Source organism: Emys orbicularis, chromosome 9 (assembly GCF_028017835.1).
Source record: "Emys orbicularis isolate rEmyOrb1 chromosome 9, rEmyOrb1.hap1, whole genome shotgun sequence".
NCBI lineage: Eukaryota > Metazoa > Chordata > Testudines > Emydidae > Emys > Emys orbicularis.
In genome coordinates this window covers 99779099-99847454 of record NC_088691.1, presented here as the reverse complement: position 1 = coordinate 99847454, position 68356 = coordinate 99779099, and the positions used below count along the sequence as shown (strand labels likewise).

Sequence of the window (68356 nt, the reverse complement as noted above, 5' to 3'; positions counted from 1 at the left end):
GTTTTTCTAAATAGTCCCGAACCACTTCTTTCTCCACAGAGGGCTGGTCACCTCCTCCCCATACTGTGCTGCCCAGTCCAGCAGTCTGGGAGCTGACCTTGTTTGTGAAGACAGAGGCAAAAAAAGCATTGAGTACATTAGCTTTTTCCACATCCTCGGTCACTAGGTTGCCTCCCTCATTCAGTAAGGGGCCCACACTTTCCTTGACTTCCTTCTTGTTGCTAACATACCTGAAGAAACCCTTCTTGTTACTCTTAACATCTCTTGCTAGCTGCAACTCCAAGTGCGATTTGGCCTTCCTGATTTCACTCTTGCATGCCTGAGCAATATTTTTATACTCCTCCCTGGTCATTTGTCCAATCTTCCACTTCTTGTAAGCTTCTTTTTTGCGTTTAAGGGCAGCAAGGATTTCACTGTTAAGCCAAGCTGGTCGCCTGCCATATTTACTATTCTTTCTACACGTCAGGATGGTTTGTTCCTGCAACCGCAATAAGGATTCTTTAAAATACAGCCAGCTCTCCTGGACCCCTTTGCCCTTCATGTTATTCTCCCAGGGGATCCTGCCCATCCATTCCCTGAGGGAGTCAAAGTCTGCTTTTCTGAAGTCCAGGGTCCGTATTCTGCTGCTCTCCTTTCTTCCTTGTGTCAGGATCCTGAACTCGACCATCTCATCATGGTCACGGCCTCCCAGGTTCCCATCCACTTTTGCTTCCCCTACTAATTCTTCCCTGTTTGTGAGCAGCAGGTCAAGAAAAGCTCTGCCCCTAGTTGGTTCCTCCAGCACTTGCACCAGGAAATTGTCCCCTACACTTTCCAAAAACTTCCTGGATTTTCTGTGCACCGCTGTATTGCTCTCCCAGCAGATATCAGGGTGATTAAAGTCTCCCACGAGAACCAGGGCCTGCGATCTAGCAACTTCTGTTAGTTGCTGGAAGAAAGCCTCGTCCACCTCATCCCCCTGGTCTGGTGGTCTATAGCAGACTCCGACCACGACATCACCCTTGTTGCTCACACTTCTCAACTTTATCCAGAGACTCTCAGGTTTTTCTGCAGTTTCATACCGGAGCTCTGAGCAGTCATACTCCTCTCTTACATACAATGCAACTCCCCCACCTTTTCTGCCCTGCCTGTCCTTCCTGAACAGTTTATATCCATCCATGACAGTACTCCAGTCATGTGAGTTATCCCACCAAGTCTCTGTTATTCCAGTCGCATCATAGTTCCCTGACTGTGCCAGGACTTCCAGTTCTCCCTGCTTGTTTCCCAGGCTTCTTGCATTTGTGTATAGGCACTTAAGATAACTCATCGATCGTCCCTCGTTCTCAGTATGAGACAGGAGTCCTCCCCTCTTGCACTCTCCTGCTCTTGCTTCCTCCCAGGATCCCATTTCCCCACTTACCTCAGGGCTTTGGTCTCCTTCCCCCGGTGAACCTAGTTTAAAGCCCTCCTCACTAGGTTAGCCAGCCTGCTTGCGAAGATGCTCTTCCCTCTCTTCAAAAATAACAGGAGTACTTGTGGCACCTTAGAGACTAACAAATTTATTAGAGCATAAGCTTTCGTGGGCTACAACCCACTTCTTCGGATGCATACATCCGAAGAAGTGGGTTGTAGCCCACGAAAGTTTATGCTCTAATAAATTTGTTAGTCTCTAAGGTGCCACAAGTACTCCTGTTATTTTTGCGGATACAGACTAACACGGCTGCTACTCTGATTCCCTCTCTTCGTTAGGTGGAGCCCGTCTCTGCTAGCACTCCTCCTACTTGGAACACCATCCCATGGTCGAAGAATCCAAAGCCTTCTCTCCGACACCACCTTTCCCCCCCATCCCCCTCTTTCTCCTGGCATGATGACTCTGTTATTCAGAGTAAACTCCCTCCTTCCTTAGGTTTCCAAGACTGGGGGTTTCTTGTCAGTTTCAATGTCTTTCCATTAACTTGAATGGTCCCCCATTGTCTGTTCCTGGCTGGACAATGGGTCATTGCTTGGAGCCAGTTTCGTGGCAACATCTGGCTTGGGAGAAGCCCCCCCTTCTGGGAGGTGTGTGTGAAATTGTAGAACAAGTCATGAGTTTAGTACTTTATATACATAGATTGATCACACAATCTGTATCCATATCTTAGAATACCCATCAGGCTCAGAACACCACAGGCTTTCATAAAAGACTTCACCGACTGCACTTTTCTAGTACAATAACGTTGTGTGCAATACATTGGTTCAGTGACTTACTCTTTGGAGTTCAGACCCCCTGGTTTCCCCTTGGGGTGTCTGGCCCCTGATTGTCACAGCAGCCTCTCTGTGGTTAGAGTGCTGGGGGATTATGGCTCCCCCAGGTGTAGAAATGGGTGCCCAAAATCAGGGGTATCTGGGCCAAGCTAGGAGGCTGAGTGGGTCTGCACACACTCCCCCTCCCCCCCCCCCCCCGACGCTCACACCCTCAATGTACTTACATTGCCTGAACCACCCGTGGACAGCCTCAGCCGTGTCCCCCGTGTTACTGAGACCTGAAAAAGTAAGAGTGGGGAAGGGTCCTTGCCCCTGATCCCCTTGTAAATCCACTTACCCCCCCTTGCTGCTCCAGCACACACTCTTCCTCCCTGTCACCCTGAGCAGCAATATATCCCCCCAGGCCCCAACTGCGCTAGGTCAGGGAAGGAAGGGAATGTCTCCTCTCCAGACCCAGCCCAAACCAGCCACATGTGCAGATGGATGCTATATAAAAATAGGACACGCAGTGTAGCTGCTCTGCTCTGCTGCAGCTTGTATGGGCTGTGACTGGACCAGTGCTAGGAAAATCTGGGTGTCCTTGTTCTGCTCTGGTTTCTGCACCTTCCTCCATGCAGTTCCCTCCCCTGGATCCAGTCAGCCCCACATGCCCCCCGCTCTGCTGAAAACTCTCCTGATTTGACAATAAATCTGGTCCCTTGCCTTGGAGTAATTCATAGATTCCCAGGCCAGAAGGGACCATTGTGGTCATCTAGTGTGGCCTCCTGTATCACACAGGCCAGAGGACTTACCGCAATAATTCCTAGAGCAGATCTGCTAGAAAAATACATCCAGTGGTGGTTTAACAATTGTCAGGGATGAAGAATCCACCATGACCCTTGGTCAGTTTTTCTAACGGTTAATTAGCCTCATTGTTAAAAATTTATGCCTTATTTCCAGGCTGAATTTGTCTAGCTTTAACTTCCAGCCATTGGATTGTGTTGTATCTTGTTCTGCTAGATTGAAGAGCCCATTATTAAATGTTTGTTCCCCATTGAATTAAGTCACCCCTTAACCATCTCTTTGTTAAGATAAATAGATTGAGCTCCTCGAGTCTCTCACTATAAATCATGTCTTCTAATCCTTGAATCATTCTTGTGGCTCTTCTCTGAACCCTCTCCAATTTATCAACATCCTTCTTGACTTGTGGGCACCAGAACTGGACACAGGATTCCAGCAGCGGTCGCACCAGCGCCAAATTGTGAGGTAAAATAACCTCTCTACTCCTCAAGATTATCCTGGTCATGCATCCTAGGATCACATTCTTTTGGCCACAGAGTCACACTGGGAGCTCACGTTCAGCTGATTAGCTACCACAACCCCCAGAGCTTTTTCCAAGTCTCTGCTTCCCAGGCGAGAGACCCATCCTCGCCTCGGTTCTTTGTTCCCAGATCTATATACAGTTTCTACATGTCACTGTATTAAAAGGCATATGGTTTGCTTGCATCCAGTTTACCAAGCGATCCAGATCGCTCCGAATCAGTATCCAGTCCCCTCGTCATTTACCACTCCCCTGGATTTTTGTGTCATCTGCAAACTTTATCAGTGATGGTTTTGTTTTCTTTCAGATCATCGATAAAAATGTTAAATAGCGTAGGGCCAAGAACCAATCCCTGCAGGACCTCACTGAAAACACACCCACTTGGGGATGATTTGACACTTTGGACCTATCGGTTAGCCATTTCAAAATCCATTGAATGTGTAACACGTTAATTTTATATTGTTTTAATTTTTTTAATCAAAATGTACTTTAGAGAAGTCTTAAGTATATTGTCACAAACACAACAAGGAGTCAAGACTAACAGATTTATTTGGGCATAAGCTTTCGTGGGTAAAAAACCTCACTTCTTCAGATTGTGTCAACACTGATATTACCTTTATCAATCAGACTTGTAATCTCATAAAAAACATTGTTAGTTTAACAGGATCTATTTTTCATAAACCCATGTTGATTTGCATTAATTACATGAACACCCCCCCACTTTAATTCTTTATTAATCGAGTCCCATATCAGCTGCTCCATTATCTTGCCTGGGATTGATGTCAGGCTGACAGGCCTATAATTACCTGGGCCATCCCATTCACCCTTTTTAAAAATTGGCACAACATTAGCTTTCTTCCAGTCTTCTGGAACTTCCCAGTGCTCCAAGTCTTATTGAAAGTCAACTTTAATGCTCCAGTGAGTTGCTCAGCCAGCTCTTTTAAAACTCTCGGATCTAAGTTATCTGGACCTGCTGATTTTCAAATGTCTGACTTTAGTAGCTTCTTTTTAACATCCTCCACAGATACAGGAATGGAAAGAGTGTTATCACCATATGATGAGACTGTATTTGTTTTTTTTCCCAAATACAGAAGAGAAATATTTATTGAACACTTCTGCCTTTTCTGCATTATTATTGATAATTTTACTGTTTTACCAATACCATTGTCAGGATTCTTTTTGTTCCTAATATTTTTAAAAACAAAACCACAAAACCTTCCTGTTGTCTATAACTCTACTGGCTATACCTTTCTCCTTGTGTCCTTTTGCTTCCCTTATCAATTTTCTACAATTCCTAACTTCTGATTTATATTCATTACTATCAGATTCCCCTTTCTTCCATTTGCGATATATAATTTTATTTTTATAGCTGCCTTCACTTCCCTATGAACCAGGTCTTTTTTTTTTTCAAACCACCAGAGCCTTCTTCCTCAGGTGTGAGATTGTGGTTTTTTGGGCATCTAGTAAGGTCTTCTTAAATGATTCCCAATTATCATTCAAATTTTTCTGCTTAAATTCTTCCTCCCAGCTGATTTGGCTCATAATTATTTTCAGCTTTGTGTAATTGGCTCTGTTAAAGCACCAAGTATGTGTGTATAATATGTATATATGTATGTGTATATATGTGTATATATTTTCACTGATCTGGACTTTATTCCACTTGTAAATTGTAAATGTGATCAAGTCATGATCACTTGTACCTGGCTACCCTTAATTTTTAGTTCTGTGACAAGTTCCTCTTTATCTGTTAGGACGAAAGTCGACTATAGAATCCCCCCCGTGTTGGCTGCATCACTTTCTGAGTTAGGAAATTGTCAGCTATAATGTTTAGAACTTCCAAGGATGTTTTAGTACTGGCAGCACGAGAACTCCAGCATATGTCACTCACATTGAAGTCCACGGTGATCACGCTGCCTTTTCTCCGACACACGTATAGATAGGTGCATAAGGAGCCGGTCGTCCTGTTTCCTAGTGTGATCTAGTGGGATTAGGTGGGGTGTAGCAGACACCAACTACTGCCTTGAGCTTTATCTGTTAGGACATTGATCCCTTAGCATTCCAGATCATTTTCTTCTGATATGGAGTACAAAGGGGAGAGGAGGAGGAGGAGGGAGAGAGATACATAAACGTGGAGCTACTAGGGGGATACTGGACTTCATGGCTCAGCCTCTTTGCTTCCCGTTTCCCCTCATCAGTCTGGATTGTAGGTGGCTTTGTCCTCCGAGTCCCAGACCAGGCTCAGGGCTATAGAGATGGTAGATAAAGTGAATGCCCAAGCGGTGGGTGGGCCCCAGGGGCATTCTCTGCTGCCCAGGAGCACCCTGCTCCGGCCACATAGGCGCTAACTCCGTGGGTGCTCCGGGGCTGGAGCACTGACAGCCGGCAGCCCCGCATCCACTCCTCCTGCCCCCCCCCCCAGCATCTCCTGCCTGCCGGCAGCCCCGCAGATCAGTGCCTCCCCCTCCCTTCCTGTGCCGCCCACCTGCTGTGATCATGTGATCAGCTGTTTTGCGGTGTGCAGGAGGCTGGGGAAGGGGGAGGAGTGAGGACAAGGCACGCTCGGGGAGGGGATGGGAAGGGCCAGGGTGGGGCCTAGGGGAAGGGATGGAATGGGGGCAGAGCCTGGGGCAGAGCTGGGGGTCGAGCCCCCCCGGCACTTTGGAAAGTCTGCACCTGTGTCCTGCCAGACTTCCTTTCTGAGCAGGGGAAAGACCCTGCTGAGCTCTGAACGTGGGTCTAGCATCGAGCTCTGCACCCAGCAACCCCCTGGTTCAGCCGTGGGGAAAGCAACCCTTCTGCTCTCCTGTGAGGAGCAGGGCTAACCACGGCGCCCCCAGCAGGGGCTGGGGCAGGCCGAGAGATCTTGGGAGCATGGAAGCGGCTGAAGTCTGTCTCTTTCCCCCAGGTGCAGACCCCATGATCTTCAGTGGGATTGTGGGTGCTCCACAGCGCTCATCATCTCCCCCTTTGGTGCAGGGGTCTAAATGTGGCTTTAGGAGCCAGCTCTGAGTGTCCAGGTTTGCCAGTGCATGAAGCCCCTTCAGAGCAAGGCAGAGCCTTTTAATGGATGCGTCTGGTATGGCTCTCTGGGGTACCCAGGACAGTGAGTCCGCCTGTTCTCCCTCACACTGGAGGCAGGGGGGTACTTGCTTGTGCCTAGCTGGGTGTCAGCTGCCTGATGCCTCCAGCCTGGTAGCCCCCGAAGCACCCTCCTTGGGGCAACGCCAGCCCTTCCTTTGTCTTGCAGGCTAACGAGAGGTGCACCCCGCTCCCCGAGCCCCTCTGAAGGGTTCCCTGTAGCGTGCAGCCCCTTATCCACTGAACGCCCCCAGAAACAGCAGGTCTGCTGTGTCCAAGGGGCCAGTGCACACCCCAGTTGGTAGGATTTAGCTCAGGATCGACTCCTTGCTTAACATCGCAGCACTGAGATAGTCAGAGTGGGCCACGGAGACGTTTAATATCAAAGATTCAAGAGCGCGTGAGGAAGGATATTGGAAACAAACGCGTAACGCGCTTTCTGGGGGGCCAGGCTGACCTCCCGTCTAAAGCCGTTTACCTCCCCCCCAAAGTCCTCTGCAGCGTTTCAACCAAGGCTGGTTGTGATCCCATTTTCATGGCTGTCCGCACGCAGCCCGGTTATTTCCGAAGTGCAGACTGATGGGCTGTCTCCCCAAAGTAACCAGGGAGCTAAGCAGAAGGCAGCATCCATTGTGTTTGCTCAGAGTGCTGAATTTACAGCTCAGCAGAGACAGGTGAGTAAACATCCCTCGGCTGACAGAAAACTGTTTGTCAACTCGGCTTTGAGACAGACGCGAAACCTTGTTTGCTGTACACGTAATAACTCCTCGCGTAATGTCTGTACATACCATTCGCACCACTAGTAATGAGCAGTGTGAGCCCGGCTTTCCGGTAAGACCTCCCATGACGGTCCTTGGTGAACCAGAATGGACACACCAGAATCAGGACGTGCCTGTAACCCCTCTTACCCGTTGGCATCGAGGGGTTCTTGGATTTCAACCTCCCACGTGGTTTATGTGCAGGTGACTCCCTGGGGCTCTGGGCATTGGCATTCCACAACCGACTGAGAACACAACCCCCCCGCTCACTCCAGCACCCCACATACCCTGTCCCTCCCCTCCTTTCCCCAGTGCACAGCCCACTCTGGCCCCCATACACACACTGCCCCATCCCTGCCCCTCTGGGGTGATGGGCTTGGAGGCTGCAGAGCGTGGGGGAATAGGGGGATCCCAGTCCCAAGGGGCTGAGCCTTCCAGCGCCCTGCTGATCAGGGCAGGAGTCGCCCCAGCATTCAAAGCCCAGAGGAGACTAAGGTCTCGGCACCTGTACACGCCTCAGCATTCCTCCCCAGCAGTAGCCAAGCACCTTGGTCAGCCTCACCCACTCAGTTGGGTAACCAGAGCCCTTGCCCCTGGGCAGGTGGGGTGTCTGTGCTGAGCAGACATGGGCCTTAGCACTGGGGAAAGGGGAGGAACCATGGTGAGCCCCGGGGGTTTGGACCATGTCCCTGGGGGCTTGGTTGCCCTGGGGCTCTCAGGCATTCCTGGCATCACCCTTACCCCCCAGAAACCCAGTGCGTCTCTTGTGGCCATTCCCCAGGGCACGGCTGGTGCTGACACACCCTCTGCTTTACTGACCATGCCGCTTAGCACAGACCTGGCTCCCGGAGCACCCCTGGAGTTGGGGCGGATCCAGCGCTGGGCTCACTGGGGGGGACGGGACGGTCTGTGTCTAAACAAAGAGAGAATTCAAGGAACCCCACACACGTGTCGGGGGATTGGCGTTGGGCTGGGCTGGGCTGGGCTCATAATCAACAGAGCGAGCCCTCAGCGGGCTGCAAAGAGCATCTGGGCCCAAAGAGCCCAAGGGCGGCGTCGAGCATGAAACTGTCCTTTGGATCATCCTTGTTTACTCTCTTATGGCTGCCTCTGAAACAACCCTCCATCTTCTGCCTAACCCCCATCAGTCCCCTCACCCACCCTCGCCACCCCTCCTCACTCAGGCTCCAGCCATTACACCCCTTCCCTCTTCTGTGCCCCCTGGAATGCGGGACACGACTGGGAACTCTTTAGGGCAGGGCCTGTCTCTTGCACACCTGTGCGTGGCGTGCCCAGTGCAAGGGGCTGCAGGGATACAAGTGCACAGAACACCAGTGACTAGTCCTGTGGCATGTCCCGGGCAGGGGCAGTGAGCAGCCGAGCTCGCAGGTTAGTTGCTCTGTTCGGTGCCCTGAGCCCGGTACTGTATTATTGGGTGCTCGTAGCTCAGTGCCCCCAGCCTGCTGGCCCCTGGATGAGGCCCAAGTGCTGGGCGGTGAAGTGGGGTCTGGATATTGGAGAACCAAGGAGCAATTTAGCCTTAGCTCAATGAACCGCCTGTTCTGTAACAGCCCCTGCCCATTGCTCAGCAAGCAAGGGCTGGGTGCTCAGCATGTGCCCTGCACCAAGGGACGCAGCATGGATTGCACCGGAGAAACCCAGGGGAGCCTATGCAGTGTCCCTCCACTGACCGTCTCACCTCCTAGTCCCTGAGTCCCTGCTGGCCTGGCCGGGGTATCGATACTCCCCGGTCCCTGACTCCCGGCTGGCCTGGCCGGGGTATCGATACTCCCCGGTCCCTGACTCCCGGCTGGCCTGGCCGGGGTATCGATACTCCCTGGTCCCTGACTCCCTGCTGGCCTGGCCGGGGTATCGATACTCCCCGGTCCCTGACTCCCGGCTGGCCTGGCCGGGGTATTGATACTCCCTGCTGGCTTGGCCGGGGCACATCTCTTCCCTCGTTGCTGATGTTCAAATTCCCGTCCTCTGAGGCTGGCGCTGTGATGGTGAATCTGTCTCGCACAGATGCCGTGAAGGCCTCTCCTTGCTGCCTCTGCCGCCAGGAGCCCTCCGTGGCCGTGGTCAGTGTGAAGTGAGCCCTGAGCGTTCCCCTCCCGCTGATCCTGCAGCCCTGACACCCAGCCTGGCCCGAGCACATGGAGGTTTCCCCATGAGCTCTGCTGAGCCTGTCCTGTGCAGACAGCAGCCTGGGAGCTAGGCTGGGTCCTGCCCCCTCCACACACCCCGCTCTGCCCCCTTCCCCATGTCCTGCTGCAGCCCCAGCTCCGTGGTATCTTTTCCTGCCGCGCTGCACTGACGTCAGTGCCAAGTCAGGCCTGTATCCTGGGAGAAATCAGTCCATGGTGACTGGTTGCCATGGAAATACACCTTGTTGCAAGCTACAACTCCAGAATCATTTCCTAGGAAGCCACTGGCTATGAGCCGCTGGGGCTGGGTCTAGGGCTGCTGCCAGGGAGGCAGGGGGCAGCTGGCAGTGCCAGGTAAGACTGTGCAGAGCCTGCGCTTCTGGGTGGTGCTGGCACTGTGCCCAGGGACCATACGCAGCAGGACTCGGGCGGCAGGAGCTGCATTGGCTCCTACTGTCCCCAGCTGCTGCAGCTCCTCTTCCTTGCCCCTGCTGGGATCTGACCGGCAGCTGGGACGGCGCCTGCGGAGCGTGTGGCTGAAGTCCCTCTCCCACGCCTGGCACCTGTTGCAGGAGTGTTTGCAGAGGCCCCGAACTGCATGTAGCTCACAGGGTCTGTCTATGCTGCACGCTAAGCCCGGGCTCTGACTCATGTTTGAGCCCAACCCCCTCTTCTGTCCATGCACAAGCCAGTCTGACTTAGGTCAGCAAGCACTCAGGGCCCGAGAGCCCGAGACCTGCTGAGACCCCGGGCCAAGCTGTGGCTGCAGCTCAGTGCAGTGTGGCCTTGTTAGCACAGCCTTGAGACCCGGGTCCACCGATGGCAAACCCCACCCATAGATCCCTGCATGGTGGGTGCAGGTCTCAGGGGAGGGGGGTTAACTCTCTGGGCTGGTCTCCCCAGTGTCTCTGCTCGGGGTGGGCGCCTCCGTTTCCCACCACTCTAGAACTGCTCATCATCGGCTCAGGACTCCCGGTCCTCCCCTCTGGATGAGCAGGCCCCGTGGGGGTTAGCAAGTCCAGCAGCTGCTGCCAGGTTCCAGGCCACGTGCGGCCCCCTGTATTTAGGGTGAAGAGCAGGAGGCCCAGCCCCGTCCTGCGTCAGGGCTTCTCCTCTCCTCTCCTCTCCTGCGGAATGGCAGGCGCTTTCGGCAGGGGTGGGCGGCGCACGCTTCCCCGGTCCCAGCGTGCGGCTAATTGCCAGGGCGGCTGCGAGGCGTTAATGACTGAAACATTCGGAACCATTATCCATTATCTTGCTTTTATTTTCCCTCCTGTCACTCACGATTGCTCTCCCGCACGCAGCAGATTTACTTGTTTTCTTAATGGTGTTGATAAAATGATGACAACGTGCTGTGCATTATACCCAGCTGCTCCCTCCCGAGATCTCCCAGCTGGCACAAACGCTGCTCGCGTCTCCCTCTCTGTTACATACTTCACCCAGTACCTGCAGCTCCTGAAAGCACTGCTGGGAGGTTTCCAGGCTGTCGCTCCGGGCCCAGGCCAGCCCCTGCAATCCTGCCACGGGGAAATCCACTCCAGGGCTTAGCAGGAACCAAGAAAATATTTATCCCGAATGATGAAATATAGGGCTGGTCCACACTACCCGCCTAATTTGGCGGGTAGAGATCGATCTTCTGGGATCGATTTATCGCGTCTCATCTGGACGCGATAGATCGATCCCAGAAGCGCTCCCCCGTCGACTGCGGAACTCCTGCTCGCCGAGAGGAGGAAGCGCTGTCGATGGGGGAGCCTGCCTGCGCCGCGTGGACCCGAAGTAAGTACTTTTAGTTCGATATAGGAAACGTCGACTTCAGCTACGCTATTCTCGTAGCTGAAGTTGCGTTTCCTATATCGATCCCCCGCCCCAGTGTGGACCAGCATAGTCTGCAAAGTTGTACTCAGTTAAACAGCGTAATGCAATCAATGCTCTCCTTCAGCAACTTGCACGGCTTCCTGCTGGGGAGGAGGAGGCCGGTGTGTGTGTGTGTGTGTGTGAGAGAATGTACATGTGTAGTGGGAGAATGTGTGTAGGTGTATATACAGTATGAGTGTGTGTGTCTATATATATCTATAGTGGGAGAATGTGTGTATATGTAGTGTGAGTGCATACATAGATATATATGCATGTAATGTAGGAGAATGTGTATACTGACAGTACGTGTGTGTAATATATAGATACCCACAGTGTGTACAGTGTGCGAATGTATGTGTATATTTAGTGTGTGTAGTGGGATAATATGTGTGTATAAAATATACATGTATCTACACACCTTTGGGCCTAAAAACAGACTAGCGCCATTGTGGAATTATAGACATCAGAGGTGGTCAAGGCCTAGTGAAAACAACGAGGAGTCCGGTGGCACCTTAAAGACTAATAGATTTATTTGGGCATAAGCTTTCGTGGGTAAAAAACCCACTTCTTCAGATGCATGGAGTGAAAATTACAGATGCAGGTATAAATATACTGATTGAATTGGCCCTGTCAACACTGGTTCTCCACTTGTGAGATAACTCCCTTCTCTTCATGTGTCAGTATAAATATGCCTGCATCTGTAATTTTCACTCCATGCATCTGAAGAAGTGGGTTTTTTACCCATGAAAGCTTATGCCCAAATAAATCTGTTAGTCTTTAAGGTGCCACCAGACTTCTCGTTGCTTTTGTGGATACAGACTAACACGGCTACCTCTCTGAGACTTAAGGCCTAGTGGTTATTCCCCAGTGGCCAAGGCAGGTTCATCCTGCTCCAGTACTTTGTCTAGTCTGGTTTGAGCTGACTCAAGCGAAAGGGTTTCCATCATCACAGTAAAGGGATGGTGTTCAGGAAGGACACCGGGAAGAACTGCCTGAGTGTGACATCACCCTACACGCTGACTCTGTACTGAGGGTCGCTTTCCCCTCAAACACCAATTGTATTTCCCCAAAAGGACTCAAGGACTCACTGATGCTGTTGTTTCCTGCACCCCCCCCCCCCCCACATACTATTTCACAGTCATCTGGTGTTTGCAACAGCTCCCCGGTGAGTGTCATTGACAAGCGGAATCTACACTCTCTTTACCCATTCTTGCAAATCATTCACACTCGCTCTATGTACTGCAGTCACTGATGGTAAAAGAATATTAAGGTTGCAAAAAGCCTGTGCAAACTTAATTCGGCCCCCTTGTGTCTGTGTGTTATGAAACAGTCTTTAATTACATGATCACATACGTTTTTTCCCTGCCTCGTTCAATATTTCTTGTTATCCCCTCATTCACTGTTTGACCCCAGATCTTATTTACCACACCCCGTCCAAACCCTGCACTGAATATAAAACTATTCATTTCCTCAGTGGTGTTTCTAAGGTGCTCTCATTATAGTATCCGAACGCTTCACAAACGTTAATGAATTTCTCTTAACCACCCCCCTCTGTTGGGGAGACTATGATCCCCAGCTTACAGACGGGGAGCAGAGAGACAGAGTTTAAGGCCAACTGTCCACTAACTTTGGATGCCCACTGGAGACAGCGAGGGCCGCCTGACTGAGTACTTAGCAGTTTTATAACACTTGATACGTTCAAAGCACAGCGCCGCTCAGTTTCAGTTGCAGTTGTGAGCACGCTGCATTTCTGCACATAAGAGCCCAGTCTCAAGTCAGAAAAAGAGGCTCACGCAATTAGTGATTTGTGAAAAGGCTGGATTACGTGATTTGCCCAGAATTACACAGGCAAAAGCAGGGATAGAATCCACTTCTCCAAGGTGACATTCAGCTGCCTTACTCAAGAGCCATCCTTTCTCATCCTTCAGTTCCCCCTCTCTCACTAGCCACCTTCCAATTTCTGTGACAAACGAACCAGCCGTCCTGCGGACAACAGCCTCATTCACTATACAACCATGATTCATCCCTGAGCAGATCTATCCCATCCACTGAGGGAGGGAGGGGTCCAGTGGAGAAAATAGTGTGTGATCATGTAATGAAAGACTGTGTCAAAATAATGGAGTGGCTAATACAGGACTCAATAAAGAACTAAAGGACGATAATATAATGAATGCCAATCAACATGGGTTTATGGAAAATGGAGCCTATCAAACTAACTTGATGTCTTTTTTTTTGGACGGGATTATGAGTTTGGTTGATAAAGGTAATAGTGTTGATGTAATACACTTAGCCTTCTGGAAGGCAGAGGACTTGATACCACACAACATTTTGATTAAAAAACTAGAACGATACAAAATGAAAACGGCCCACATTAAATGGATTAAAAACTGGCTAAGAGAGAGGTCTACAAATGTGACTGTAGTTGGCACTGGTGTGACCGCTGCTGGAATCCTGTTTCCAGTTCTGTTGCCCACAATTCAAGTTGTTGATAAATTGGAGAGGGATCAGAGAGGAACCATGAGAAAGATTAAAGGATTAGAAAACCTGCCTTATAGCCCCCAAGAGCTCAGTCTAAACAAAGAGACGGTGAAGGGGTGACTTGATTATGGTCTGTAAGTATCTACACGGGGAACAAAGACTTAATTATTGGCTCGTCAAGTTAGCAGAAAAAGGTACAACATGAGCCGATGGCTGGAAGTTTAAGCTAGACAAATTCAGACTGGAAATAAACCGTAATTTTTTAACGGTGAGAGTAATTAACCCAGGGCCACCCAGAGGATTCAGGGGGCCTGGGGCAAAGCAGTTTCGGGGGCCTCTTCCATAAAAAAAAAAGTTGCAATACTATAGTAACATGTATTTGGAAATATAAAAAATAACCAGTGAAATACATTCAAAAATTAATTTTTAATAATTTGAAAATACACAACGTACATTATTTAAAAACATTAAATGCTTTAATGGTATGTTTACATTTGCAATTACATAATGGGCTGTCGCTGGGTGATGGTGATGGTGATGGTTGGTGCCAATGGGCTGTCGCTGCCTGGGGGTGGCACGACTGTTGCCCAGGGCTGGGTGGGAGCTGGGCTCTGGGTCGGGGGGTGCCCGGCTCAGAGGGGCTGGGCTTGGAGCTGGGGGTCAGGGCTGGGGGGGGGAGATGGGGTCGGGGGGTGCCCGGCTCAGAGGGGCTGGGCTTGGAGCTGGGGGTCAGGGCTGGGGGGGGAGATGGGGTCGGGGGTGCCCGGCTCAGAGGGGCTGGGTTCGGAGCTGGGGGTCAGGGATGGGGGGATGCCTGGCTCAGAAGGGCTTACCTTACCCAGAGCATCAGCGAGCCGCGTCCAGGAGCTCCTGCCGCTCGGCCCGCCAGAGCTCGCAGCCCCGCCCCCTTACGACGCGGCTCCGGGCGGGAGGAGCTCAGGTCCTGCCCGAGCCACGCTGCTGCAGCGCTGTCCAGGGCCGCTCCTGGACGTGGTACGCTGAGGCGCCAGGGGATGGGGGAAGGTGAAGGCGGAGGCGGGGGGGAGCCTCCGACATTCTCGTGGGGGCCCCTGTGGAGCCCGGGGCCTGGGGCAAATTGCCCCACTTGCCCCCCCCCCTCTGGGCAGCCCTGAATTAACCATTGGAACAACTGACCAAGGGCCGTGGCAGATTCTCCATCCCTGACAATTGTTGAATCGCTATTGGATGTTTTTCTAAAAGATATTCTCTAGGAATTATTTTGGGGCAGTTCTCTGGCCTGTATGATACAGGGGGTCGGACTGGAGGATCACAAAGGTCTCTTCTGGCCTTGCAATCTATTCATCTATAACAAGATCCAATGGCTGGAAGTTGAAGGTAGGCAAATTCTGACTGGAATTAAGGCACAAATGTGTAACAGTGAGTGTAATTGACCATTGGTACAATTTACCCTGGGACAGGGCCGGCTTTAGGCCGATTCCCCTGAATCGGGCCCCACGCCTAAGAGGGCCCCGCGCCCTAAAGAAGAGTGCCTAACTTAGGCGCCTTTTTAATTTTTACTCACCTGGCGGCACTCTGGGTCTTCGGCGGCACTTCGGCGGCGGGTCCTTCAGTGCCGCGGAAGACTCAGAGCGAAGACCTGGAGCGCCGCCGGGTAAGTCATCTCTATTTGAATTGGGCCCCGCACTTCCTAAAGCCGGCCCTGCCCTGGGACATGGGGGACTCCATCACTGGGAATTTTAAAACTGGATGTTTATCTCAAAGATACACACTAATTCAAACAGGAATTAATTCAGGGAAGTCCTACGGTCTGCGTTACACAGGGTGCCAGACTGGATGATTATAATGGTCTCTTCTGGCCTTCTGCTCTGTGAATCAGGGAATAATGCATACGCACAAGAGGGGGGCGAATTAAGGTTGCACAGGTAACCTACATTCTGGCATTTCCTAGCTTCTGAGTGCTTGCCTTTGCAACCTTATTCTTTGAACATTTTAAACATAATTTCCTAACATAAAAAGCAAACAAACAAACAAACAAATCTGAAGAAGAAGAAAAAGAAAAGAAATTCCATCATGTGGAAACATACGGACCCCAACTGGACACATCAGCAGGGTTCAGACCTTTAGATCCACAGCACAGACTGTGATGACTTATGCTCACAGAGTAACTGGTAGCAGTAGTAGGCTGTTATCCTCTGTCTACTAGAGGCGGGATGAGACACGCTTTGCCGGTGGGTTTTATAGCTATTTTCAGACAGCAAAGGAGACTCAGGACTCCTGGTTCCATTCCAGAGTCTGTAGGGGAGTTTTCACTAGACCCTTCTGACCCAGGGCCCCAGCCTCTCCCTTTCCCCTCTGCTCCTATCCAACCCTCCAGCTCCTGCAAACCCCTCCCTCATTCCCATCTGTTTTTCATCCCGCTGTATTCCATTGCGGCTGCTTCCTCCTTCTCCATCTCCTCTCTGCCAGCTGGGGGAGCACTGAGAGCATAGGACAGACAACCTCCCTGCTCTCAGTTCGGGGGCCTGGCACTGCGGTGGTGTCCCCAGCAGAGAGAAGCAATGGCAGGGAAAGTTCTGCTCGGGCCCTGCAGTGCAGCCCCTGGCTGGAGCATGCTCAGTTGCTCTGTGGGGATGGTGCGTGCATCATGGTCTGGTCATACAGCAGAACCTCGGAGTTACGAACACCTTGGGAATGGAGGTTGTTCGTAACTCTGAAATGTTTGTAACTGAACAAAACGTTTTGGTGGTTGGTTCATACGTTTACAGCTGAACATTGACTTAATGTAGCTTTGAAACTTTACTATGCAGAAAAAAAGTCCTGTTTTTGCTTTGGGTTTTTTTAGTAGTTTATGTTTAATACAGGACAGTAATTCCCCACTTAACGTCCTCTCGCTTAACGTTGTTTCTATCTTACATCCCTGCTCAATTACAGAACATGCTCCATTTAAAGTTGTGCAATGCTTTGCTATAACATCGTTTTGCTGTCTGCTTTGTCCACAGCTGGCAGCCCCCCTATCAGCTCCCCTACGCCCCCTCGCACTGCGCATCCCGCCTGCGGGCAGATCCCGCGGATCAGCACCTTCCCCCTCCTCCCCCCACGGCAATCAGCTGGCTCGCGGCATTCAGGAGGAAGGGGGGAGGAGCGAGGACTCGGCGCGCAGGCTCCCTCTCCCTCCCCTGCCTCCCAAATGCTGCAAACCAGCTGATTGCCGTGGGCAGGAGGCAGGGGAGGGAGGGGGGAGAAGCGAGGACGCGGCGTGCGGAGTAAAGGGGGGGGGAGAAGAGGCAGGTTAAGGGTGGGGCTTGGGGGAAGGGGCGGAGTGGGCGGGCCAAGAGTTGAGCCCCCCGCCCCTGGTGCTTGTAGAGTAGGGGAAGCTGCCGCTGCTGCTGCGCAACGTGCTTCTCCTAGCCTACAGCACCTTCAGCCTCCTTACCTGCCTCATTATCTCCAGTGCCAGTGGGCTGTGCCTGTGTGGGGTAAGGCGGGGGCACCTCCCAACTATAGTACTGTACTGTATGGCAAAAAAAAAAAAATTCCGTGGAACCTAACCCCCCCATTTACATTCATTCTTATGGGGAAATTGGATTTGTTTAACATTGTTTCGCTTAAAGTCGCATTTTTCAGGAACAGAACTACAACGTTAAGTGAGGAGTTACTGTACTGAATTGCTTTTTTTTGGTCTCTGCTGCTGCCTGATTGTGTACCTCCCGTTCCAAATGTGGTGTGTGGTTGTCTGGTGTTTGTATCTCTGACGTTCTACTGTACTTAGGAGCTGAGGGGATAGAGCATGCTCAGTGCAGATAGTATCTTCAGAGAATTTAGTTGCCAAACTCTAACAAGTCTCTACTGAGCATGTACACACAGATTTGTTCAGAGATGTATAACTTGGTCAAATTTGGGCAGTTTTGCCTGGAAACAGAAAAGGCACATCTCTGACGCCAGGGTGATGCCCCTGCCAAATGTTGTGACCCCCCTGCTCCAAAGGATGGGGGTGCTGGAGCTTCCAAAGAAAACAAGTTGTAAGAAAATTTTTTAGCAAATGCAAAACAACATATTTTTTCTTAACTTTGCTCTTGGAAATAGCTGAATCATTTTAGCTGAAAATTTAAAATATATAAATATATTCAGCATATATATTTGCTGGAAATATATATTTGCTGTGCCATATGCAGACCCTGGCGGGGCGTGGGCACGCTCTCCATGTTGGCACCTGCCATGGAAAATTTCAACCCAAACAGTTAAAGTTTGGCAAGTTATAATCAGCTGAAAACAGGGACCTATAATGATAACTGTCAGGTAAACTTAACTATACACATCACTTCAGCTCCACCTATAATATATAGTATAGATTTTTAAAGGCAAAATAACATTTAGGCACATCGTTCCTACAGAACGTCAATGAGTCTTGAGCCATCAGTCTATCTGGTCTCCATTGCCACTGCAAATATTTGAGCACCTATCAGGACGCTCTGAATAATCTCTTGCCTACATGGGCCGGGCCATGTTCAAGCCAATCTGTATTAATGTTTCAAGTGAGATTTCAGGCTGTACCAAACATTTTGGGAGAATGGGGTGTGTCTTTCAAGCCCCCGTCTGCGTTTCCCTCGAGTGCCTTTAAACTGTAACTGATAAAGTGCATTGGGGCCGGAGACAGAGAGAGGGTCACCGTCCCGGACTCAGGGTGGAGACTCCGAGGCAGCTGGACTCGGGTTCCTCTGTGGGGAAAGGGGTTAATTGAGTCAGGGAGTGTTGACTGATGGCTCTATCCCTCTCTCTCCATATGGGGTCTCTGTCTCAAGGGATAGCAAACGGCAGGTGCCCAGAGTGCTGGGGCGGGGACTTACCTACTTCTCTTCTGTGTTGAAGGTAAATGTTGAAGACACTGTCGAAATGTTACCCAAGTCCCGGCGAGCGCTCACAATCCAGGAGATCGCTGCCCTCGCCCGGTCCTCCCTGCACGGTAATACCAGGGGGCCTCGTGTGCGTGTCTTGGAGGGGTCTGCCATTGGGGGGTATCCTACTAGGAGAGGGGAGTTTCATGGGATTTGGAGTGGGGGTGGGGATGTCTCATTGGGGTTTGTGTCACCTGTGGGACGAGCTTATGGGGACAGAGAGTGTCTCATGGGGGGGTTCCCCAGGGATATCTCATTGGGGGGTGGGGGTGTCCCATTGGGGGTGACATGGGTGGGTGCTGGGTTTCCATAGCCCCCCCCCGGAGCCCTGCCTGCTGCAGTCCCTGATGCTGCCCGGTGTGTTCAGGTATCTCGCAGGTGGTGAAGGACCATGTCACCAAGCCCACGGCCATGGCGCAGGGCAGGGTGGCACATCTCATCGAGTGGAAAGGCTGGTGCAAGCCCACGGACTCCCCGGTGGCTCTGGAGAGCGCCTTCAACTCCTACTCGGACCTGAGCGAAGGGGAGCAGGAGGCCAGATTCGCAGCAGGTGGGAGCGGTGCGAGGGGCCCAGGCGCATGGACCCCAAGAGGCTCCCTTGAGAGGGCGATGGAGGGGAGGCTCCCCCCCAGTTAGAGGAATGGCAGGAGGGTTATTGCTAGGCCCACCACAAAGAAATGGGGCCCTGCCCCACAGAGCTCCCCAGGGGGACCCAGCAGAGAAATGGGGGGAAGGAGAAACGAGGACTAAGCCCCCACTCTCGGTTTGGGCAGAGGGGGGGTTAACACACACACCCCCGTTGGGGGAGAGGGCGGAGTTACCCTTCATTGGGGCGTTGTGAAGCACCCCGGTGTGGTCCCCTCCCCCTGCAGAACCTGGAGGTGGTGGGGCTGAGCTCTGAACAGCGCCCCCTAGCCTCCGGCTGAGCACGGCTCGCTCCCCTGCTGTGGTAGAGAGGGACACGCCCTTCCCACCGGCTCCGCCCCCACGGCCGTTCGGTGCCACTCCCTTGCTGGTAGCGATCCCCATTGGCCCATCCCTGCAGCTCAGACCTGGGTTCTGGTCGGCCGGGGAACAGGGGACAGCAGGGCGGCGCTGTCGTGTAGGGCACCCCCTCTGCCCGCTGTGGGGGTTCGCCCTGACGCCTCAGTGAGGCCTCCACACACGCTGTTGGGATGGACACAGCAGCCAGGCCACAGCAAGGCAACATGGAGAGCGTGCCCACGCCCCGCCAGGGTCTGCATATGGCACAGACAGTAGCCAAGGCTCTGCGCTCACCCCAAGCGCCCGTGTGGGCTTTGCTCGCCAGCTCTTTGCCCAGCACTGTTGGCAAGTGGGTCTGTTTTGCCACAGCCCGGAGGGGATCCGGCCTGCCAGGGAGGGAGGCGAGGAAGGGCCTGTGTCCTGGTTATCGCTCTCTGCTCCCCTGGGCGGGCTCTTCTGAGCTGGCAGGGCCCGGCAGGCTCTGTCCTTGGAGATCCCTGCAGCACCAGGCTGGGAGCTGAGTCACTGAGCGAGTGGGAAGGAGGGAGCGGAGCCAGAGAGGGAATCATTAACCCGCCCCAGTCAGGCAGGGGCCGAGCTCTGAGTGCCACCCATCTCAGCTGACCGCCCAGCGTCCCAGCCCCGCAGTACCACCCTGACCGCTGCCCCGGGACAGGCAAGTGCCTGCTTAGCGGAGCCCTGTCACGTGAGTGTCACCGAGGCAGCCAGCCAGCCCCGCGGGCTGCAGAATTCACTGGCAGAAAGAGGGGGCGGGGGCACAAGGACATGCATGTTGCCAGATCTGATCAGCTCATTGTCTAGCACAGCATCTAACCGCCTGCCCCTGGCAGCGGGAGAAGCCAGTACCCTATCGCTTCGCAGGGAGGGGAACCCCCTCAGCAGGCTGGCAGCACATGGGTGTGCAGTGTGGTGCATCGGGGTGTGCAATTGTGTGCATGGGGGGGTGCAACCTTTGCATTTATTAAGGGCCCCATCCAGGAGCTCTGCTAATCCCTGGACTCTCAACCTGGGGGTCACAAGCCAGTGTAAGGGAGACACAGTTACCCTGCCCTTCCCACATTGCTGCTACATGGGAGACTGGCTGCCAATGCACGAGTTATACAGACCTCAGATAGCCTGCGCTCCTAGCCAAATCCAGCCTCAGTCCACTCGGTAACAAGCCAGGACCTCCATTCCACTGCAGACGCTGATGGTGGGGGGAGGGAAGCATTCCTTTCCAACCCCCACCATCGCCTTCCCTGCCCTGGCAGCCTGGCATTTGCTCGCATGTCCAATGATCTTCTCTAGAGAAATGTTCCTGGTGGCTATCAAATGATCTGGTCTCTTTAAAAGTCCAGGCACAGAGTCCGTCTGCACGGCCAGAGCATGCTGCTGCCTGGTGCCGAGACACAGACTAGACGGGGCCGGAGCCGCGTTCCAGCCCTTGCCTTTGCTGCTGTAAATCACCCCCTGCTTCGTCCCCACCCACAGCCCCAGCCTCGTGCCATCACCACCCTTCCCCCTCCTAATGTGGTCTTTCCCTCGTCTCTCCCTAGCACCTCTCCCTGTGGGGGTCTCTCTGGTCTTCAGTGCAGTCGCTGGGGCTGTGGGGAAGGCAGACAGGCAGGTGGGGCTGAGGAAGCTGCTGGCTGTGGGAAGGAGGCCGCAGGAGCGGCACCCCCTCGGGATGGAGGCCAGGGTGTATACCCCACATGGGACAGGTGAAGGGTAGATTTTAACGAGCCCCTCGCTGCCGTGCAGGCTGCATTGCAAAGAACAGCAGGCAGGGAGGCAGGTGGGGCTGGACTTGGGGGGGAGGGGGACCCTAAGTTGTGGAGAAAGACAAGATCTGAAGGAAGTGCCATAAGTAGCCAATGTGGGCCCCAAATCTTCCCCAGAGCCCTGGTGGCAGGGCCAGGGCGGGAGGCTGAGCCAGCCCCCTCGCTGAGTCGAAGGCACATTCCTACAGTGGGCCCCGCTGGCTCCGGGGGTCACCCATGGCCGGCGAGGGGCACAGGGCTGCTGGAGGGAGCAGGGAGTCACCTTGGGGGCTGTGTGGGGGCTGCGTAGGTATGTTCATAGCTGCTGGGCAGTATCAGGGACTGGCTGCTGTTTGCGGATTCACCCTGCGTCTATGGTAGGGTTACCGTATGTCCAATTTTTCCCGGACAGGTCCGGCTTTTTGGTAATCAAACCCCATCCGGGGGGAATTTCCAAAAAGCCGAACATGTCCGGGAAAAATACTCCCTGGCTTACCTTAGAACGGGCGCCGGGGGCTGCCGTGCTCCTCCCCTGACTCCTGGGCTCTGTAAGCGCCGAGCTGCCCGAGTGCCACCGGCTTCGGGCAGCCCCCATGCCTCTGGACCCTGCGCCCCCGGCCGGGCACTTCCCCTCCCGGGCTCCGGGGGCGCAGGGTCCAGAGGCAAGGGGGCTGCCCGAAGCCGGTAGCGCTCGGGCAGCTCGGCGCTTACAGAGCCCAGGAGTTCAGGGAGCACAGCAGCCGCCGGAGCGCGGGAGGGGAAGTGCCCGGCCGGGGGCGCAGGGTCCGGAGGCATGGGGGCTGCCCGAAGCCCGAGCGCTACCGGCTTCACGGTTTGCCGGGCAGCCTCCAGACCCTGCGCCCCCGGCTGGGCGCTTCCCCTCCCGGGCTCCAGCTGCGCTGGGCAAGCGCCAGCTGGGGGCGCAGGGTTTGGGGGCTGCCCGGCAAACCGTGAAGCCGGTAGCGCTCGGGCAGCCCTTTTCGCGTGGCTGGGAGGGAGGAGGGGGAATGCGGGGCACTCAGGGGAGGGGGCGGAGTTAGGGCGGGGACTTTGGGGAAGGGGCGGAGTTGGGGTGGGGAAAGGGCGGGCCGGGGTGGGAAAGGGGCGGGGCCAGGGGTCCGTGGAGTGTCCTCTTTTTTTATTTTTTAAATATGGTAACCCTAGTCTATGGGTCTGACCTGGCACTCCAGCCCCTGAGCCTGGGTCTGACTCAGCACCCAAGACCCTGCTCCCCCAGCCGTCCCCACCCCCGCCGCGGAGCCTAGGTATTTCTCCTGGCAGTGGACAGGGCTTTGCATGAGGCCGACCAGGCCTTCAGCTGCATTCCCTGGGTGGTGGCAGAGCCTTGAGCCTGGCAGAAGCAGCAGAGTTAAGGCTGGTTCCCGGGAGAGCTGGAGCATCCAGCAGGGAGCTGCCCCCTCCCTGGCATCTGGGGGAAGGTGACGCACGGCGGCAGCTGCAGCCCGGAATTAACCAAACAAGCTGCTCTTAACAACAGGGTTTGTTGTTCGCTGACAAGCAAAATTAAAAAAGAGCGGGCCTGATCCTGCGTGGTGCTGAGCCCCCATTGACGCCGATGGGCCCGATCCTGCGCTGAGCCCCGCCGCAGCCCCCATTGACTCCAATGGGCCCGATCCTGCACAGTGGTGAGCCCCCCTCAGCCCCACTGACTGAGATGGGCCTGATCCCCCACTGACTCCAATAGGCCCAGTCCTGCCTGGTGCAGAGTCCCCACCACTGAAGGCCACAATCCTGCCTGGTGCTGAGCCCTCTCTGCCCCTCTGATTCCACCAGGCCAGTCACCCTGTGAAGTGCTGGGCCTGTTCAGCTCCCACTGGTTCCCCTGGGTCCAGCTGCCCCCACGTGGGCTGCAGTGTCAGGCCCCCAGTGAGAACAGAGGGGTGCTCTGTCTTGCTCCCGGACCACCTGTGGTCTTCGTTCAGCTCTCCCATCGGGGGACACACGGTGGGCTCCCTAGCCTGCCTTGGTAGGAGGCTTCTCCCAGCAGCGGGGAGCACCGGTGCTCTGCCGGGCCCGGGCATGCCGGAAGCCATCTCTTAGCACAGGGCTGGGCCCAGGGGACCGAGTGACACACGAGGATCCGGAGTTGCGGCCGGTGGGACCAGCGCCTGCACAGGTTTCAGTGGACAGCGCAGGGCGTGCCAGTGATGTAGGGTCCCCCCGCTCTGGGCCGTGCTGGTGACGGGGCTCCCTACACACCCGCTCTGGGATTGATGAGCCAGTGATCAGGAGTCCAGCCCGGGCTGTGGCTAAGTGGCCATGGCATGTGGTGCTCAGCCTTGGTTCTCCCGGTGCAGCAGTACCCACCCCGAGGGGTCCCTGCCCCGCATGCTGGGACGGGACACCCAGTGTTACCTTGCACCTGCGAGGGGCCAGCGGCTCCCCCTCCTGAGAGCTCACTGGTCTCCCTCCCTGCCTCCCCAGGTGTGGCCGAGCAGTTTGCCATTGCCGAAGCCAAGCTGAAGGCCTGGTCCTCCGTGGACGGGGAAGACTCCAACGACGAATCCTACGACGAGGACTTTGGGACAAACACCAACAGCACCCAGCCAGCTGGTGAGCGAGCAGGAGGCATTGCCCACATCCGTGGGGACCCAGGGGCCCTCACCCACAGACTCTGGGGAGCAGGACGCTCCATGCATGTCAGGCAGTGGGGCAGGGGCTCCCCACCTGTGTCATGTGCCAGAGCAGGGGAGAGAAGCTGGGGGGCTGTGGGGTCCCTGGGTACCGAGCTGGACTGAGTAGATCTGTGTGGGTTAGTGCCAGACACCATGGGGCCGACCCCTGGCCAGCAGGTAACTAAATAGAGATATCCCCTCTACAGAGATGGGGAAACTGAGGCAGGGAGCCCAAGGCCTAGAGTCAGGGATAGATCTCCACAACTCAGCCCCCAGCCCCCTGCTGTTTCCTAGGCCAGGGGCTCCCCAGGGTCTGCTGGGTGTGCGGTGCCCAGAGCTGACCGCATCATTCCCAGGGAGGGCGCACCGTACCGCTGGCGGCTCCAGCCCTTCTGTTCGGCGCACGCGGCACTGTGCAGGCAAGCAGGGGTGATGGCGCCGAGCTGCGGCGGAGCGAGCGTGGCGTGGGTCATTCCCACTCGACTCGGCCTTGCGGAGGGCGGGTGTTTGTGAGCGGGAGCTGAAGGAAGCAGGGAGAGCTGGGCTGACTGGGCTGGGTGGGCACTGGCCCATGGGGAGCAGGGAGAAAAGCATGCAGGCAGTGGGCATGGAGCCCAGCCCCAGGGCTGGGGGCCGAAGGAGCCCCATCTAGCCGCACCCCGGGCTTGCCTCATGGACGGCTGCCCTGCATTGGGCAGGGGCTCACTGAACTGCCAGGCGACGCCCGGGTCCCTCCCCTGAGAGCGCCAGGCGGTGCTGAGTGGTTCCCCTTCCAAAGCGCCAGCGTTACGTGTCCCCTACCAGGGCGCTGCCCGCTCTCCTGGCTCCGCCAGGGCCGGAAGACGTTCGCAGCCTTCTGCAGCTTTGGTTACAGCTTTAGATACGTGTGTCCCCGGCCCCTTGAGCTGCCTCACTGCTCCCCCCTTTTCCAGGTCATTCATTCGAGCCTGGGGCAGATCCATGGGCCCCTGCCCCCCCCCGCAAACCTTGGGCCAGGCTGCAAGTCGGCCATTGACTCCTCTCTGCCTTCTGCCCCACCGCCCGCGTCTACCAGGCACAGCACCTCACCTCTCCCCTTCTTGTGAGCCTAGGGGACCTGCCCAAGTCTCAGTGGGCAGCGCAGGGCATGCCAGTGCTCCCCCCTTTCCGAGGCTCTGTGGGGGGCCAGCCTGAGAGGGACCCCAGGGCGTGTCCCCTACATCAGCCCCTGCCGTGGCAAACAAAAAGGAAGGAGAGGCCGATGCACGTGTCCTTTCCAGGCGTGTAATCCGTGTCCTTCCCTGCAAACAAAGGTGCTTTCTCACAGTCATTAGATGCCCACTAATCTCGGGCAATTTGCATATCAAAGGCAGTCAGCAATAATCTGCCCACACTCCATCCCGAGAAGTGTCTAATTGCTCTTCTGTAATTAGAGGGAAAGTGGAAGAGCTGGCGGATGGGAGCCTTGTGGGCGTGGCATGGGGCACCACGGGCATTGGTCCCGTGGGCCCATCCCCCCGTCACGCTCTGAAACGTGCCCCCAACCCCTGGGAGTACTGACGTGCTGCATTCACTGGGAGGGACCTGGCAGGGACTGAGCCCTCCCGGGGGGCTGGGGCTCTGAGCCTCAACAGAAGGCGGCTTGTGGGGCAGGGGGCGACCCACTGATTCCTGCTGCAGCCCCAAGGTCCAAACTCGGTGCAAAATTCATGTGTTAGAATCAAACCTTTAGAAGGATTTTTTTTACCAAGTCCCTGGTTGGATTTTCAGGAGCAGGGAGGGTGAGAGGGTTGCATGGCTGGGGAGCGGGCCCTGCGAACGCTGGCTGGAAAGGGGCCTCCCCACACACAGCTCTGCCAGTGCCCCTCAGTCCTGACCCCCAGAGCCCCTGAGCTCCCCCCCAGCTCTGCCAGTGCCCCTCAGTCCTGACCCCCAGAGCCCCTGAGCTCCCCCCCCCAGCTCTGCCAGTGCCCCTCAGTCCTGACCCCCAGAGCCCCTGAGCTCCCCACACACAGCTCCCCCAGTGCCCCTCAGTCCCAACCCCCAGAGCCCCTGAGCTCCCCACACACAGCTCCCCCAGTGCCCCTCAGTCCAGAGCCCCTGAGCTCCCCCCCCAGCTCTGCCAGAGCCCCTCAGTCCTGACCCCCAGAACCCCTGAGCTCCCCACACACAGCTCTGCCAGAGCCCCTCAGTCCTGACCCCCAGAGCCCCTGAGCTCCCCACACACAGCTCTGCCAGTGCCCCTCAGTCCCGACCCCCAGAGCCCCTGAGCTCCCCACACACAGCTCCCCCAGTGCCCCTCAGTCCCGACCCCCAGAACCCCTGAGCTCCCCACACACAGCTCCCCCAGTGCCCCTCAGTCCCGACCCCCAGAGCCCCTGAGCTCCCCCCCCCCACAGCTCTGCCAGTGTCTCTCAGTCCCGACCCCCAGAGCCCCTGAGCTCCCCACACACAGCTCCGCCAGTGTCCCTCAGTCCCGACCCCCAGAGCCCCTGAGCTCCCCACACACAGCTCCCCCAGTGCCCCTCAGTCCCGACCCCCAGAGCCCCTGAGCTCCCCACACACAGCTCTGCCAGCACCCCTGAGCTCTGAGAGTGCTGCTGTGGGGTGACCTGGCCCACAGCCCCCCAGAACGTGCGTGTCAGAGCCAGTGCTGCAACCTGCCCCTTTGCTCCTGGACATGGCCTCCCACGAAGGGGCCTTCCAAGCTGCCTCTCCATGGGGCCAGCCAGGCATCACTGAGCTGCCGAAACTGGGGTGCAGGGCCAATGCGGAGGGGTGGGGAGAGCGGTGGAGGGAGCCAGGCAGAGGCAACAGGGGCAAGAGAAGGGGAGTCTCTGTGCTGGGGAAGCTGCAGGGCCTCTTGCCAAGTGAGCCGGGATACTCCTCCGTGCGGAGGCTCGGATTTGCAGCTCCCCTGGGGCACCCAGCAAAGGGCCAGGGTTCCTGCTGTGCCCCACAGCTCGCACGGGGATGCTCAGGGGCAAATTTCCCAAGGCACTGTGCACCCAGCGTGTTGGGCACTGCCCAGAACCAGGACCTTAGTCCTTGCAGGAGAGCAGGGCTTTGGCTCAGGTCAGAGGATGCCCAGGAGCGCAGTATTCGCTGGGGCTGAAAGGCATGGGCCCCGTGGGGCTGGGGCCCAGCCCTGCCTCTAGCCCATGCTCAGGTCGTTGGGATGCGTTTGTTTCTGTTGCATTTCCTTGAGTCACCCTTTTCTACAAGTTGCTTCCCAGGGGCTGGGCCTGTGGCGTTATTCTAGCCATTGTGGGATCTCCAAAGGCCAGGCCTTGCTCGGGGTGGGGGGAGTCCAGCCCAGCCCAGTCCAGGCGTGGGTCAGCCGTAATGCTGTCACTTCCTGGCTCTCCACCCTTCATGTTCCCAGTGACACAGCTACTTGGCTGGATGCCCACAGCTGCCAGCAGTCCCGTCCGTCCGGGGCGACTGCTGGCCTGGTCAATGTCCTGGGTGCATGATGCGCTGCTCCTGTCTTGGCAGCAGCTCCCTCCCTCACCCACCGCTTGGCTGCAGCTGGTACCGCCTCTCAGCTGTTTGCAAGAGGGGCTGCAGGCGGCTGTGGTTGAGAGACAGAGGCAGCCAGGCTGGAGCAGGGGAGGGCGTCTCTAAAGCTAATGGGAGAGGAGGCTACAGTGCGTGGGACAGAAAGATCCCTCCCTGGGGGCCATGTGGGGAGGGGGAGCGAAAGGGCCGGGGGAAGCAGCCAAGGTGTGTGGGGGGGAAGACCCGCTTTAATCCACTTCTCCCCTCGGGCGCATGCAGGAGGCCTGGCACTGCCTAGCCAGCTGCCAGGATACTCCCCCCAGTGCCCGTGGCGCTGTGGGGAGAGAGGGAGGCCAGGCCGGGAGGGGGAAGCCGTGCTGCTGAAGCCAGTTCCCCCGTTGTGTGTTGCAGATGCTGCAGGCCAGCTGCCGCCCGGCTCCTTCCTGAAGGATCTCCTCCACAGCCGCCTGTGCCAGCTCAGCGTCCGGCAGGGCTCCTGCGAGCCCGAGAGCGACTCCTCCCAGACCATCTCCCCGGAGACCCTGTGCTCCAGTCTGTGCAGCCTGGAGGACGGGCTGCTGCTCAAGGAGCTGGGCTCGCCGGGCGAACTGGCCGCCAAGCTGCTGGGCTCCCTGGCCGGAGGGGAGGAGCTGCTCCCTCAGACTGGAGAAAGTGCCTTCCGGAGCCTGGGACAGCTGGAGTGCCAGGACTCCATGTACTCCATGTCCTGCACGGAGTCCTGCCTCTCGCCCACGGAGGACGACAGCCTGCCCTGCAAGGACTACCACACGGCGTGCAAGCTGCACGGGGACAGCTGCGGGGTCAGGAGGAAAGTCTCCGACGTGGCCTCGTCGGGGGTGGTGTCACTGGATGAGGAAGAGGAGGAGGAGGCTGAAGAGCAGTGAACTGGGCTTGGTCTGTGGCATGCTTCACCTGCCATCTCTGTCCCACGCCGTGACACCCCCCTCCCCTCTCCGGGCCCCGTTCCCAGAACCATCTGTTCTCCTTGTGGGCGAGTCCTGTCTGGGGATGGCGTGAGCCTTAGCCGGGCAGGGGAGGATGGTGGAAGGAAAATCCAGCACCCCCACTGGCGGAGACTGTTGAAGCCTGAGGCCTCGCGGCCGGCCGCCGGATGGATTTGCTTGCTGCGTCTCTCTCTCTCTCTCTCCCCTCATCTGTTTTTTTGCATGAGAGTGTTTTGGGGAAAACAAAAACCCCTGAATCGGAGCCGACTGGACCTGACGCCATCTGGGACGGCTCTGAGCATGTCCTGCACCCTGCCTCCGAACCCCTGGGGAGGCGCCTTTCGCTGTCCGGGTGGCATGGCTAGTGCTGTTAAAGCAACACGTGTCTGTTCCTAACGCAGATTAACCCCCTGCCCTGGCCCCCCAAGCCCCGGCTCAGAGCCGGTGCCGAGGTGCAGTGTGCTAGGCTGCTCTGTACTTGACTTGAGAGGTCGTTTTTCAACCCTTTGGCACAAAACCAGCTCTTTGCTTTTATCGTACTGGGTTTTATATCGTGGACCGAGTCAAGGAGACGGCCGAGGGCAGAGCAGGTTTGTCGGGGCGGAGCCGGACAGGAATCGCCGTCTCTGCTGGGACTCCCCGCAGTGGGGGAGGGTGGGACGAGGGGGCACGGGCTGAGTTGGGGGGAGCGCGAGAGCAGATCTTTTTCTATATTTTTGTATGTTGTCTCTGTGTGGCCCTGGCCGGGAATGTTGGGGGACGCTCCAGGGAGACGGGGTGCAGGGACTGGTACCAGCCCAGCCTCGGCAATGAAGTACTAACTTACCCATTGGACAGCTTGGCCTCCGCAGAGCTGCCGCGTGGGGCTGGGCAGTGGGGAGAGCTCATGTTCCCCGTGCTGGAGTAAATCTGACCGATCCCAGGGATACTTTCTGCATGCACAGACACGGGCCTGCACCTGCGCTCCCACACGTGTGCACACAAACGCATGGGCACACACAGACACCCCCCCACCACCACTGTTCACGGCGTGCCATTGAGGGTGCCCAGCATTTTACAACCCCCATTCCCGCCCCGGAGAACTGACCCTCTGCTCCTGCTGCCAGGTCTGAGTTGGGGGCTGGATCGAAATGGGCTGTTTTCTGGGTCGGCCGCGGCTGAAATCTCCTGGGATTTCGTGCAAAGCCTCATGCCCCAAACCGACCCCCCCGATCCAGCCCCGGCAGCCCTTTGGTCTAGCTCTGCGCAGCGCCGGGGTGCACATGCAGATCTGAGCGCACACGCGCCAGGCGCCTGCCACGGGCCAGGGGGACACAAAACCCAAGTCCCAGCTGTGGTGAGTGCACCAGGTCGCTGAGGTGGGAGCCCCCGCCCCTCCGGCAGAGGGGCTCAGCCTGGCTCCCGGCGTCTGCAGCTTTTCGCCTTACGGTTCGGGAATGCTGAGCCTGGAACCCAGTGGAAATGCAGGGGCCGGGCGGGGCTGGGCCTGGGGGGATCTCAGCCTCGCCCTGCAGGTTCTCCCATGCTCTCGTGGCTGTGACAGCCCCACAGCATTTGCTGCCCCACCTCAGACTGTAGCTCCAACAAGCCAGCAGGCACCAGCCCCTGATGTTTCAGAGGGGTGGCGGGCTGGGCTGGGCTAGGCGATGACTCACCTCTGTGCTCCTTCACTCAGGCGCTAAATGGTGCCACATGTGACCCTGGGAGACCTTGGGCATCAGAGACCCCGCACTGTGCATGTGCCCACAGCCTGGGGAGAAAGGGCAAAGCCAGGTGGGGTGGGGGGGACAACGTGGCAGCCACCTCCAAACTGAGCTTGTTTGTGGTTAAGGGATCCTGCAGCTTTAAGGGCCCTGCTTGGCTGCTAGCTGGTGCTCACAGGGAGGGCCATGATGGGGAGCTGGCTAGGAAGGGAGGGCAGCGTCCCTGGGCCTGTGTGGGTGCCCTGGGGGGGGGGGTCTGGACCATGACCTGCAGGGGCAGCACCCAGGCACTGCCAGCTGGAGAAAGACTGGCTGGGTCCTGATGGCGCTGCTCGCCCTGCATTGCTCCCAGCAGCGATCCCCAGGGACAGGGAAGGGCCCCAAGCAAGGGGGCTCCCTTGGGCAGCTGTGAGCCACAGCTCCTGCCCCTCCTGCTCCAGCCAAACCTCGGGCCCTAGGGAGCCCCAGCACCCATGGGCAGTCCTAGGCCCTGGTGTGTTTGGCCTGGCCACTCTTCCCACCCCCCACGCTATGGCCTCCCCATGCACCCAATGGCTTGTGTTCCCCTCCCCCCCACAAGCTATAACTTGTCCCATCCCCCACCCCCCCACTGGCCTGTTCCGCCCTCCCACACATACACAATGGCCTGTCATTCCCTCCCCCCATGGCCTCCCCCATGCACCCAATGGCTTGTGTCCCCCGACCCCCAACAAGCTATGGCTTGTCGTTACCTTCCCCCCCCCCACAATGGCCTGCCCTGTGTCCCCATGCCACAGTGGGTTGTTTCCCCCTCCCACACACAAAATTGCCTGGCCATCCCCCCCACACCCACACACTGTAGCCTGTTCCCTCTCCTCCCCCACCCACACACTGACCTGCCCAATCCCCCCTCACACACACTCTATGGCCGGTCCCCCCCCCCAATAGCTTGTCTCCCCCCTCCATGGCCTGGTGCACCCTGGCCAGTGCTAGTGTCTGCTATGCTATGTTTACCAATGCAATTCATTACAGCAACGGGTGTGCCAGCCGTGAGGCACCCGGCGGACCCTCTCCTCCCCAGTCCCTGATCCCCCCCACTTCATGCACTGCCCTGTGGTCCCCAAATGTGCCAAACACTCCTCCCCCAGGAGCCGGGGCGGGAGCCCCTAAGAAATGCTGCGGGCTGGGGCCCGGTGCACACCCTGCGCTGCCCCCGGCTCCCGGGAGCGCCCAGCAGGGCCTGCCCCCTCCTGCTTTACTGGAATTCAACCAGCAGATCAAGTGCCTAAACGAGGGGTCAGGCCCGGCCCGTGGAGCTCCTGAGGAACTGACTCCGGGCAAGGGGAGGTTGCATCTGACCCCAGGGCTCTCGAGCACCCAGTCTGTGCCTGCACCTTGGCAGAGCGTCTGCCTGCCTCAGAGATGCCTGCTGGATGGTGAGTAGCAGCGGGCATTGCCCGGGACTGTCCCAGTCTCTGGCCAGTGCGTCTGCTCAGGGCCCGGGTTGGGGAGTGAATGGGGGGTCAAGATGTCACCTCCCTGCGGGGGGGCGGGGGGGATGTGGGAGGGTGTTAGCAAGCTCTTGGGCCAGAGAGTCAGTGTTTGGGGTCCAGGGATGGATCCCAGAGCACTTGGACAAAGCCAAAAGTGGCTCCTGCCGCGCTGTGCTGGGAAGCTGCCTGTCCCAGGGAGGCGGGCGGTGCCGTTGTCCTGTCTAGGCCATGGGCCTGAGGAGGAAACGTGCCCCTAGTTGGAGAGCTGATGCTGCTCCCCTAAGGCAGCAGTGACTTTCCAGCCGGGTGACATGGGGCCAAACCTGCTTCCGCCCACGGGCACATGGATTGCTCACCACCCAGGGGCAGGCAGCGGGGCCTGAGGGCTTGGGGACGGTGTCCCAGAATGGCTGGCACAGGCTTAGCGCTTGCAGTGACCTTGTAGCAGACAGCAACGGGACATGGCATTAGGTTTTTCTCCACTGTGCATGGTGGTTTGTTATTGTAGGGTCGCATGAGTGCTGTGGGCTGTGCATGCTGCTGTGTTATTACAGGGTTGCTTGAGAGCACTGGACCATGCATGCTGCTTTGTTATTGTAGGGGTGCTTGCAAGCACTGGGCTGTGCATGCTCTTTTGTTATTGTAGGGTTGCTGATGAGTGCTGGGCTGAGCATGCTGCCTTGTTATTGTAGGGTTGCTTGCACAAGGTCTGAGGCAAAGCCCTTTGAAGTCACTGGAATGGCTCCCCCAGGCTGTGGATCGGGCCCAGAGGCGAGCACGAGTGAGCTCTGTGCCTTCTCGGGCTTGCTCGTCTGCGAGCCCCAGCCACGTACCTACACCCCTAACGGGCCGGGCTGGAAGCGTCTCCCCAGGCGCCGTCTCCCCAGCTGGCCGTGGCAGCTGCTGCCTGAGTGGGTGGCGCGGTGGGCTGCTAGATCTCAGTGCTCAGGGTGTGTGGGGGGAGGTGGTTCTCCGCGCTGGGCATGGGGGAGCAACTGGCTCTTTAACTCAGCCAGGGAACCCCAGGATTTGGGGGAGGAAGGGGAAACTGCCCTGCTCCTCCCCCACCCTCTGCCAAGGACCCCTTCAATCTTCCCTCCCATTGGAGCCAATGGGACCCCCTGGGAGACCTGGGGCAGGCTACGGTCTATATGGGCCCTTGGCAGCAGTCTCTCCTGGGCCACTCCCCACCCCAGGTCTCCCCATGCCCCACTGTGCCCCACACCGGCAGTGCCCACAGGCCGCTCCCCACTGCAGTTGTCAGGCAGTCCCCGAGCAAGGAGTTTGAGTCTGGTCCCAGCAGGGAGCAGGTGTTTGCATCACCTCCCTCGCTCTGGAAGACACTGGCACACAGCTGGGCACTGCCTGCAGGGGTCTGAAACGCCCCTTCCCCCAGGAACATAAGGCAGCTTCGCCAGCCCCTGCTCCCTGCTTGGAGCGGGCGACAGTGGCCCCTTGCCAGCGTGCAAGAGGCTCGCACGCTGCAGCCGTGGGGCAGAGGCGGTGGGAGACCACGCTGGCTCGCTAGCCCCTCCCATCCAAGAGACTCTGGGCACATTCACAAACATGCCCACTTTAACCCCGCCCGTGCTGTGGGCAACACCCCCTTATGACCGCTGGGGAAACAGAGGCATGGGGAGGGGACGGCCCAGATCCTTAAAGATATTTAGGCACTGAACGCCCATTGATTTCAATGGGAGATAGTCTCCTTCATACCCTTGAGGATCTGTGCTGAAGTGGCTTGCCCAAATGAGGAAAAGAACCCAGGAGTCCTGACCCCTAGACATCTACCCGACCCATTGTAGCATGCTCTCTCCTAGGGAGCCTGGCTCACAGAGGGGCTGCCCCCCCCCTGGCACCCCGGACAGCCCCAGAGAACTTAATAACGCAACATCTGGAAGGAGAAAAGCAAATAGGAGGGGTTGGCTAGCAGCACTGGGCAATTACTAGTCCCTGGGCCTTCCCCAGCCTGCGGCAGGAGTGGGTGACTCCAATTGTACTTCACGTGAAGGGGCTGTGCAGACATGTGGCGGTGCGGTGTGCCTACGTGTGTGCTTGTGTTGCCCACATACAGGTGGGTGCGTGTGAGTACACATACCCCTCCCCTCACATCTGCGTGTGCACACACCCCCTTCCCCTCACATCCATGTGAGTAAACACACACCCCTCCCCTCATATCCGGATGTGATATGGATGTGAGGGGAGATGTGTGTGTGCCTGGAGGTGAGGCATGGGTGTCCATATCCATGCACAAAGGTGAGGGGTGGTGCGTGTGTGTGTGTGTGTGTGTGTGTGTGTGTGTGTGTGTCACACAGGTGTGAGGGGAGCTGTGTGCGTACACACTGCAGTGAGGGATGTTTGTGTATGAGGGGAAGGAGGTGTGACCGCACGTGGATGTGAGGGGAGGGGTGTGTGCACACACAGCTGTGAGGGGAGGGGCGTGTGTACTCACATGGATATGAGGGGAGGGGTGTGTGTCTACTCACATGGATGTGAGGGGAAGGGGGTGTGTGCACACGCAGATATGAGGGGAGGGGTGTGTGTGTGTTCTCACACAGATGTGAGGAGAGGGGTGTGTGTACTCACATGGATATGAGGGGTGTGTGTGTGTGTGTGCCCACTCGGATGTGAGGGGAAGGGGGCGTGTTCACACATGGCTGTGAGGGGCGGTATGTGTGTACTCACGAATATGAGGGGAGGGGTGTGTGTACACACGGATGTGAGGGGATGGGTATGTATGTACTCACACGGACGTGAGGGGAGGGATGTGTGTGTTTGTGTGTATACTCACATGGATGTGAGGGGAGGGGTATGTATGTACTCACACGGATGTGAGGGGAGGGGTATGTATGTACTCACACGGATGTGTGGTTACACACACGGATGTGATGGGCGGAGTGTGTGTGTAGCCGGGCAGCAGGCTGGGAGCGGGAAGGCGTGTCCCATGGACCCTGTCTCGGTCCCCAGGAGCCGACCCCGGAGCCGCGTGGCCTCACACTGTGCTTGGGGCCCGTGAGCCGCCGGCCTGGCCCTGTGGCCGCTGAGAGCCGCTCTCTGTTGTCCTGTGTCCCAGCTGCCTGTGGCCGTCCTGCCAGGCCTCTAATAAAACGAGTCTTGTTACTGCAGTGCCGTGTGGGCGCCTCCTTGGTGGGGTTCAGCCGCTTCCTTCCACTGGCGTCTTGCGTTCCCGAGGGGCCCGACCCAGGCGGGGACAACGGCCAGCACGGGCCAGGGTTACCACCTCTGAGCGGGCCGGATCTCGAGGGGATGGCACCCCAGGGTCCAGCCCCCTGCTCCATAGGGGCCTGCTCAAGTACCCCAACCACGGCCAGTCCTGCCCGAGGGTCCCCCTCCCTGCTCCAAAGGGGATCCAGCCCCTTCTCCATCCCCGGGGGCTGTGGTGGCCATGGTGACGCTGCCCCCCCCCCCCCCGCGCTATCTGGGAACAGGGCCGCCTTATCTCGCATTCCAGGGCCCGGTGCCATCGGACACCTTGCTAATTATGGGCATCTCCAGGCTCCAGCCACCTTCCCGTCCCTCCCCCAGCTCCCTCTCCCAGCAGTGACCCGTCTCCTCCGCGGGCCGGCACCAGCGCCATGGCGTCCGTCAGCTCGTCCTCCACCTATCGCTCGGAGCGGATCAGCACCTACAGCCAGAACGCCCCCCCGGCCGAGCCCTGCTTTGAGCCCCGGGGGTGCTTTGGAGAGGAGGACAGGAGCTCCCTGCGCCACGGCCCCTTCGCCGCACGGGCCCATGACTCTTATGGATACACAGGTGGGGGCTATGGGTGTGGGGGGACCCAACCCCGCACATGCCTCGGGGTGCTACAGCCACTGCTTGCACTGGGGCAGGACAGTGGGGAGGGGCTCATAGGCCTAAGAAGGTGAGAGTCTACTACTGCTACCAGCTCCCAGAGTCCCTCCTGTTGGGCGAGTGGGCAAGGCCTGTGCTCAGCACTATGGGCCTGGTTCAAAGCCCCTGACCACCCAGGCAGGTCCTTGCCTTTATGCCCAGCCCAGGGAGGGGAGGGAGATGCAGCCCCCACAGGGTCTGGGGTGGCCAGTCAGCCTCTGCAGTGTTCGGAGCCCCAGGGCTATGCTTACCCTTCGGGGAGATGGGGGGGGGCTGCTTCTCCGGGGGGCAGTGGCCACAGGGCTGGGGAAAGCGCCTTGACAGCCATCCCTGGTCCAGGGTGGGAGCACTGCCTGGTCAGGGGGTGGTTCAGCGCCTGCCAGCATCGGGGTGAGGGTTCTTCAGCCCATGCCCCCCTTCCAGTCCCCCGGCTTGCTAACCAACCCCCCCGCCCACTCACTCCTCCCATCCCCCACTAGCCAGACCCCATGGCTTGCTAGCCAGACTGCCCCTCTCCTGAGTCAACCCCACTCCTAGCCAGAACCACTTCCAATCCCCCGTTGTGCTAGCCAGACTCCCGCCCCAGCAATCGTCCCACCCCCAGCTAGTCAGACCCCCTGAGCATGTAACATGAGAACCCAGGAAGGGGTTAAAGGCCAGGTGACACCTTGGCCCGGAAAACTGAACAAAGGCTGTGGGAGGGGTCGCTGAAGGCAGGGTTTCAGGAGCTGGCTGGTGACATGGCTGGGAGGCAGACGGGGCTCTGACCTCGCAAGGGGGCTGGGGCGCCCTGGGACCCCAAGATGGAGTCAACCCCGACTGCCAGCAGACCCCTACCAAAAACCAGAGAGTCCCATGAGCAGGCAGCCCCTCCCACGTGCCTGCTCTACAAATTGCCTGTTTGTCCTGAGCAAAGTCAAGGGACCGGCCCCCCCTGCGACGGCACCTCGGGGTGTCAGACTCAGCAGGACTCACAGCCAGCACCGGCCACGCTCGCTGCACCAGCACCGCACCATGGGAGAGGGGCAGCCTGGCTTCTCCCTGCCTGGCAGGTGCCACACCCTACTGCACCCTGACACCCCACTGCGACCCCCCCATAGCTCCTACTGCCCACCCCACTACGCCATCACCCCACCCCCCACTGCTCCCCAGGCCATCTCCGCACCTGCCACATGGTGCAGCCCCCGTGCCTCTGTGGAGCTTGGGGGGACCGCATTCCTCCCCCTCACTGCCCCGCTCCGTGCAGGATCCCCGGGGTCCATGCGCCCCTGCAGCCTAGGCAGCAACGTGCGAGCCGGGGGCGACACGTACCAGGTGACGGCCGACGTGAGCCAGTTCGAGCCGCAGGACGTGGTGGTGACCACGTACAACTACCACATCATCATCCAGGCCGAGAAGGTGAGGAGCGGGGGGGGGGGGGGGGGGGGGCGGAACAAGGCACCGCGGGAATGGGGTGGCTGGGACCAGAGTAGCAAGGAGTTGCACCACTCCCGCCAGCACTCCTGCCCCACTCCCTATGGCGCCCCCTCCTGGGAAAGGCTGGGCTGAACGGGGCTGTGCTCAGCAGGAACCTGTCTTGTGCCCACGCTCATGGGGGTTTGTTTCCCTGGTAGGTGGCAGAGGATGGCACCGTCTCCAACACGTTCACCCACAAGTGCCAGCTCCCCGAGGACATGGACCCCATGTCTGTCAGCTGCGCCCTCACCGATGCAGGCCTGCTGGTCATCAACGCCAAGCGCGGCGCAGCTGCCAAGGCGGGCGAGACGCCCCCACCGCTGTACCGCACCGAGGTCAAGCTGTGACGCCCCTGGGCAGAGCTGTGCCACCCCCCCCACACACCTGAGGCATGAGCCGGGCAGCTGCCCCGCCACCCCTCCCTCCCCAGGGCTCCTGGGAGCTCACCCTGGCACATGTGCGCTGCTAGTTGGGGCCACATGTATGTTGAGGGCAGGGGCAGCCTGTCGGGTCCCAGCATGCACTGCGGTAAGGCAGGCTGGCCCAATAAGGGGCAATGCATGCTGGGCCCGCTAGCGCCATGGGTCTGCCCAGCTGTGGGGCTGGGCATGCGAGCTGTTCCTGGAGCGCTAAGGGCTGCCCTGGGCCAGTCACTCACCCCAGCCCCTCGCTGCACGGGGGTCCCTGGGCCTGCCCGCCGCCCTGTGGGGCTCCCAGCACCTGGCTGGTGTCTCACCCCCACTCCTGTTTGGAATAAAGGTTTCTCCCACCCAAGGCTGGGTCTGGGCTGTTCCTCGCGGCCTGCGTCTCTCCCCAGCCCTCCCCGCTGGGCATTAACCCTCCCCGCTGGCCCCTTGGCACAGCACAGCAGCCTCCTGTGCTAGTGATTCATGGCTCAGCCCCTTGCCCCGACTCTCCCGGACCCTGCACCCCCCCCGCATGCCGCCGTGCGCTCCGGCCGCACCCTGAACCCGCTGCTGGGTGGCGCTGGCCAAGGGAGCGGGGCCAGCCGGCCAGGGGAGCGCATGAGCAGACTGACCCCAATGCCAGAGCCACCTGGGCTCCACGGGCCGGGAGCACACAGGCTCCTCGTTTGGCAGTGACGGGGCAGGGAACCCCACTCCACAGACAGGGCCATAGCTGCACGTTCCCACCCGCCCCAGCTGTTTCCCTGCAGCAGCAGCTCCCTCCAGTGGCTGGTTGGGGTAGGAGCGGCACGCAGGCCCCCAGGCCCGTTTGCTGTCCCAAGGCTGCTGGTGCCCGGCTCTGGCTGGGTCCCTATGCCCCAGCTGATGCCAGGCTGTAGCAATGTGCCCCATCCCCAGCCCAGGCGCGTCAGAGGCGCCTGGCACGCAGCAGCCGCTCTTTGGGTTACTTTATTGCTCTATTTATAAAGTCCTTTTATTAAATTAATATAAAAATCTCTGTATTTACATTCTGGCCAGTGCAGGGCCCAGAGAGCCTCGGTTGCTGCCCCCCCGGCTCCGAGCCCCTGGGACCCTGCCCAGGGCCAGGCAAGAGCAGCCATGCTGGAGGGGGCGGGGCTCACTGAGACTTTGGGGAGGGGAAGTGCTTGAGCTGTTCACCCTGGGCTCCAAGCCAAACTCGCCTCTGGTCTAGGCTCAGCCCAGCTGCCCTCCCCCAATGCTCCCTTGCCCCGTCCCACAAACCACCCCCAGAGGTAGCATGATTGAACAGCGAGGGGGGGGGGAGGCCTGCGGCTCAGGCCTGAGGAGCACCGGCAGGTCGAGCCAAGGGGGCGGGCTGTGGGGCGGGATTCAGGGGCACTGGCAGAGCTGGGGTGGAGGGCCCGGGGCTGAGGCATTTGTAGAGTTGGGGGGCGGGGGAATTCGAACTCAGTGCTGGTTGGGGAACCAGTGGCCCCTGGCAGCTGGGGGTGGTGCTGCAGGAAGCTGGATATTTGCATTCTGCCCCCAGGAGCCCTGCGCCAGCGGCCCAGAGAACCTCGCAGGCGGAGGCCAGGGGCTGGACTTGATGCACCCTTCCTCTTCACCACACGGGCTGCCGGGGCAGCCCCTGGGGCAGGGCTGATGGCAGTGGCTTGCTGGGGCTCTGGCTCCTCCCCTGGTGGCAGGCGGCGAGTCCGGCCGTGCAGGGTGTCAGGGCTGCAGGCACAAAGGGGCAGTGGCACCGGCGCCACCGCCGCTGGGGCTGGCAGTGTCTGTCATGTCCGTCAGCAGCTGGGGCGGGCTCTACCCGCCGGCCCCACCCCTCACTGGCACTTGTCGTCCGTCTCAGAGGGGCTGGACTCGCGGGGGATGGAGAGGCGCTGGCGCCGGTCCCACAGCTGGTGGATGTCCGTGGTCTCCGTCTCGCTGCTGCTGGCGGTGCTGTCCCGGAAGCTGGCCAGGGGCGGGCGGACCTTCACACCCTTGGCAGTGACCGACCCCTCGATGGCCTTGCGCAGCTGGGGGGCAGACAGGGCTCAGCAGTGCAGCACGAGGCACCCTCCCTTCCCATGTCCCCAGCTGCATGAGGGCACCTGGGGCCCTTCTCCCCCACCCCCAGCTGCAGGAAGCACAGGGAGGGGGGTGCAGGAGGGTCTCCAGAGACACCCTCCCCGGAGCTTGGTGGCACCATAGGCTCTAGGGCTGAGGGTGGGGGGAAGGCACCATTGCTCAACGCCCAGGAGGGCTCTGGGGTTCTGTTCCTGCCTCCATGTGACGAGTCCCATAGGGCTGATTCCCCCCCCCCCCGGGGTGTTTGGGAGCTGTGGGGCGCTCACCTCTTTGAGGGACACCATGCCAACGAGGCGCCCAATGCTGGTCACATACGCGTGGTCCACGCCCAGGAGCGAGAAGATGGTGTGAGTCTGCAACAGAGACAGGTGCTCAGGGTCTGTGGGGCGGGGAGCTGGCCAGGATCCCACTAGGGCTGGGAGAGCCAGAGGGGAGCCCCCACTGGGGGTCACGGCCCACGGGGCAGCCCCAGGGATGGGGAGTCTGCTGAGACGCAGCCCCACGCACACTGCAGAGGGTGTGGGGGGTGGATCTGCAGGGTTCAGAGCGGAACCAGCCACGCCAACATGTGGAAGAGGCAATATTGATAAGCGGGGGGAGCCAGGCCCCAGGGCAGAGGACACCTGAAGGGCAGCTGGGCTCGGGCTGTCAATGCACCCCTGCCAGCTGCAGTGCGCCCCAAGGAGCATGGCCCCCCTGCCCGCCCCACCTTGTGCAGGGAGGTGCGCTCCACCAGCTGGAAGGGAGCGGGGTCGATCTTGCTGTTGTTGAAGTTCACGGGCTGGTCCAGCTGCTGCTCTTCCCACTCCACGAGCTGAAAGGCAGAGGGGCCGTGAGCGCCAGAGACGGGAGCGGTCCCTGCCTGGCGTGGGCCTCAACAGACGGGCAGGGCAGCCCAAAGCCCACTGCTCTCCCGACACTCCACCTGCAGCCCCATGCCCTGCCCAAGGGGAGGGGGCACTGCCTGGCTTGGGGGCAGGGACCAGGACACACAGAGGTGATCCAGACCCAGGGCGGGGGACAGGCTGGATTTGGGGGACAGGGAATGGGACATGGGGCCTTTCCCCCTAGAGGATGCTGGCTCCGATCTGACCCCAGGGTGGGGGACTGGCTGGCTCAGGGGATGGGGAAGAGGATGCCCCCTCTAGGGGGTGACGGCTGGGATCTGGCCCCACGTGGGCAGACCCCGTTGGTTACCAGGGGTTGGGTGCCCAGCTCGACAGTCCCCCTGGTAGGTGCCTGACTGGCACTCCCTGGCCCCACTCAACTCAAGGCCAAGGCTGCAGGGCCCATGGGCAGAGCTCCCTCACCCTCAGCTGCACGGGGAAGCAGGCTTCCCTGGCGGGAGGGGGCATCCCGGCCGTGCTGTCCATGGCCCAGCAGGGTGGCGCATGCGGCTTCCCCCCACCTGCGGGGGCTATTCTAGCCCAGCCCTGCCATCAGCTGCTGCTGTAGCGGCAGCTGCATCCTCTGCCTGGCAGCAAACGCCTCCCACCGGCTCCGCTCATGCCAAGCCCTGCCCGCCCCCACCCACCCCTGCCTGGCACATGCACAGGAGCCTCGCAGCAGAGGACCTGGGTGGGGACACTCCCCCCACACCTGGGGGGCTCCTCCTCCTATCCCCAGTGCCCGGGGCCTCCCCCTGGGCCCTTCCTGGCCAGGTTTGGCCCATGGAGGTGCTGCTCTGACAACGTTCAATGCGAGGGAATTGGGGAGATCCTTTCCCAGCTGACTGAGCCTCTCCAGCCGGTTCCTCTCCCCTCCCCACCTCCTCTCCTTGTCCCCCCACTGCTGCCTCCCCCCATCCCCTCCCTTTCCCTGCTGGGGCAGAATGGGGGAGGGGAGGAGCAGGGGGAGGGATTGGCCTGCCTCCAGGCCCCTGGAGAGCAGTGCTGGGCAGGGGCCCTGGGGAGCAGGACCTCTCAGCTCCTGGCAGGTGGAACGGCGGGGGCGGGAGGGGCGTATTCGCTGGGTGAGTGACACGGGCGGTGCCACGAGGACTTGGCAGGGCTGAGCAGGCTCCCCAGGGCCCGGCGGCCCCCAAGCTGGGGGGTCCCCTCGCTGCGCCCAGGAAGTGTGGGCTTCAGCAGAGCCAGGGGAGCAGGGCAGATGGATCCCTTTGCTCTGTGCCAGCTGGCCCAGGGGCAGCTCCTGACCAAGGGATGAGGGAGACTCAGCCCTGGGCATCCCACCAGTGTGGCCCTCACCCTGGAGAGGGACGGGGCCCGGCTGGCCAGGCCCCCAGGTAAGGGCTCAGGCCCTCCCATCTGCAGGGGCTGGCACATGGTGCTCCCGCTGGCACTCACCTCGGAGGGGCTCATCTCGCCAGGCAGCTCATACTGGTCCTGCAAGAGAGGGAGGGAGGCGGAGTGTGAGCCAGGCTGTGGGGACGTGGAGCCGGTGTGTGCCATGGCGCCAGGGTGGGCATGAGAGTGCCCAAGTGGGCACTGACCAAGTGAGCTTGGGGCTCCCTCCAGCCTCCCGGCTCAGAGCACAGTGCTGATTGTGGGCAAGGAGCAACCCGGCCCAGCAACACCCCCACTGCGCCCAGCTCCCCACTCTCCACCCTTTAGCCCAGCTCAGCTCCCTCACCCCGCCTTGTCTCAGGCCCCTCACAGTGCCCCGTTTGAGCCTGGATTCCCCCCCCCCTTCCCATGCCCTCCATCCCAGCTCCCCTGACTCTGGCTCTGCAGGATGCTGCTGATCACAGAAGCCAGGCTGCCCCCCCGCCCAGCTCCCCCCTCGCCCCTCCAGGCACTCGCCCCAGACACCTGCTCTCCACACTCCCTCTCCCCACGCTGCTCCAGAGCTCACTCCTCTGCCGCACGGAGCGGTCCCCCAGCCTGCCCTGCCCGAGGCCCAGGGCTGTGGGGCGACAGCATGGCTGGGAGATGGCTCAGGGGAAGGGGGGTGGAGGCAGGGCCAGTGCAACCATTTAGGCAAACTAGGCGGCCGCCTAGGGCGCCTAGTGGTTGGGGGCGCCTAAAAGCCCGCTCAGGCGAGGAGGTGGAGTGGTGGTGAGATGGGGCGGGGGGGGGGCACGGGGAGGGCTGTCCGCAGTAACGGGGGGGGGGGGGCGCACAGGGGAACCGCTCCCCGACCCAGATCACCTCCACTCTGCCTCCTCCGCTGAGCACACAGCCCCAGCTCTAAGTCTCCTCCAATCGGCGCCGCAAACCTGCGAGGGGAGGAGAATTAGAGCGGCGCCGGCGTGCTCAGCGGAGGAGGCGGAGCCGAGGTGAGCTGGGGGCGGGCTCCCGAGGCAGGGTTAGCTGCCGCGGCGGGGGTCTTCCCAGGCGGGGTTAGCTGCCGCGGGGGGGCTCCCTGGGCGGGGTTAGCTGCCGTGGAGGCGGGTTACCTGGGTGGGGTTAGCTTCCGTGGGGAAGAGCTGCTGCGGGGGGTAGGGGTGGCAGGCTCCCCAGGTGGGGGGCTGGGTTAGCTGCCGTGGGGGGGCGGGGTTAGCTGGGTGGGTGGGGGGCACAAGGTGGAAGTTTCGCCTAGGGCGCGAAACTTCCTTGCACCGGCCCTGGGTGGAGGGGTTCAGGCCCTGGCCTGGGAGCTGCAGGTTCTAGTCCTTGCCCCGCCATAATTCCCCTTTGGAGAGTCCCCCAAGCCCAGATGCCCAAGGTATTTAGACACTGAGCTCCCATCCATGGCAATGGCGGTTCGGAGCCCAAACACCTCGGGGGGTCTGGGCCTTTGTCGGTCTGGGCCTCAGGTCCCATCCAGCGCTCAGCTGCTCTTGGGTCAAGGGCAGAAGCAGGGGGATCTGCCTCTCTGGTTTGTCTGCCCGGGCGGGAGCCAGCCCCAGCGCTACTACCCCTCTCAGCCGGCTGCCCCACCTCGCTCCCGGCCTCCCGTGAGCACACTCCAAGCTAAGCCCCCTCCCCCAAAAGCTGATCCTTCACTCCGAGGCGCCGTGCCCCTCACAAGGGGCTGCAGGTAGTTGGGGGTGCCTGGCTCTAGAATAGATCACAGGCCCCTTTGCCCCTCGCTGCTCACAGCCTGGCGTGCCCCCAGCCATGCTCCTCTGCCCCTCAGGGGCTCCCGGAGCCGCCTCTGCAGTCTGGCTCGTCCCAGGCCAGAAAGGCACCGGCTCCGCTGCCCCGCCGCGAGGGGAGCACCCACAGGCGTGAATCAGGTGATCTCACTGGGGGCAGGGGAGGTAGATCAGCAGGGGAAGGCGCGATGATCAAGGATGCACTGATTTCCGATTGGCTGGTACGAGTGGATCGTCGCCGCATTGGTCGGTTGGAAGGAGCGTTAAAAGGCTCCCATTGGCTCAGCTGGGAGAGGGGAATCAGATCAGATCAGGAGGTATTGATTTCTGATTGGCTGGTAGGAGTGGATTGTTGCAGGATTGGTCGGTTGGAAGGAGTGTTATCAGGCTCCCACCAGATCAGCTGGGAGAGGGTGAAATGGGGGGACAGGGTCAGATCAGGGACCATACTGTGCTGAAAGTCCCCAGAGCTCAGGATGTATGTGAAAGGTGGGGGGATGGGCATAGGCATTCTGCTCCCTTGCCCTTCCTCTGCAAGTGGCAGACAGGCTGTATGGGGGCAGGGCAGGCAGCGGTTGGGGCCAGTCTTTGCAACACGGGGATGCTTTAGCTTCTTGCCCCTTGGGCCACCCTGATCATCATCCGTGCGCTAGGAGACAGGACTCCTGGGTTCTATCCCTGGCTCAGCCGCTGACTGGTCCCGCCCTGCGTTTGCGCCTCGGTTTCCCCACCTGTAAGCAGGGGCGGTGACCCCACAGCCGGCCCTGACACGGATTGGTGATTAATTAACGAGTGCCGGGAAGAGCTCTGCAGGTGGAAATCCCGAGGGAGGCTGCAGATGGGTGGAGCTGTGGGGCGCCCTCAGCACAGTATGGGGGAGGGCGGCGCCTGGTCTGTGATTGGCCGAGGCGCGGCACACACTTACCGCGACGGAAATGCGGACGCGCTTCGACTTGCGCTTTTCGGGCGGTGCTGAATTCTCAGCCTTTTTAGCCACGAGAAAAACAGGAGAGAAGACAGAGGCATTATGGGAAACCACAGCATCCTGGCCGGGCTCCATAGCCCCAGGGCCTCGGGTGGGGGCTGGGCACAGAGCAGGGGCCAAGGTGCCATGGCGGTGGGGAACGCCCTCGGGGTGGGGGGGGCAGAGGGGCACTCACCTCAGCGGGCTCCGTGGCGGTGCTGGCGCAGAAGAGGCTCTTGAGGGCAATGCCTGAGTGATCTGGGCTCCCGGCTGGGGGGGGGGGGACAAGCAGAGAAACCATCAGTGCAAAGAGCAGCGAGCCGGGAGCCTAGCCGGCACTATGGGGCCCATAGGGGCGGGGGGCTCACCTGTGGGGCTCTCCACCAAGCTGCTGGGACTTCGCTTGAGCGCCGGCTTCAGGGGCTTGTGGGACTCTCCGTGTGGCGGGGCCGATGACGATTCCTCTGTGCTGATCTGGGGGCAGCACGTACAGGGGGCTTGAACCAGCACCTGAGCCTGGTAGGGTGGGGCGAGTCCAGGGCATCCTATCCCCAGCTCAGCAGGAGGGGGATGTGTGTGGGGGGGCAGAATGTCCCATCACCAGCCAGGTAGGATGGGGAAACATGGGACTGGGGCGTCCATACCCCATCCAGCCCAGCCCAGTTCCAGGGGGAAGCAGCCCAGGCCGGAGGGAGGGTGGGTAGGCTGGGACCCAAGGTGCACCATCCAGGCCAGGAGGATGTGAGGCCAGGGGACCAGACCTGAGCAGATGGGGGTGAGGAATGGGGGGCACTCCCAGATAGAAGCCCCTCGAGGGCCTGGGAGCGCTGGGTGCTTTGGGGTTTCCAGCCAGCAGCTCCCTGCGTGGCAGTGGGGTGGGGGTGCAGCAGGCTCAGGGTATCGCCAGCCCAGCCCCGGCAGTGGGGCGGGGGGTCCTTGTGCTGCCCCCTGCCTCTCACCTGGAACCGCACACCCGTGTCGGAGGCCTTGTGGCCGGCCTCGTCCTGCGGCTTCTCGGCGACGCTGTTCCTCCCGGCCTGTGCCCTCTCCTGCATGTACTGCAGGCGGCGCTGATAGCCCAACTGGCCGCTCAGCAGTGCCGCCACCTGGGCCCGCTCGATGGAGCCCAGCAGGATCATGGACTCTGCAGGAGACCAGCCCCGAGGGGCCGTCAGCTTGGGGGGGGTCACAGCTGTGAGTGGCGCTCCCCACCCCCTCCCCAGCCCCCAGGGTGAAGACCCAAACCTGAGCCCTCAGGAGAGCAACCCTTGCAGGAGGACTCAGGCTGCCAACCCATTGGCAGGGCTCGCGGGGGGGGGGGGGGGGGCAGGATGGGACAGGTGTGCCCTGCAGGGGTCCTGGCTCCCAGTCCGCCCATCTGCCCATGGAGCAGCAGCTGAAAATGAAAAACCCTGCCCCCACCCAGGCTGGAGGCACCGGGCTCCCCCGTCCCCGGGTTGGGTCTCTCTAAGAGCAGCTGCCATATGGGACAGAGCCTGCTTGGGAAGCAGGAGCTACAGCGTGAGGACACGGGGGGCCCAGGGCTCTGAGCTTGGGGCTGGGAGACAGCAGGACTCCTGGGTCCTATTCCTGGCTCTGCCCCAGGCTTGCTGGCTGACCTCGGGCCAGTTCCTTCCCATCTCCGGGCCTCCGTTTCCCCTATTGCAACCCAGGGATAACAGCCCCAGGGGAGGGGGCAAAGGCTCAGTGCCCAGAGAAGGGAAGGGACCATCAGGGTCTCCTACAGCTGGTCCTGCACTCCCCGCTGTGTGCCCAGGTATGCTCCCTGCCCACCAGGGTGCCCGCGGGACGCTGGGTCAAGGCCGACGAGTCTGTGACACTTGGACAGGGCGTGGGGCTGTGGGGACAAGCAAGAAGGCCCCCCGGTGCCCACAGGCAAGAACCGAGAGGTTCTGCTTCTGGAGCCACCCCACGAGTTGTGGGGTCTCAGCTAACAGAAGAGCCCTGATCCCCACCCTCTGCAGAAAGAAAGCCCATCCTCCCCTGCCCCACCACTCCTGTTTATTCGCTGTCTGGCTCTGAAGGGGGGTGAGGGTGGATCCATAGAAAGAGGCTGCACTGGCCTTCCTGTTTCCGCTAAACTTTACAGATTGCCATGGTAACGCAGCATCCTCCGTTGCCATGGCAGGCAGGCAGAGGAGATAAATGTTGGAGTGGGCAGTCGTCTGGCACAGGGACGGGCAGAAGCTCAGGACGATCTCAGTGCCCCGCCCCTCGCCAGGGAGACGGGCCCAGTGCCAGAGCACTGCTGACCTGGGAGTCCGCTGGGGAAGCATGGGGGTGCAGGGTGGGGATGGGCTCCCGACGGCCACTCTGCGGGCAGCCTGCTCTGCCCAGGAGGCCTTGGCACACATGGGTGGCACGACCCAGAGTGAGCTGGGCACAGCCCAGGCTGGCCAGGGCACGAGCAGCTCTGGACCCCCCCGCGGCGCCGCCTGCTCCCTGTGCAGCCCCCACGTCTCACCAGCTGACTCCACCAGCGCCAGGCTCTTCAGCTTGGTGCTGTACAGCACCTCCTGCAGGTCGCGGTACTTGCAGTTCAGGGTGACGTAACGCACGTCCCGCACCATGATGTCCTCCACCCGCACGTTGTACTTCCTGCGGAGAGCAAGGCACGGCCCTGAGCAGGGCGCCGGAGGGCTGCTGCCGAGCGCCCGGCCCTGCTGCGCGGATCCCCCTCGGCCCCTTTGCTCCTGTCGAGGCTACGCTCCCCCAGCACCTTTGGGGGCAGGTGAGCGGCTCATCTAGCCGCCACCACTGCCGTGGCGGCCCTTTCTGGGTGGATCCCGCCTCCCATCCCTGGATGTGAACAGGCTGGGGCATGGTCCTTGCAGTCATCCAGGCCTGGGAACCACAGAGGCGTCTAGGCACCGAGCTGAGCTTCTGGATTGGGTCCCTTGAGCTCCCGAGAGCTTTGGCCTTGAGAGGGGCTTCCTGCAGAGGCTCCGGCTCCCCCCGGGGAAGGGAGCCCAGGCGGGCACTTACTCCTGGTGTCCCCAGCCCAGCTCGGGCAGGTACGGCAGCTTCTTGATGCGGATGATGCTGTCGTAGAGCGAGGGCTGCAGGCTCTGGGCCACGGCGTTGGCCAGGATGACGGCGATCATCACGGGCAGGATGTGGGAGATCTGGCCCGTCAGCTCAAAGACGATCACGGCGGTGGAGACCGTGTGGGTCACAGCGCCGGAGAGCGCGGCCGCTCCTGTGCGTGGCAGAGAGCGCCACAGTGAGCCCAGGCAGGGCTGGCATGGCCCCGAGCCAGACCCCTGGAGCTGCACAACAGTGACACCCCCCACTGAGCTCCAGCCCCTCTCCAACAGCCCCAGGGAGGGGGACCAGTATGGACACCCCATGGCACAGCCCCCCCAGCACACCCCCAGGGAACCCTCAAGCTGCTCTGCCAACCCGTCTGCACCAGCCACCAGCCACTCTGGCTCCCTGGCCCTGTCACCCTGGGGACATCCCCCTCCAGGGAGGTGCCTAGATACGTCTCTGTGGTCGTACAGATTTGGGCTCCTCTGAACAGCCTGGCCCACTCCAGGGCCTGGCAGGAGGGAGATGCACCTGCACCACGAGTAGGTTGTTTGGGCCGTTGGACCGGCTGGAGCCCGTGGCGGCCTCTCCCCGGACGCGGAAACGTGGCACTTACCTACCACGGCGTAGCCCCCAGGCACAATGCGGTAGGTGTTGCTGTCGGCGTGGATGCCATCCGGGAACCAGGCCGCCATGCTCTCCCCGACCAGCCGCCCGAAGGCCGCCCCTGCCCAAGGAGACAGGGGTCAGAGGGGGTCTGGGGGCAGCCCAGGCAGCTTTGGGGAGGGGAGAGTATCAGTTGTATCCTGGTGCCTCTGGCACGGTGCCCATCCCTGTGGCGATGCGGCTGCTCGGGGCAGTCGCTGCTCCCCCAGCCCTGAGCTGCACAGCAGGGCCCTGCCCAGGGCTGCCAGCTGCTGTGCCCTAGGGAGCCAGCTAAGCGGACGTCCCAGCCCCTTTGGAGCAGTGGGAGCCGGAGCAGCACCATGAGAGGCGGCCCTAGGTGGTGCTAGGATCTGTATCCCCTATGGCTGTTCCCTGCCCCTTGCTTCCCTCTCTGGGTGGATGGGGCTCTGGGGTGAGGATGGTGCTGGCTGCGTGCTCCCCCAGGGGCAGGGGAGGGCCTGTTCAGGGCAGAGGGAGGGGTGCTGTGCCACCCAGCGCCAGTGAACACTGAGCCACCACTCATACCAGGGCTGGGAGGTCCCGAAGCTCCTTCCCAAAGCCCTGAGCAGGCCTGGTGCTCCGGGAAAGGGCCTGCCCCGATGGGCACCCCCCGGCATCAGGACCCCATCACACTCACGGGGCACCAGCCACACCAGGGAGCTGCCACTGTTGCTGGAGGACAATGGCCAGCATGAGGGGACTGTGGGCAAACCTGCTCTGTCCCCTCTGCCTGGAGGGGCTGGTCAGTAGCTCGCGGAGGCGCTGCCCCTTTGGGAGCTGGGCTCAGGGCGAGGCCAGGAGTGCCTCCGGGGCCGGTACTCACCAATGACAAAGACGGGCATGAAGGTTCCGCAAGGCACTGGGATGGTGGTGGCCAGGGCTGACATCCAGAACTAGGGGCAGAGACATGAGTCGGGTCAGCCAGCCAGCCAGAGCCTCCCCACGCCTAGCCAGACCACACCCTTCCAGACAGTGCCCTGCTCACACCCATCCAGACCACACCCATCCAGCCAGATCCTCCCCATACCCCAGCCAGGCCACACCCATCCAGCCAGGACCCTGCCCACACCTAGCCAGACCACAGCCAGCCAGGGCCATGCCCACCCAGACCACACCTATCCAACTAGGGCCCTGCCCACACCCCAGCCAGACCATAGCAAGTCAGTCAGGGCCCCTCCCACACCCAACCAGACAACACCCAGTCAGCCAGGGCCCCTCCCACACCCCAGCCCTGGTGGGGGGAAGGGGAGGGGGTGTGAGCTGGGCAGCCCTAGCCCTGGGGCGGGACCCACCTTCATGAGGATGAAAACCACCAGGGTGACGAAGACATTGGCGTGCGGGTGTTTCCAGGCCTCAGAGATGCCAACGTACTCGAACTCCTCGGCCAGGCCCTGCTTGGCCCAGGTGCGGTTGTCAAACAGGGTCACCAGGGTGTCCTTCTGGCTGAGCTGGGGAGAAGGACCGTGGCAGGCAGGGTGAACCCGGGGCAGTGCCTCCACCCCATATCCCCACCCTCCCTAGGGTGCTCCCTGTCAGGGACCCCGTGGGGGCTGGGTGCCCTCCCCAGCCCATCACAGCATTTTGCCCTCTGGGTGCTGGAGATCTGGGAGACATGAGGGCCGACACTACTGGAGCTTCGGCTCCAGATGCCAGGGTCCCAGGTTCAAGTCCCAGCTGGGGCAAGCACAGAGCAGCAGGTTCTCCAAACGAATGCCAGTAATACCCACTGGGCAGGGCTGCCAGGCTAGGGGAGGGGAGCAGGTTACCTGGCCGGCCATGAACTGTCCGAAGCCAGGCGGGAAGGTGAGCGTGGAGATGAGCAGAGTGACCAGCGCGGGGAAAAGCAGGCGCCTACGTGGGAGCAACATACACAGCAAGTGATCCCACCTCACCCACCACAACTGCCCCCAGCCCTCGGGGAAGGACTAGCACCACCCTGTGCCCAGCAGCTCCCATGCTGCTTCACAGGGAACCAAAGAGCCCAGCCAGCATGCAGCGCCCCACCCAGCTCAGTGCCCTGCTCCCCAACCCCAACTCCCCCCAGTCCGAGTGCTCTCCTACCTCATCACAGGTTCTCCCTCCACCTGCTCTCCAGCCAGGCCTGGTTCTGGGCGTGCTGTACTCAGCGCCCCCTGCTTTGGGATCAACGGGCCCCAAGTCTCAGGGGAGTGAGCCAGCAGGCACCACTTACTTCTTCATCAGGAAGCGGTTGATGGTCTTCTGCTTGCGCATGAACTGGACGATCTTGCGGTTGAGGTAGACGAAGAGTGCCCCTCCGAAGCCACTGGCAATCCTGGGGGGAGGGGCGGCCGAGTGAGCCATCTCCAGGCAGCTACTGCTGGGGTGGTCCTGTCAGGGATGGGAGTGGGGGCGGTACAGAGACACTGAGGATGCCCCCGCCCCCACAGCACAGGGGGCCCAGAAGGAGGGGTGAGCCCCCTCATATATCCCTCCCAGTCCCACACGGGAAGTCTGATATCTCTCCCCCCCCCCCGCAGCAATGCCCCCCCGAGTGGGGTTGGAGTGACAGAGGGCACTGGACTCACCCGATGACAGCGAAGGCGGGCAGCTCCTGCAGGTCAAAGGGGAAGTCCAGCCGGAAGCGGGTTTTGAACAGAGCCGTGATGGTCTCTGGGGGGGACGAGACACCATGGGGGGGGGGGAGCGTGTCACCCAGGGACCTCCAGGGTGGCCTAGCACCCGGACGCCCTGCTCCAATACTGGGCAGTTGCTCCTGCCCACAGCAAACGCTCGCCACTCAGAGCACTGCGGCCCCTTGGGCCCATGTCATTAGGCTGGGCCTGGCTGGAGACCCCCAGGGGCTTGTGTGGGACTCTGCTCCCCCCCAACTCTGCCAGTGCCCCTCAATCCCAACCCCCGGCTCCCCCCACCCCCCAGCTCTGCCAGTGCCCCTCAATCCCACCCCCCAGCTCCCCTCACCCCTGTCAGTGCCCCTCAATCCCAGCAGGGCAGTAGCCGGTGCAGGCCGGAGGGGCCGGTTCCCTGGGGGGCTGGGCAGGCTGTACCTTCGTCCTTGTTCCACACGGCGAGCACGCGGAAGATGAAGGCACTGAAGGTGGCGGCGAAGAAGCCACGCCAATAATTGCGGACGGCGAAGAAGGTGGACGTGACCTCGATGCTGAAGAGGACGCCTGGGAGGGGCAGAGGGGAGGGGAAGAAGCGGTGCCACCATGACCCCTTGGCACACCGGGGGCTCTGCTCCAGACAGCCCACGGCCCTGAGACGTGCCTCCCTGCCTGCCCACGCACAGTCCACGCGGGGGCTGGCCAAGGGGGCACCAGACCCAGACACACCTCCTGGGACATCTCCTCTTCTCCAGGCTTTACATTCGTGTGCCAAGGCCACTTGGGACCAGACTGTAACTGCATGGGCAGCTCCTGGGGTTAGGTGGGCACCGTGGGTCCGTGTGGTTAGCCCCGTATGGGCACAGTAGCAATTTGCAGCTGGTTGACCCTGAGGTGAGGACGCCAGCTGGGAGACGGCCCCGAGCCACCCCCTACCAGAGCCAAGGGGCTCCCTCTCCAGCCAGGTGGGCAGCTACCCTCAACAGGGAGCGGGTCCCACCTGGGGGCGCAGTGCGAATGAGTGGGCAGTGCTGGGGTGTAAGCAGGGGCCAGCCCATCTTGGGGGGCAGGGCACTGACAGCCTGGCTTGGGCAAGCAGGAGGGACAAGCATACACAGACGGACGGACGGGGACACTGCCCAGCATGGAGGGAACAAGCAAAGAGTTAGACACGTCACCAACCTAGGAGCGCAAAGCTGCGAGGGAGCCGTGGGGCTGGAGCTGGGCCTCCCTGGAGCGCAGAGCGGAGGGGAAAGGAGGAGACATTACATCTTCTGGGGGGAGTGCCCCCCATGCAGCGGCCTCTGCCACCCCTGCCATGGGCACAGAGCCTTGGGGACCCCTCTAGGTACCCGGGAGGCCTGTGAGCATCTCCGGAGCCCAGGGTACCTGCAGCATTGAGGTGGGGTGCTGCTGGGCTCCATCCCGGGAGGCCCGTACAGACTGGGATGGTGCCCTTGGGGCTGTGTGCCCGGGGCATAGGCAGGGCAGTGGGGGAGCGGCTTCCCTGCAGTTGGAGGGGAAAGCGAGAGGCAACACGAGGGCAGAGTGGGGGGGATTGGGGGCTAAACCGGCCACAGCTGTGAGGAGAGAGGAAAGCAGGGGGCTGGGCCCAAAGCCCTGTGTTCATCTGGCCTGCACCCCCCATAGCACCCACCTGTGTCCATCCCCTGTCACATGGGGGGTGTCAAGTGGGGATACCAGTGACTTGGGGGGCAGAGGCTGTGGCCTGTTCCAGGCCTCGCTCCTGGCCAGTTTGATGGCCAGCCAGGCCCAGGTGTGCCGGCCTCCCCAGCCGGGTGGCTGTTCCCACCAGATCAGGGTCTTGGGGACGCGAGGTGCGAAGGCCTGTGTGGGGGATGGGGCCCCCTGGCCAGGCACAGCTCCCACGCTGCCCTGCTGGAGGGTTCGGTTAGCTCAGAGCCATGGGGAGCTGTGGGATCAGGCAGGGCAGGGGCAGGGGCAGGGGAGAGGCGGGCGGGGTCCAGACCCACAGCCCGCACTGCCGGCCCTACCTCCAATGGGGGCAGCAAAGCAGCAGCCGACGCCCACGGCACAGGCAGCCGCCAGCATCTCGATATTGCGGGACTCGTTCTGCAAGGCAAGGGAGAGCAGGAGACGATGGAGGGCAGCGCCCGGGCGGGAGCTCCCTGTGGGGACACGCCCCAGGCAGCCACGGCCGGAGAGACTCCTCCCAGGGCTCACCCTCTCCCCTGCCAGGGCTGGAGACACCCCCCGTGAGGCTCACCCTCTCCCCTGCCATGTCCGGAGACACCCACCGTGGGGCTCACCCTCTCCCCCGCCATTGCCGGAGACACCCCCCGTGGGGCTCACCCTCTCCCGCCACGTCCGGAGACACCCCCTGTGGGGCTCACCCTCTCCCCTGCCACATCCGGAGACACCCTCCATGGGGCTCACCCTCTCCTCTGCCACGGCCAGAGCCCCCCTCCCTGCCCTGCCCAGCCACGGCCAGAGCCCCCCCCCCCTTGGGGCTCACCCTCTCCCCTGCCACGGCCAGAGCCACCCTCCCCGCCCTGCCCAGCCATGGCCAGAGACACCCCCCTACCAGGGTCAGAGAGGACAAACCTCCTGCCCCACAGCCAGGGGATCCCTCCGCGGACCTGAGAGCCCCCCGCTCTCATATACACTTGCATTCCCAGCCCGGCCCGGCCCCTGGTACCCATTCGGTCAGCACCCGCAGGCCGCACAGCGTCGGCCTCTCACCTCGTAGATGCCTCCAAAGAGGGAGAGGAATTTGCTGAGCAGGGCGGCGCACATGCTGGCAATGTGGACAAAGGGCCCCTGTGGGAAGAGTGCCAGGGACCGGTTACCACGGGCACCCAGCCTCAAAGCAGGGAGCCTTGTGGGAAGACTCGCTCACTGGCAGGGCCACCCGCCCACCTCAGCAGGCACATGCCCCCCCGCGTAGGGCCACCTGCCCACCACACCTGGTACACGCCCCCCCCTCCCCCCGGCAGAGCCACCCACCCACCTGGTACATGCCCCCCCCCGGTAGGGCTGCCTGCCCACCGCACCTGGCACCCAGCTTCTGCCCCCTCTAGACATGGCCCAGCAGCTCCCCTGCCCCTTACCTCCTTGCCCAGGGGCATCCCGCTGCCCAGCGCACAGGTCAGGCCGATGACCTTGGCCACGAAGGTCTTGAGGGTGAGATACTCCTTCAGCACCACACCTCGGAGAATGGTCTTCATCTCGGGGATGCCTGAGCCTGGGGAAGGGGATGGGTGAGCACCCAGAGAGAGGGGCTGTAGCCCCCACTCCCTCCTCCCTCATGGCCCTTTGGGGGGGAGGGGAGATCCAGGTCTAGCCCCCCACCCCCAGGCCGGAAAGCTGGGCACAGGACGGGTGATTTCCCCCGGCGTGGTCCTGTGGAGTGGGCTGGGGGATCCCGAGGGGCAGGGGCTGGCTCCTACCCACGGCCTGCGGGGCCAGGATCTGGGTGAAGCCGGCCGAGAAGGTGATGAGCACCACGGGGTAGGTGACCCAGGCCATGTACTGCAGGAAGATGTTGGTGTCCAAGCCCCCGTACATCCACTTCTGGGCTGCGGAGAGATGGGGAGGGGTCACTGAGGGGGCTCGCTGGGATCGGGGTCATTGGCTGCCCTGCCCCCCCCAGCCCAGGGGAGGGAGGGCACAGACAGGGCCCCATTCAGGATGAGACAGTCCCATCCAAAGGGGCCAAACGCTTCCACTGCCTGGAGCCTCTGCTCAAGGTAGCCACCACAACGCGGGACTGAGCCCATACCTGCCTGGCCACGCCTCGGACCCACCTCCCTGGCTGACACCTACCCAGCCCCCCCTCCCCCCCCTCCCCCCGGGCCCAGCTCCCTGACAATCTACCCATCCCCCCCGGGCCCATCCCCCTGGCTGACACCTACCCAGTCCCCTTCCTGGGCCCAGCCCCCTGGCTGACACCTACCCAGCCCCCTCCCTCCCCCCACCTGGGCCCAGCCCCCTGGCTGACATCTACCCATCCCCCCACCTGGGCCCAGCCCCCTGGCTGACACTGTACCCAGCCCCCACCTGGGCCCATCCCCCTGGCTGACATCTACCCATCCCCCCCCCCCCGGGCCCAGCCCCCTGGCTGACACTGTACCCAGCCCCCACCTGGGCCCATCCCCCTGGCTGACATCTACCCATCCCCCCCTGGGCCCAGCCCTCTGGCTGACACTGTACCCAGCCCCCACCTGAGCCCATCCCCCTGGCTGACAGGGTACCCAGCCCCCCGCACCTGGGCCCTGGGCAATCCTGGCTGTGCCCTCAGGGTGCCAAGCAGACCAGCTGCCTGGCTCAGGCCGAGGGCACAGAGGCAAGTGGCCCCGGCCCCCCTCACCTTGCAGGCAGGTGGCTATGGCGAAGTCCATGGCCCAGCTCACCAGCGCCATGACCAGCCCCAGCAGGATGAGGAAGATCCAGTCCTCGCCCACCTTGGAGATGAGGAACTTCTGGCATCGCACGGTGCAGACTGTGGGGAGAGCGCGGGAGCTGAGCCGGGGGGGGAAGGGCCCATCCTCCCTGCCCAGCCCAGGGCATCCTGGAGGCAAGATTAACCCGCCCCCCCAACCTGTCTCCCACACTGCTGTGGGGATGGGCACGGCTCAGACAGACGGACCGACCATCCTGCTGCCTCCCCCCACAGAGTCTCTTTGCAGCCATCCAAGCTCTCCAGCAATGGGCCATTGGGGCATGGCGGTGGGGGAGAGGGGAGATTGGAGGCTGGGGGAGCGCCAGAAACTCCACCAGAGAGGTCCTTTGGGGCCATCTGCCTGTCCCAAGTCAGGATAAAGGAGGAGGGTTGGGCATGGGGCTAGCAACTCCACCCCGTAAAAAATTAACTTGCTACAGAAACGCCAATAGAGATAACAGAGACTTTTAGCCTGGAAAAAGAAGGGTCTTCAACTCGAAGACGCATGACGCTGGGTGGTGAAAGTCGTGAGGAAGCCACTAAGCCGATTACCCTTCTTGCAACCAGGAGGATCACCATCGGTACATGGAACGTGAGGACCATGTACGAGTCAAGAAAGACGGCGCAGGTCGCAGCAGAGATGAGGCGACCTTCAGGCTGATAGCATAAAAATGGGCAATACCTGGAACCAGCTAGAGCAAATGGCCCAGGATAAAGGACTCTGGAGATCTGTGGTTGGCGGCCCAGACCCCGATTGGGGTGACGGGCATGAGTGAGGGAGTGGGAGCGCCAGGCTGCCAGGTGGGCTGGGACACAGCCCTGGCAGCCTCTCGGGGGTTAGCGCAGCCTGGGTCTCTGCACTGAGCTCTGCGCCAGCTCCTCAGGACCGGGCACAGGGGATGGGCAGAGCCAGCCTGTGCCCGCTCCGGCTATTCGCCCTGGCTCCTGCCCTGGCCACAGGGACCTCGCAGGCCGGGCTCCAGCCTGTGCCGCTCGGGGAGAGATGGGGCTTGGAGGAGAGAAGTCAGAGCAATCGGGCACAGGGAGAAGCCGCAGGAGAAGGGACACCCTCGCGCGGGGAGCAGAGACGGGTTCCAGGAGGTGCTGAGCCTCAAGGACCCAGGGGAGGGAGGAGCCGGCCCAATGCTCCCTGGGGACCCCAGCTGCCTTTGCATGTGTCAGCTCCTAGGAAAGGCACAGGGGAGCCCAGTGGGGGTGGGGCTGTGCCCCCCAGGATGCCCTGAGCTCAGGGGGCACAGGCAGGACTGGAGCCAGGGCAGCGAGCCAATAGGCAGCTTGTGTTAACTCACTTGCTCTCGCCCAGACCTCAGCAGTGCTGGGCAGAGCAGCCCAGCCCCACACCCTCAGCTGGGGAGAGAGACAGGGAAGGGCCCATCCCCGGGGCGGAGAGGAGCACTCAGCAGGCTGGTCACCTGGGGCCCACACACCCACCACTGACGCTGCCCCAGCCCAGAGCGCCCCTCAGCCAGGAACGCATGGGCACAAAGCTGGAAGGCACTGGGCAAATGGTCCTCCCCCCCGCCAGCTCTGCCAGTGCCCCTCAGTCCTGACCCACAGCCCCCTGCTATCCTAGCCCTGGGCTCCCCCACACAGCTCTGCCAATGTCCCTCAGTCCCGACCTAAGTTCCCTCTAAGCTGCGCGGCTGTGTAGCAGGCCATCAAGGGCTGCGCAGGCAGGGAGAGGCGCCTCTCCCCTGGTCCCAGGCTGCTGCAATGAGAGAGGGCGGGGGGCAGTCCTCTCCCCCCGCCGTGGCCCCAGGGCAGCCTGCACCTTAAACCCCTCATCCCTGGCCCCACCCCAGAGCCCACCCCCCCAGCTAGAGCCCTCACCCCCGCACACCCCAACCCTCTGCTCCAGCCCTGAGCCCCCTCCCACACTCCGAACCCCTCGGCCCCACCGCCGCCACACATCGCCTCCATATTGGTGCACATAACAAAATTCATTCCACACATGGATGTAAAAAAATTAAGGGAACATTGGTCCCAACCCACAGCCCCCACTGCTATCCCAGCTCTGGGCTCCCCCACCAAGCTCTGTTGGTGCCCCTCAGTCCCGACCCACATCCCCTGCTGCTATCCCAGCTCTGGGCTCCCCCACCAAGCTCTGCTGGTACCCCTCAGTCCCGACCCACAGCCCCCTGCTATCCCAGCTCTGGGCTCCCCCCGCCCACAGCTCTGCCGGTGCCCCTCAGTCCCGACCCACAGCCCCTGCTATCCCAGCTCTGGGCTCCCCCCCCCCACAGCTCTGCCGGTACCCCTCAGTCCCGACCCTGCTGCACTCCGCTCTCCCAGTGCTGAACAAAGACGCCCCTGGTGCCAATTCATTATGGGAGCTGAGCTGTGGACAGTCCAGCAGAGACGGCTGCAGACAGAGACCCACAGTCCACTTGTCTCACAAGCCAGACAACCCTGGACGTTGGCATTTACATCACTCAGGGACCTGCCACAGCAGAGCGCCCTCAAAGGCCATGCTGGGATAGAGCGAGAACTGCAGGGCCCCTCAACACCAAGCTGGGGTGTGGGGGAAGGAGCAGGCTGGGCAGCATCTAAAGCAGCACAGCGCCCCCTAGTGCCAGGCTGGGCGCATAGCGATGGGCAGGGTGCCGTAGGGCAGCAGTGCAGCGCCCCCTAGTGCCAAGCTGGGTGCATAGCGATGGGCAGGGTGCCATAGGGCAGCAGTGCAGCGCCCCCTAGTGCCAAGCTGGGTACATAGCAATGGGCAGGGTGCCATAGGGCAGCAGTGCAGCGCCCCCTAGTGCCAGGCTGGGCGCATAGCGATGGGCAGGGTGCCGTAGGGCAGCAGTGCAGCGCCCCCTAGTGCCAGGCTGGGTGCATAGCGATGGGTAGGGTGCCATAGGGCAGCAGTGCAGCGCCCCCTAGTGCCAGGCTGGGTACATGGAGATGGGCAGGGTGCAATGGGGCAGCAGCACAGTGCCCCCTAGTGCCAGGCTGGGTGTGTAGCGATGGGCAGGGTGCCATAGGGCAGCAGTGCAGCGCCCCCTAGTGCCAGGCTGGGTGCATAGCGATGAGCAGGGTGCCATAGGGCAGCAGTGCAGCGCCCCCTAGTGCCAGGCTGGGTGCATAGCGATGGGCAGGGTGCCATAGGGCAGCAGTGCAGTGCCCCCTAGTGCCAGGCTGGGTGCATAGCGATGGGCAGGGTGCCATAGGGCAGCAGTGCAGCGCCCCCTAGTGCCAGGCTGGGTGCATAGCGATGGGCAGGGTGCCATAGGGCAGCAGTGCAGCGCCCCCTAGTGCCAGGCTGCCCCATAGCCAGTGATGCCACTGAGGCTGGATGTGGGGAGACGGGCTGGGAGTGAGGTCTCCACCGTCCGTGTTTCTTCCTCCCAGCCCTGACGCACACGGCACAGAGTGTGGCACTGCTAACCACTGGCTAAGTGCCTGCGAGGTCTCCGGGGAGCGGGGTGTGCGGAGAAGTGAGGCTGACGCGGCCTCGCTCGCAGCACAGAAAGCCCTCAGCAGCTTGCGACGACGAGACGCTCCAGGGCGCCCCCTGCTGGGGGACAGCAGGGCAGAGGAGGGGGCATTGCTATGGTGGAGAGGGTGAGGGTGAGCCAGGCCAGAGGGATGGCTCCCGAGGCTCTGAGTGGCGCAGAAGGGTGGCAAGACTCAGTCACAGCTGAGCACCAGCTCCCTGCCCAGCCAGACATCTGTGCCCTCTAGAGACCCAGCCAGCGAGGGGCCAGCCCCAAGGCTGAGCAGGCAGTCTGCTGACCCAAGGGATGGGGCACCTGCTTAGCCCCGATGGCTGACGGCTCCCTGGCAATGAGCCAGCCGGTCTCCTGGCAGACGTCTGAGCAAAGCAGGGGCTGGTGCCAATGCTGCTCTGCCCACAGCAAGGTGCCCCACAGCAGCTCCACAGCCCGGAGCCGCAGTGCTTGGCAGCATCTCTGCTTGGCAGCCCCAACTGGCCCCACACCTGTACCCGGGGCAGGTCCGCTCAGCCTGCCACCTAGGGTGGCCAGACAGCAAATGTGAAAAACCGGGATGGGGGTAGGGGGGTAATAGAAGCCTATATAAGAAAAAGACCCCAAAATCGGGACTGTCCCTATAAAATCAGGACATCTGGTCACCCTACTGCCATCCCAGGGCCTGGCCTCCCCGAGAGATCCCACCAGCCCCCATGCTCCTGGCCTGCAAAGTGCTGGGGTCTGGGGCCAGGTCCTCAGCCTCGTCCGCCCTCTAGTGACCACTGCCATTAGTGCAGCCCAATGGATTGCTGCAGGGAGTCAGCACTTGGCTAGTGCCAGACAATTGGCACCAGCACTGGGAGACGTGGAGCGGTGGGGTGGGTGATCAATCAGACCTGGCTGCGGAGCCCGGCAGCCCTGCAGAGCCCAGCAGCCCCCCCAGTACATTGTGTGAAGAAATACTTCCTTTTCTTTCTTTTCTTTTTTGAGGTGTGGTGACCAGATCTGCACGCAGTATTCAAGATGTGGGCGTACCATGGATTTATAGAGAGGCAGTATGATATTTTCTGTCTTGTTATCTATCCCTTTCTTAATGGTTCCTAACATTCTGTTCCTAACATTCGGCTGCACATTGAGTGGATGTTTTCAGGGAACTATCCACAATCAGTCCAAGATCTCTTTCTTGAGTGGTAACAGCTAACTTAGACCCCCTCATTTTATATGTTTTCCAATGTGCATTACTTTGCATTTATCAACATTGAATTTAGTCTGCCATTTTGTTGCCCAGTCACCCAGTTCTGTGAGATCCCTTTGTAGCTCTTCGCAATCTGCTTTGAACTTAACTATCTTGAGTAATTTTGTATTGTCTGCAAATTTTGTTACCTCACTGTTCACCCCCTTTTCAAGATCATTTTATGAATATTTTGAACAGCACTGGTCCCAGTACAGACCCCTGGGGGACACCTCTATTTACCGCTCTCCATTCTGAAAACTGACCAGAATGGAGAGAGGTAAATAGTTTCCTATCTTTCCTACCCTTTGTTTCCTATCTTTCAACTAGTTACTGATCCATGAGAGAACCTTCCTTCTCATCCCATGACTGTTTACTTTGCTTAAGAGCCTTTGGTGAGGGACCTTGTCAAAGACTTTCTGAAAGTCTAAGTACACTATACCCACTGGATCCCCCTTGTCCACATGCTAATTGACCCTCTCAAAGAATTCTAGTAGATTGGTGAGGCATGATTTCCCTTTACATAAACCATGTTGACTATTCCCCAACAAATCATGTTCATCTATATGTCTGATAATTCTGTTTGTTACTACAGTTTCAACCAGTTTCGCCAGTACTGAAGTCAGGCTTACCGTGTGCCTGTAATTGCCGGGATCGCCTCTTGAGCCTTTTTAAAAAATTGGCATCACATTAGTTCTCCTCCAGTCATCTGATACCAATGCTGATTTAAATGATAGGTTACATACCACAGTTAGTAGTTCTGCAATTTCACATTTGAGTTCCTTCAGAACTCTTGGGTGAATACCAGCTGGTCCTGGTGACTTATTACTGTTTAGTTTATCAATTTGTTCCAAAACCTCCTCTAATGACATCTCAGTCTGGGACAGTTCCTCAGATTTGTCACCTAAAAAGAGTGGCTCAGGGGTGGGAATCTCCCTCATATCCTCTGCAGTGAAGACTAATCAAGGAATTAATTTAGTTTCTCTGCAACGGCCTTATCATCCTTGAGTGCTCCTTTAGCACCTCCATCGTCCAGGGGCCCCACTGGTTGTTTAGCTGGCTTCCTGCTTCTGATGTACTTCAAAAATTGTTTGCTGTTACTTTCTGAGTCTTTGGCTAGTTGCTCTTCAAATTCTTTTTTGGCCTTCCTAATTATATTTTTACACTTCATTTGCCAGAGTTTATGCTCCTATTTTCCTCTCTAGGATTTAACTTCCACTTTTTAAAGGAAGCCTTTTTGCCTCTCACTGCTTCTTTCACTTTGTTGTTTAGCCACGGTGGCTCTTTTTTGGTTCGCTTACTGTGTGTTTTAATTTGGGGGATACATTTAAGTTGAGCCTCTATTATGGTGTCTTTAAAAAGTTTCTGTGCAGCTTACAAGCATTTCACTTTTGACATTGTACCTTTTAATTTCTGTTTCACTAACCTCCACATTTTGGTGTAGTTCCCCTTTCTGAAATTAAATGCTACCGTGGTGGGCTGCTGTGGTGTTTTCCTCCCCCCAGGGATGTTAATTTTTATTGTGTTATGGTCACAATTACCAAGCGATTCAGTTATATTCACCTCTTGGACCAGATCCTGTGCTCCACTTAGGACTAAATCAAGAATTGCCTCTCCTCTGGTGGGTTCCAGGACTAGCTGCTCCAAGAAACCATCATTTATGGGGTCAAGAAAGTTTATCTCTGCATCCTGTCCTGAGGTGACATGTACCCAGGCGATATGGGGATAGTTGAAATCCCCTGTCAGTATTGAGTTTGGTTTTTTTAAAGATTTTTACTACATTTGACTGTCTCAGAGCAGAGGCTGCCTGCAGAACACCCCCCCACACACCCCAACTTTCCATGGCCTCCCCGCCCCAAGCAGGTACACAGCTCACACTCCCCCCAGCCATGGGGCAGTCAGGTCTCCTCCACACCCACACTGCGCTTAATACACGCCTGCCCAGCTCGCCCGCCAGCCCCAGCCCGGCAGCGCTCATCCCCCCTGAGTGCAGCAGATGAGCCCAGCTCACCCGGCTGTGTGAGGAGTCACAGGACTTCCTGTCACAAAGGGAAAGGCGCGTAATCGGAACGGCCAGAACAAGTCACACATCTCCCCTGCTCCAACGGACATGGGGACGGGGACTGTGTGCTCAGAACAGGGGATCTGGGTCCCCGGCATGGGCACAGGCAGGGAGAGGGAATCATCCCCCCCCCCGGTGTGGGCACAGGCAGGGAGGGGGAATCGTCTCCCCCCAGCGTGGGCACAGGCAGGGAGCGGGAATCGTCCCCCCCCCCCCCCGGTGTGGTCACAGGCAGGGAGAGGCAATCGTCCCCCCCGGCGCGGGCACAGGCAGGGAGGGGGAATCGTCCCCCCCGGCACGGGCACGGGCCGGGAGGGGGAATCGTCCCCCCCGGCGCGGGCACGGGCAGGAAGGGGGAACCGTCCCCCCAGGCGTGGGCACGGGCAGGGAAGGGGAACCGTCCCCCCGGCATGGGCATGGGGGGGGACCGTCCCCCCCAGCATGGACACAGGCAGGGAGGGGGAATCATCCCCCCCGGCGTGGGCACAGGCAGGGAGGCGGAATCGTCCCCCCCGGCATGGGCACTGTGTAGGCAGGGAGGGGCCGCTAGTTATTTTTGGGAAGGCCACATTTCTGTGGGTGGCCAGATGGGCAGGTGTCCTCATTTGTGAGTGTCCAATGACAACGAGTGAGTCATTTTATCTCCAGCGGCCCGGTTTGCACCAAGGACACAGCCCAAATCCCCGTGTTGCACAGGGCGAGGTCATGCATGCTTAGCCTATTGTTACGGGTCACCGGCCGCTCTCCCTCCAGGAGGCACGGCCCAGCTCTGGGTCTGCGGGGCGGGCAGGGATGGAGACTTGGAAGGAGACCCAGAGCCAGGGAGCGAGAGAAAACAGAGAAGAAAGGGGACTGGTGAGCTCAACAGTGCCCGGCTGGGGGCTGTGAGCGGCACAACCACTGAGCCAGCTGCACAGCGCGGGCCAGATGGGACGAGAGGAGAGAGGCAGGGACGAGAGGAGAGAGGCAGGGGGAGTGGGATGGGTGGAAAGAGGGAGGTGCAAGGGGGAGTGATGAGTGTGCACGAGGGCCCGGGGAATGCACCGGGGTGTGCACAAGGGCCTGGGCATGTACCGGGATGTGCACAAGGGCCTGGGCATGTACCGGGATGTGCACAAGGGCCTGGGCGTGCACCGGGGTGTGTACGAGGGCCTGGGCGTGCACCAGGATAAGGGGGTATACATGAGGGCCCGGGCATGCACTGGGATGTGCATGAGGGCCCGGGCGTTCACCGGGGTGTGCACAAGGGCCTGGACGTGCACTGGGGTGTGCACGAGGGCCTGGGCGTGTACCGGGATGTGCACAAGGGCCTGGGCATGCACCAGGATAAGGGGGTATACATGAGGGCCTGGGCATGCACCAGGGAGTGCATGAGGGCCCGGGCGTTCACCGGGGTGTTCACAAGGGCCTGGGCATGTACTGGGGTGTGCACGAGGGCCTGGGCGTGCACCGGGGTGTGGTCGTATGTACACTAGGCCTGAGCGCACACACCTGTGCAGCCAGCACTCCCTGTGGGAAGCTGTAGGGTGTTGGGGAGGCTGTGATCTCATTGGGCTGGAGGCACGTAGTTGTGGGTTTCACAGGAGCCCCCCCCCCCCATGCGATGGGGCAGCCCGGCCCGTGTGTCTGTCCCCTGCGGGCTCCTTACTGCGGCAGCGGGCACAGCGGCTCTGGTCGTACTCCAGCAGCTCCGGCCCACGGGCGCGCTCCTTCGGGAAGGCTTTCCAGCGCTCCTGCTGCAGCCGGATGCGTGCCGCCTCCTCCTTGGCAAAGGCTCCCAGGTCCTGAGTGTAGCGGCCATACATCTGGCAGAGAAAGCGCGGCGTCAGGAGGGCGGGCGACAGGCCAGACGCAGGGATAATCTGCCCTGTAGGCCCCCACCTCCACCAGGGCTTGGTGACCCTGGAGAGGGGCCTGGGGGAGAAGACAGGGGGTTGCCCCTCGCCCCCCAACACAGGCAGAGCTGGGGGCACTGGCAGCTTGGGGGGAGAAGCCAGTGGCTTAGCCCTTCCCCGAACGTCCCAGAGCTCAGCATGAGGCCCAGCCCAACCCCACTGCAGCTGCTCACACCAGCACCCCACACACTGGGGTCTGAGGGGAGGCATACCTGCCCCCTACTCTCCACCTCCCTGACTGCCCTGCTGGGTTTCCTTCCCCCCCTCCCCCACGTGGTGCCTTTACCCCACCCCACACTGAGCTCACAGCCGCGTTATGGAGGCAGGGCATGTGCTGAACAGCCCTGGGCCCATGTAGGGACGGGCAGAGCCTGTGGCAATCAGGGCACAGGCCAGCCCAGTGGGCAATGACACTCTACATGTACCAGCCTGCCCGGGGCAGGCCTAGCCCAGATCCAGACACAGGCGACCCCGCGCAGCGGCAGGGCCCTCTGGCTCCAGCCCTTTCCCAGCCGCACGAGGCGCGGGGCCAAGAGATGAGACAGCAGCTAGGGAGGGGGAGCGACAGGACAGCAAGGCCGGGCGCCCGTATGGGACCCTTCAGGCTCCCAGCACTGCATGGACACAGCTACCCTCCCCCACGTGGATGGGGAAACCGAGGCTGGGGAGCAACTGGCTCGGGATCAGTCTGTGGGGGAGCTGGGAGTCTCGAACCCAGGAGTCCCGACCCCCAACCCTGTGCTCCTCCCATTGGGAAACGCTGCCAGGAAAGCAGGGCAAGAAGCAACGGGAGCAAATAGAGCTCTCCGTTGGCTGGATCCAGTCATGGGGCCAGCTCCAGGTCTCAGCCCCGCCTTTCCCACAGCAGAGAGGGGAATCCACATGTAGACAGAGGCAGAGGTAGGCGCTGGGCTCCCGGCCTGGCCAGAACAATGCCAGGCAGATAAGGAAGCTTCACAATCAATAGCAATTGTTCCCCCAGTGCAATGCGTCTCCCAGCACCAGCACAGGAAACGGGCCCCAGTGCCCAGCTGGGGTGGGCTGGCACCAGCACACGGCACCGCCCGCCCAGCGACCCGCCGGCGGCAGCCTGACATCAGTGGGGGGGCGTGTTCCCCATCCTGCCAGCTCCAGATCAGGGGGGTGGCAGATTCCAAACAGGCCTCCCCACCACCAAGGGGATGGGCAGCCACTGGGTGCCAGCGATGGGCCAAGCAGGCTGTTCTCAGCCTTTCCGAGTGGGCTTCCAGCCAATTCCCTGCCCTGCAGGCCCCATCCCACTGGGCCCCAGGCCAGGTGCAACATCCTAGACTCCGAGTGTCCCCACTGGGAGTGGGGCCCAGCGGCTTGCTCCTTTCAGCTCCAGTGCTGGCGATCTCTTATGCTGCCAAGGGTCTTCAAGGGGGAGGCTCATTAAAGCTTTTCTCTTCCCTTAGATAGGGGGTTCCAGCTTCCCCAGTCAGGGGGTCCCTGCAGGCTGCAGGGGCAGACCAGGGGAGCAGATGTAGAGCAGGGTGGGTCCCCATGGGCTCTGGGGGGCAGATGCAGAGTGACAGGAGGGGAAGATGTAGAGCGAGCGGGGGATGGGTTACAGGGGCAGGCACAGGGGGAGCAGGCACAGAGCAGGACGGGGGGTCCCTGCAGAGCTACAGACTTGCATCCCCCCGCTGAGCTGATCCAGCTGCCTGGGCCTGAACCGGTGAGGCAGCCTGGTGCTGGCCCTGATCAGTGGACGGTGACTGAGGACCACACCCAGAGATGGAGCCTTTCACCGCTAGGTCATTCTGGGAGCTCAGATGCAGCCCTGGTCAGTTACCGGAGAGCCACTGCCGGCCACCAGCTGCCTAGAAGCCTGGGTGAAGTGACCACATGGATCCAGCCAGGGCAGCGAGTGAACCAGCTATCGCAGCCTTCTGTCTACAGCCAGGGCTGACGGTGCAAGACAGCGCATGAAGAACTAACCCACCCCCAGCGGCAGGTCGTTTCTAAGCGGCAGTTGGGGGGGGAGGTGAAGCTTCACCCTATTAAGTGTCCTTGCAGGTAGGTACTAGCTATCGCTAGGCTCTGGGCCTCACCGATCTGGTGGCAGGGAGTTCCACAGGCTCACCGGATCTTAGGGACAAAACCATTTCCTTTCATCGTTCTGAAATACGAGAGCTGGGTCCTAGGCCAAGGAGCTGACAACGGGGACTGTCCCTCCCCGAGATTCGCAGAGGGCTGAGGCCAGGAGCGGTATTCACAGACACCCTGAGGGCAGAGAGGGGGCAGCACTGGAAGGAACGGGCCAAGCCGCGTCTCAGGGGAAACTCCCCAACACACAGCGGGACAGACACGGGGGAATCCCCCCCAATAAGCAGAAGAAGCCCCAGCACTTGAGACTTTAAAAGCGAGGCTGGTTGGAGCTGCGGAGACGGGATCCCGGGGGCTGAGGCTGGCACGGCCCCTGCCGCGAGTTCCTTGTGCCCTCTCTCTCCAGCAGGAGGGTGCGCAGGCGGGCATTGATCCTGTACTGTAAGGGCACTGCCAAGGACTTCCTCCCTCCCCGGCAGGGCCAGAATACAGAGTGCCAGGAACAATGGGAGGCTTTAGCTAGAGACGGCCGCTCATGGGAAGAAAAGCCGAGGGGCCTGACAGTACTGGCACCAAGTGCACAGGAGCTACGTGAGGGCCATGCCGATTCCCCCGCAGTCCCAGGGCCGGGCCGGATGGGCCCGCCTGAGCCGGCGCAGCACAGGGCCTTGTCCGACCCAGCCCCGGCCCCAGCAGTCCCGGACACAGCTCAGCCCACGCAGGGCTCGGCTCTGCTCTCCCTGCAAGCGAAGGGGTGATGGGTCCCAGGAGGCGGAGGACTCGGGAGCTCTGCCCTGCCCATCACTTGCAGAAGGCAGGCCGGACTCGCCCCACCTTGCTCCTCGCTGGCCCATGCGGACTCCAGGCCAGAACTGGGCTCTGCTTAGTGTCTGGGCTGCACTCAGAGTGCCAGGGAGACTAGCAATGGGGAATGGGGTCAGACCCAAAGGGATTCCCGAGGCGCTCCCGAGGGAATCCCTGAGGGGGACCCGGGACTGGCCTGACTTGGCAGAGCCCTGCTCCCCCACCCCCCGGTGCCAGCAGGGCGGCTAAGAGAAACATCTGGTTTGAATGGAACTGGGTCCACCCCCAGTCTCAGCGCTGCCCCTCGCCCCGCAGGGGAGTGCAGCCTGCCCCCAGCGCAGGCTGGCATCGGGGGAGAGGCGGGGAGGGGCACGGGGAGCAGAGGTCCACGCTGCGCAGCGGGGAGCATGCACTGTTGCCAAAGAGCCACAAGGGGTGCCAGGGAGAAATGGAAGAATCGGGCCCCGTGGGCAGCAACGGAACAGCAGGTAGGGAATAGGCCTGGGAGCAGGGGGTAGAAATCCCCAGAGCACCGGGGAAGGAGAGCAGGATGAATGGGGCCAGTCCCTGGGGCTCTAGGGTCTGAGCATGGGATTAGCCCCATAGCTCAGCAGGTCTGGCGAGGGGCCCTGCTGGCCGGGTTCCTGTGACGCACGTGACATGCCTTTCCCCACAGCGCGCACTAACCCCAGAGCTCGCCCTGCAAGGGCAGGGACAGATGGTACAGAGGGTCAGGCACTGACCCAGGAGAGCTGGGGTCAATTCCCTGCTCTGCCACAGACTCCCCATGTCCTTGGGCAAGTCACTCAGCTCCCCATCTGCCCCATGGGGATAACGGCTGGGCTGGGCTGGGTGGGAATCTCTGTCCAGCCAGGCCTGGCTGTCCCCAAGGAGGCTGCTGGCAACAATACTGGGTGGGATGAGGCTACTTCCCCACCAAGACCTTGGCCTGGGACTTAGCACTCATGTCACAATTGAGGAAATGTCTTTGTCCCTAACCCATGGTGAGCCTGTGGAACTCCCTGCCACCAGATTGGTGAGGCCCGGAGCCTAGGGAGCTTGAAGTGAAGGACTGGCCATTCCAGTGGGTAACGTGTGTAGTGGCACCGGTGAGGATAAACACGTTAAACATTTCAAGCCCCCATTAGGGAGATGGGGGCTATAGAAGTACTTTTGACAGAGGCTGTTACAGCTTCCTGCTGCTCGGCCTACGTCCCCTCAGACCAGTGTAAACAACCCCTCCCTCCTGCCACTTGCCCGTGGGACCGTCACCTCCCCCAGGTAAATCCAGGTCCTCTCAGTCCCTCCCGGTACAGCACTCCCAGCACCCCCTGCTCAGCTCCATGCCAGTCTCTGAACTCCTCCCCAACAAGCGCTATTTTGTTCGGGTGCCAGCTGGTAGCTCAGGCAGGAAATGCCAACGCTCGGGGCAGCTGCACTCCGGTGTGGAGAAATCAGAGTAGGACCCAAAAGGAGCCTGCGAAGCTGTTCCTGATCACCGCAATGACAGGCAAGGCAGGGCGCACCCACCGCCAAAACTTGACCTTTCCTGACCAGCAGTAATGCGACACTCACGGAGCTTTGCCGGGGGACATTACGAGGGGTTTTGTCCTTGTTTAAAGGGGATGTAAAATGAGAACCACCTATGGGGAGAAGA

General features: G+C 60.5%; 3 protein-coding genes across 3 annotated transcripts in view; 2 read left to right on the top strand and 1 right to left on the bottom strand.

The window, feature by feature from the left end:
- Window positions 1-28477, top strand: part of FAM131A (family with sequence similarity 131 member A) — a 32127-nt gene extending 3650 nt beyond the window's left edge. Inside the window, exons 2-5 of the mRNA XM_065411340.1 lie at window positions 18687-18780; window positions 19080-19262; window positions 23902-24030; window positions 27984-28477. Coding sequence (XP_065267412.1) covers window positions 18711-18780; window positions 19080-19262; window positions 23902-24030; window positions 27984-28477 — 876 coding nt within the window. The 5' untranslated portion in view covers window positions 18687-18710. The remainder of the gene's footprint in view (window positions 1-18686; window positions 18781-19079; window positions 19263-23901; window positions 24031-27983) is intronic.
- A 6831-nt stretch (window positions 28478-35308) lies between these two features.
- Window positions 35309-37366, top strand: LOC135883275 (heat shock protein beta-7-like). Its single transcript, XM_065410299.1, has 3 exons — window positions 35309-35486; window positions 36811-36962; window positions 37178-37366. The coding sequence occupies exons 1-3, from the start codon at window positions 35309-35311 to the stop codon at window positions 37364-37366; spliced, it is 519 nt and encodes a 172-aa protein (XP_065266371.1).
- A 1886-nt stretch (window positions 37367-39252) lies between these two features.
- On the bottom strand, window positions 39253-63735 carry CLCN2 (chloride voltage-gated channel 2). The gene is made up of 22 exons (XM_065410801.1): window positions 63579-63735; window positions 55117-55248; window positions 54197-54325; window positions 53858-53991; window positions 53490-53567; window positions 52781-52859; window positions 51207-51332; window positions 50727-50811; window positions 50372-50473; window positions 49947-50031; window positions 49473-49628; window positions 49004-49073; window positions 48131-48241; window positions 47470-47683; window positions 46949-47082; window positions 45423-45607; window positions 44828-44937; window positions 44660-44726; window positions 44425-44484; window positions 41806-41844; window positions 39766-39852; window positions 39253-39447 (listed from the first exon to the last, which is right to left on the bottom strand). The coding sequence occupies exons 1-22, from the start codon at window positions 63733-63735 to the stop codon at window positions 39253-39255; spliced, it is 2535 nt and encodes an 844-aa protein (XP_065266873.1).
- Window positions 63736-68356: the final 4621 nt, after the last annotated feature.

Coding starts and splice junctions, on each gene's coding strand:
- LOC135883275 (XM_065410299.1), top strand. CDS start 35,309: ATGGCGTCCGTCAGCTCGTCCTCCACCTATCGCTCGGAGCGGATCAGC. Junction 35,487..36,810: donor TGACTCTTATGGATACACAG/GTGGGGGCTATG, acceptor CGCTCCGTGCAG/GATCCCCGGGGTCCATGCGC. Junction 36,963..37,177: donor TCATCATCCAGGCCGAGAAG/GTGAGGAGCGGG, acceptor TTTCCCTGGTAG/GTGGCAGAGGATGGCACCGT.
- CLCN2 (XM_065410801.1), bottom strand. CDS start 63,735: ATGTATGGCCGCTACACTCAGGACCTGGGAGCCTTTGCCAAGGAGGAG. Junction 53,568..53,857: donor GGATGCCCCTGGGCAAGGAG/GTAAGGGGCAGG, acceptor CTCTTCCCACAG/GGGCCCTTTGTCCACATTGC. Junction 45,608..46,948: donor GGCGCTGGTGGAGTCAGCTG/GTGAGACGTGGG, acceptor GGTCTCCTGCAG/AGTCCATGATCCTGCTGGGC.